This window comes from Mus caroli, unplaced genomic scaffold, assembly GCF_978045245.1.
Source record: "Mus caroli unplaced genomic scaffold, Mus_caroli_1 scaffold_6, whole genome shotgun sequence".
NCBI lineage: Eukaryota > Metazoa > Chordata > Mammalia > Rodentia > Muridae > Mus > Mus caroli.
The window spans coordinates 91852715-91924803 of record NW_028227261.1 but is presented as its reverse complement, the minus strand read 5'-3'; the positions used below and the strand labels follow the sequence as shown (position 1 = coordinate 91924803).

Here is a 72089-nt window from a genome sequence, read left to right as displayed (position 1 = left end):
TCAGAATCCACTCTTACTGTTCTTCCTTGAGTTGCTGTTTTCTAAGTCTACTGAATCTTAGCATGTCACCCAGGCAGTTGACAACAAGGGGAGCTAAGGTGCCCTTGTGGTCTCTTCTAAGCAAATCAAGGGGAATCCAATTCAAGCAATGCTCCCGAGCAGGTCTCAAGATCAGAGTTCAAAAGGGACATACTGTACATATGGATAGGAAAAGTCCATTTGGGTCTGGTGTGAGCTCAAAGGCAAAAAGACAGACTGAGATTGAATGGACAAGTCCAGCTGAGTGGCTGGCAAGGTCAGCCTGGGTGTGGAGAGGTGGGCAGGCTTCTGGAAGTGAGATCACTGCTTACACTAGCTTTTCATCGTTTGCCTATGGAAGCTTTCTTATGTTTTCTAGATTACTGGCAAGCAGATTATTCTCCTGGGTGTGCTTAAATGTCTGTGCCATCAACCCGTGTTTCCCAGACTTGCCAGATTACAAACTTTCCCAAATCACAAGCATTAACTGGAAGGGATTGTTATGGACATATGCATCAGAGGCAATCCTGGGTGTGCTGATTTCAGGAGGGGCCTGGGGTTCAGAGTCCTCATCAAAATGTCCAAGGCATCATCTCTTTCTAAAATTATAGTCCAGGGTCTGTGAAGTGATGCAGAGGTGAAGAGTACCTGCTACCAAGACTGACAACCTAGATTCAGAAGGAAGGAAACCATCCCTGAGAGCACTCTTCTGACCTCCGTTGTTGTGCTATGGAATGGCACCTCCCCCAAATAAATAATCTTAAAAACACCTTACGGTCATGTTTGAGAAGACAAATAAAATCCCACTAACAATCTCAAAGATGCACACTGGGGAATTTAAAAGACAAACAAACCCCAAAGTGTCTTCTAGACTCTGGTCACATTGACCCAAGCAACAAAGCTAAAGAGATAACAATTAATGTAACTGGCAATAATTTGAACACTATAAGACTCTTGGGCTCTTACTTGTTGCTCCTTCAATGGCACCATGTCCTCTACGGACTCAAAATCCTGGCTCCACTGGGAAACCACAGCTGACCTCATTCCTGGTGTTTTTTCTGGTTTTAAGATGCCAAGAATACGACATTAAAGCAAGTGAGGGGTGTGAGCAGGGGTGTTGGAGATGAAGGGATGATAGCTTGCTAACAGGCTGGGGTAGGGAAGAACACATGTTCATGATTGGAGCTGGAAGAGTCTGCCAGGTCACAGCCAAAGTTAAGAACAATCTATTGATGCAAAGTAGGAAATGGACTTCTTGACTCCACTTAACTGGAAACTTTGAAAGGATGGAGAGAAACCAGCCACAGCAGGCCTCTTATTTGTTCCAGAGAATTTTCTGAATGTCAGGCCTGCATTGATCCCACAAGAAAGACAGTTCAGTTTTATTGGAGAAAATGATTTTTCAGTTTGTGGTTTTGGAGACAATGGAGCCAGAAATTATCAGAAATACCAACTGTCCCACCCTCTTTCTGTTTTTTTTTTTTTTTTTTTTTTTTTTTTTTTTTTTTTTTTTTTTTTTTAATTACACAACCTGGTCTGGGCACCAGGAGGCATGAATTTTGAGCTGCATGTGGCACTGGCTTGAAGGTTGAACTTGGGCAAGCTCCTGCCTTTTCTCAATGTCATTTTTCTAGTGGTTAAAGAAAGGTGCATTGATTTCTTTTGTCTAGAACATTGCAAAAGAAGAAAGTGGTCACGGCACTGGTTGGTGACCCTCTGAGAGGAAGCAGCCTTAGTATCCAGAGGTAAAAGTTTGAAGTGCCTCTACCTTTTCTCTGTTCCGAATTACATTTGTCGTTTGACCAACGTACATAGGATCAGCTTGGGAACTAAAAAAAAAAGAGGGAGTGCCTTCATTTACCTGTAGATTTGTTTTAAATTAAAAATTCCAGTTCTGGTGTGTAGAGATGGCTCAGTGGTTAAGAGAGCTTGCTGCTCTCAAGAAGACCCAGGTTCAATTCCCGCCACCCATGTGATTTACAACTTCACCATTTACAACTTTAGTTCCAGAGGATCTAATGCCATCTCTGGTCTCCAAGGGCATTAGGCAATCATGCAGTACACATACATACATGCACACAACACACACACATATAAAGTAAAATGAAGAAATCTTTAAAAATACCCAGTTTCTTCCTACTGAGGTGTGATTGATGAATATAAATCATATAAGTATAATATAATTATCATATAATATAAGTGATCTATATGATGTTTTACAATATGCACACAAATAGACATGTAGATTAACTCACATATGATTTTTGTGTGTGATTTCTTAGCATACTTCAGCAACAGAATATAAGAATATTAACTATTCATCATGTAACTGTTACTTTATGCATTCTGTCTAATATTGTCCTTTGTCAACTACCTTTCATCCCCTATAACTACCATTAGACTTTATCACTGTGAACTTGGCTTTTTCTTTTTTCTAAATAAAGTATGTGTCACATATAATTGAGACTACCAGCATTTGCCTGCCATTTCGTATCTGCCTTATTTTGCTATCATAATATTCTCATGATATATCCATATTGTTAAGATCGCCCTCATTTTTGAAGGCTGAAAAATGTTGTTATACATGCATTGTACCTGCATGTCTTTGGTGGTTGTCAGGCTTCCCTGTGAGTAGTTCTGCAGTGCTTACAGCAGTGTCCACTTGCGTTCCTGCTGGGCTCAACGGCTATAAACTTTCCCCAAGGATCAGTACTCGCCACCCTCAGGTCTGAATGAGTGATCACCTCTGCCTCTGAGAGATAATTTGTGAAGTGGATTTCCCAACTGTGAACCTTTTGTGTAAGCCACCGGCATGGAGCAGGGGCATTTGGATTCTTCCTAAGGGTAGTTTCCCAGTGAGAAGAACAGTTGATTTCTCTTCTCCTCCATTTCCAGCCACAATCAGTAGAACTGAGTGGTGATGGCCAGGAGTTCAAGTTGTTACAAGATGTTAGGTGCCAGTCCTAGGATTAAGACTTTGGATCTGGTCCTGGTCCTTTAGCTTCTTATTTCCTGTGGGATGTGGTGTGGTTCACTTGCTTCATTAGCAAGGGGCCTGTGAATGGGCACTTTGGAATGTGGGTATAGCTCCATTCACCAGGCTGTATGCAAATACACAGGCCCAGAGCTCACTCTCAGAGATTCTGGGTCACATAAGTAAAAAACAAGTTGTGAGTCACTGTTCTGGACCTATGGCAGCTGCAAATCTAATCCTAGATACCTTCCATTGTGTGGTGTGACGCAACTCACACCCACCCATGGAAAGATGAGGGTGCCTTGGGCAAGTTTCCTCTTGCATAGGGTTGCCACCAGTTTCTAGGTCTGTCATGCTCCAGTGGGCCACAGGATCTTCTAGAAGTCTTCCACTAAACCCAAACATGAGTCCTCTCCTCACATTTTAGGCTAATGACATCAATTGGTATCTTTGTATATGGCTGAGAGCTGAGAGCTGCTTCTCTCTATCTCAGTTTGGGCTCTACTGGAGGCAAAAGTTAAGGCAAGGACTGAGATGAGATGTTTATCTGGAAGCTTCAGGAGTAGAAGAGTGGGAAGGGACAACAATAAAGAGCATGCTGTCAAGTTGGTCATTCTGTGGACAGGAGGGTTTTTAATCCCCTTTGGGGAGCCTCTGTGAATACATGGACTTTAGTGGGTTCAGTCAGGAGTGTTTTATTGGACAACGTATGGAACTATTTTGTTTGAGAGATTATGCCTCAGAATTGTGCTCCTAGTTGTAAAAACTGGTAGAAGCTATCAGCATGGAATCCAGGCATTGTAGTAAACATCTTAAGAGTGTACACCATAAAAATAACTGGCTAATGGTGGCAAGATGAATGGAAAAACAAGAGTACTATTCAGCCATGAGGAAGAATGGAATGATGGTATTTGTAGGACAGTAGATGAAACAGGAGAATGCCATGTTGAGTCATACAATCCAGATACAAAACCAAAAGATAGATGTTGTACATTTTCTCTCATATGTGGAAGAAAGAAAAAAAATAGGATGGCCTGAATGTAGGAAAAGGATTAAAAGGAAGGGAAGTAGGGGGTGAGAAAGAGAAGAGATTAAGAGGATCAATGTTAAAAACATGATATATGTAGATTTGTGAATGTCATTAATTTTGGTCTAGGGAGATATCTCAGTGGGCCAAGTATTTGCCATACAACCACAGCGACCTGATTTCTGATTGCCAGAATCTATAAAATGCTAGACACAGTAGCTTGCATCTGTCAGATGATTGCTTCTGTTGCAAGATGGGAGGGGGAATCAGGAGATTCCCTGAAGGTATATGTAATAGCAAACAAGAGACCCTACCTCAAATAAAGGGGAAGGTTACAACCAATCTCCCTAGGTGATCCACTGGTCTCCATGTGTGTCCTAGCACATGATCCCTTCATATCTACTCCCTAGTTCTCTTGTCCTCACTCTCTCACATATACGCAGACATACAGACACACCACAAACATACACACACAAGACAAAAAGAAATGCCATTCATTTTTACAATTAATATACATTAAAATTCAAATGACATTTTCTGGTCTATAATATTTATTGTGCTAAGTCTGAGAAATGGAAAGATTATGCCTCAGAATTGTGCTCCTGATTGACTAGGATCCTTGGGCATCTATCAAGTCTCACCTACCCAGGTAAGGGTCCACTCTGAGGATGCAAATGCCTGGACACAGCCAGGCTGCGCTTGCATTAGAGCTGATCAGGCTTCTGTGGTCTTGGAAAACTCATTGAGACAGAAAGCAGATGCTATGATACACATCCGTGGGACAGCAGCCAAGTATTTGCAATAGCTATGGCATATACTAAAGTCCTGTCAATGCCAAGTGGGTGTGGCAAGTATAGTTCCTGTAATTGAGTAATAATTCTGTGACTCTGTAGAGTTTTGGTACAACTGAAAATCCTGTGGAAGAAAGCTAGTTTAATCCTGGCCATAGATATATCTAAAGGCTGAACACAGGGTGGAGTGGCTATCTGCTGAAACAACTCAAAGCACCATCTCTAGGCCAAGATCAAATCGTGCCTCTAGTACTTGCTAGCTTGATGCTTTCACTGAAGTAATGGACTTTTTCTGCCTCTGCCTCTCATCATGCAGAAAGTGGGTTCATAACGGTTTCTATCATATAAAGTTCTTGTGAGAAGTGTGTGTGTCTGTGATATAACATAAATACTGTCTGTAATTTAGTGAACATTAGTTGACAATGGCATCAACCTAGGTCTTTTGTAACACAGGTCAACCTTGTTCTCACCTCCTCACATTGGTGATAGATGCAGGAGTTTCAATTCAGTTGAAAAATATTTGTTGAGCTCATATTGTAAGGAGTTGTGGTAGACTCCTGACCAAGATCTCAGCAATAATAGAAATCTTCGATTTTCCTTGCAATTTCCTTCTCTATTTACTCACTGCCTTTTTTTTTTGTTTTTGATTTTTATGAAATGTATATATCATTACAAATGATATATGTAAGCTTTAATTATTTCAAAGCCTACTTTCAATGATAGTTCCTTATAATTTTAATTTTTTGAAAGCCTATCTTTAATGATGGTTCTTAAATGCATTAACCTTTCTTCTAGCCCACCACCCACCAGAGGTAGTGGGAAAAAAGGTTATGGGGAAGTGAACCTGTTTAGGAATTGTTCTTTGGAGCAACTCCCATCAATTTCCAGAAGTGACCACTTTATGATCAACCTTATAATTTGCAATGGAATGCACACATAAATATGCACTGATAAACACAATACCAAAGATAAGAAACAAGAACTTCAGAAAATGCTAGAAAATTGATAGAATAAAAATGTCAGCAAGTACTTGGGCATGTAGTATAGCTCCATTATCCTATCAACCCATAAACTGTCTATCATATAGCCAAACATTGATGAAACCACAGTGATGATAAACAGGAAACAGGAGCCACTAAAGCCAGAATTCTAATCATACAGCTGTTGGGTTTTGTATATTTCATTGGTTTGGTTTGGTTTTGAGGTCTTATATAATCACATGACCTTGCCAGGTCCTTTTGATCATCAAATGGGAATAAGAATACACTATGTTTGAAGATTTACAAGCAATACAAATAAGTTCACGTCCTTTTGCTCACCACCTATCAGAGGTAGTGGAAAAGTTAAAATGATATGGGGGAAGTGAACCTGTTTAGCAATAGTTCTTTGGGAGTGAGCTCAATATTCTTTGTCAGCAGTCAGTCCTTTAGCAAACAAAAAATATGAATCACCAGCTTCAGTCCAGTTGTCTCAGCAGGCAGACACCACACATGAACCAGCAGCTGTAGTTCAATTCTGAAGAAACCACAAGGCTCACCAACTAGCCTGAGATGAGGCAGTGAAGCAGCAAGCTGCCACAGGAACCTCATGAGCAGTTCTTCAGCGAGTTTCTCTCAATGGCGGCATTACTATAATACTATGTAAGGTGGACCAATACATGCTTGTCATTACTGAATAACAGCTAGCAAGGTAGAGCAAACCAAACCAATGTTCCTTTCCCATTGTCTGTGGAGTCATATTTATACTCCTTCATCACACATCCTTTCAGGCAACTGCTCCAGCAAAACATTCTTTTACCTGTGCCTGCTTCAGGAAAACATTCTATCATGTGTCTGCTCTAGCAAGACATTCTTTCACCTGTGTGCCCCAGCCAAACACCATTTGACATAATTGGCTTTCCGAATAAACCAGAAGTTTTCATTGTGTGTGTGTGTGTGTGTGTGTGCACACGCGCACACATGTGCGCATCCTTTGTGAATGTGTATTTGAGTGCAGATACCTTTAAGGGCCAGAAGACGGTATCTGATTAACTGGACCTGGAGTTGCAGGCAGTTTTGAACCATTATGTGGGTGCTGGGATTTAAATCCTACACCTCTGAAAAAGTACTTTCAACCACTGAGTAATCTCTTCAGCTATCACATGGATTTTGTTGACTAGAACTTCTCTAGGCAAAATTCTTATATTTTTATTTTTTCTTTTATTGCATATTTTCTTTATTCACATTTCAAATGTTATCCCCTTTCCTGGTTTCCCCTCTGAAACCCCCCCATTCCTTCCTCCCACCCCTCTGTTCACCAACCCACCCACTCCCGCTTCCTGGAGTGGCCCTGGCATTCCCCTACACTGGGGCATGGAACCTTCACAGGACTAAGGGCCTCTCCTCCCATTGATGTCTGACCAGACCATCTTCTGCTACATATGCAGCCAGAGCCATGAGTCCCACCATGAATACTCTTTGGTTGGTGGTTTAGTCCCTGGTTGCTCTGGGGGTACTCACTGATAGTGGATATTACCCAGAACCTCCGAATACCCAAGATACAATTTACAAACCACATGAAACTCAAGAAGAAGGAAGACAAAAGTGTGGATACTTCAATCCTTCTTAGAAGAGAGAACAAAATACACATGGGAGGAATTACAGAGACAAAGTGTGGAGTAGAGATCGAAGGAATGACCATCTAGAGACTGCCCCACCTGGGGATCCACCCCATACACAATCACCAAACCCAGACACTCTTGTGGATGCCAACACGTGCTTGCTGACAGAAGCCTGATATAGCTGTCTCCTGAGAGGCTCTGCCAGTGCCTGACAAATACATAAGTGAATGCTCACATCCATCCATGGGACAGAGCACAGGGTCCCCAGTGAAGGAGCTAGAGAAAGTACCCAAGGAGTCGAAGGGGTTTGCAGCCCCATAGGAGGAACAATAATATGTAGGCAAAATTCTATGCAATGTACTATATTTAAAAAAATGTAAAAAGTATAATAATCCTTAAAGTTCAAGTAGAAATTGTAAAAAACAAACAAACAAACAAACAAACAACCCAAATTGTATTCTGTGAAGGAAAAGTCATACTGGCAATTCAGGGTATTCAGGGGGTAAATAATGTGTGCTGGTTAGTTTTATGTCAACTTGATACAAGGTATCAGAGAAGAGGGAAAATCAATTAAGAAAATGACTCCATATAATCTGACTGAAGGCAGGCATGTAGGGCATCTTCATAATTAGTGGTTGGTGAGGGAAGCTCAACCCATTGTGGTTGGTGCCATACCTGGGCTGGTGGTCCTGGATTCTATAGAAAGCAAGCTGAACAGGCCATGAGGAGCAAATGGATGATTAGCAGCCCTCTATGGCCTCTGCATCAGCTCCTGCTTCCAGGTTTCTGCCCTGTTTGAGTTCCTGTGCTGGCTTCCCTCAATGATGGATGTGTAAGCCAAATAAACCCTTCCCTCCTCAACTTGCTTTTGGTCATGGTATTTCATCATAGTAATAGAAAACCTAATTAAGACATGTAGATACACATGATATGTACTCACTGATAAGTGGATATTAGCCCAGAAATTTAGAATACCCAAGATACAAGATACAATTTGCAAAACACATGAAACTCAAGAAGAACGAAGACCAAAGTGTGGACACTTTGCCCCTTCTTAGAATTGGGAACAAAACACCCATGGAAGGAGTTACAGAGACAAAGTTTGGAGCTGAGACAAAAGGATGGACCATCTAGAGACTGCCATACCCAGGAATTCATCCCATAAGCAGCCTCCAAACACTGACACCATTGCATACACTAGCAAGATTTTGTTGAAAGGACCCTGATACAGCTGTCTCTTGTGAGGCTATGCCAGGACCTGGCAAACACAGAAGTGGATGCTCACAGTCAGCTATTGGATGGAATATAGGGACCCCAATGGAGGAGCTAGAGAAAGTACCCAAGGAGCTAAAGGGATCTGCAACCCTATAGGTGAACAACAATATGAACTAACCAGTACCCCCGGAGCTCATGTCTCTAGCTGCATATGTATTAGAAGATGGCCTAGTTGGCCATCATTGGGAAGAGAGGCCCCTTGGTCTTGCAAACTTTATATGCCTCAGCACAGGGGAATGCCAGGGCCAAGAAGTGGTAGTGGGGAAGTAGGGGAGTGGGGGGCGGAGGGTCTGGGGGACTTTTGGGATAGCATTTGAAATGTAAATGAAGAAAATACCTAATAAAAAAAGACATGTAGATAATGAAATGATATACATTACAGCATGGAATTTTCCCAGAGGAAAATTAACAGCCCTAATTACTACAGGAAAAAATACAGAAAATAAAAATTATACTCAAAAAGTAAGGGAAATTAAAAGTCCACATCCTTAGAGGTCTTTCAGTCAAGTTTGGGTAAGGATGTCCCAGAGTATATGGACATTAAGTTTTCTCAGCAACAAGTACCTCCTACAACTCAAAAACATGAGATTATTTGTATTGCTTGTAAACCTTCAAACACAGTGCATTCTTATTCCCATTCTATAGATGATCAAAGGGACCTGGTAAGTTCATGTGGTTTACATAAGACTTCAAAACCAAACCAAACCAATGAAACATAAACCCAACAGCTGTATGATTTGAATTCTGGCTTTAGGGCTAATATACAATATATACAAAGAACTCAAGATGTTAGACTCCAGAAAATCAAATAACCCTATAACATATGGGGTGCATAGCTAAACAAAGAATTTTCTACTGAGGAATATTGAATGGACAAGAAGTATCTAAAGAAATGTTCAACATCCTTAGTCATCACAGAAATGCAAATCAAAGCAACCCTGAGATTCCACCTTACATCAGTCAGAATGGCTAAAATCAAAAACTCAGGTGACAGCAGATGCTAGCAAGGATGTGGAGAAAGAGCAACACTCCTCCTCCATTGCTGGTGGGATTGCAAGCTGGTACAACCACTCTGGAAATCAGTTTAGCGGTTCCTCAGAAAATTGGACATAGTGCTACCTGAGGACCCAGCTATACCACTCCTTGACACATACCCAGAAGATGCTTTAACATGTAATAAGGACACATGCTCCACTATGTTCATAGCAGCCTTATTTATAATAGCCAGGAGCTGGAAAGAATCCAGATGTCCTTAATCAGAGGAATGGATACAGAAAATGTGGTACATTTACAGAATGGAGTACTACTTGGCTATTAAAAATGATGACTCCATAAAATTCTTAGGTAAATGGATAGAACTAGAAAATATCATCCTGAGTGAGGTAACCCAATCACAAAAGAATACACAGGGTATGCACTCACTGATAAGTGGATATTAACCCAAAGCCTCCAAATAACTAAGATACAATTCACAGACCACATGAAGCTCAAGAAGAAGGAAGACCAAAGTATGGATTCATCAGTCCTTATTAGAAGGAGAACAAAATACTCACAGGAGCAAATATGGAGATAAAGTGTAAAGCAGAGACTGAAGGAAAGTCCAGCCAGAGACTGTCCCACCTGGGGATTCATTCCACATACAGTTACCAAACCCAGACATTATTGTGGATGCCAAGAAGTGCATGCTGAAAGGAGCCTGATATGGCTGTCTCCTGAGAGGCCCTGCCAGAGCCTTACAAATACTGAGGCAGATGCTCACAGCCAACAATTGGACTGAGTGCAGGGTCCCCAATAGAGGAGTTAGAGAAAGGGTTTGCAACACCACAGGAAGAACAACAATATCAACCAACAAGTCCCCCCCACAATGTTCCCAGGGACTAAGCCATCAACAAAGGAGTGCACATGGCTCCAGTTGCATACATTGCAGAAGATGGCCTTGTCATGCATCAATGGGAGGAGAAGTCCTTGGTCCTATGAAGGCTCAATAGATGCCTAAGTGTAGGGGAACTGAGGGCAGGGAGGTGGGAACACTTGAACCCTAAGACTTCATTAGTGCAAATCAGACTTCACTGGAATTTAGTATGTCTTTTCTTCTAAGAAAAAGGGGAAATCCAAAGAAAATGCACCAAAAATTCATGTCTCAGAGATCTTTGATGTGTTGAATCTATCTCATGTGTACTTTCTAGGTGCTGGCCCCTGAAACAGTGTTATGACTAGTATCCCTGACTTTGGGAACTACTGGGGAGACTCTGTCAGTCAGTCTTTTACCTAGGTCAACTTACAAGTACAAGCAAATAGCTTAACTCAAGAATTCAAATTCTGGGGAGCTCAGGAGAGACTCCACGGCCTCCTGTAAGAATACACCAAGAATAGAGAAAGAATAGGATCTCAGTCACACAACTCGGCCTTAAAAATGACTTGATGACAGATAGACACTGGAGGGTTCAAGAGTTTCTAGAATACTATGTAACTACAATCACTGACTCAGGTACCACCACCCTATTTCTCTTTAAGTGCAATATATAGAAACTTGGGCACTATGCTGAACACTTCCTGACTCCAGGATTATCTAAACTTCACATTAGCTGCTACCTTCATACTGCCTTTGACTCTTAACATGCATGGGCCTCAGTCAGTTTCTATGTTACTAGTTTATTAGCTCTACTGTCTGGGTTTTAAAAGATCATAGGACACTTGTATTGGTTCATATTATTGACTCACTTAACCAGTATTTATCATCCTCTTGTCTGTCAATATTTTACTAGTTGAGACTATATTCTTGGCAGTGGAGAAGAAGAGGAGGAAAAACGTGAGATGACTCTAGGAGGAAACACTACTGCACTTACTTCTTGCTTGGGTGTTGGATATTAGTGTAGATGATATTCATGGTTTGGTCAGTAAAGCTGATGTTCATGAGGGTTAGTAAAGAGGTCCAGAAAAGGAGAGGCAAAGGGTAGAGGAGCCTAAAGTTATAGAAAGTTAAACTTTGAAATGGCAAGAAGAGAATGTTACAATCCCATTCAGAAGAGAACTATCTGGATTAGAGGGTGGTGGAGCAGTTACAGCACATATTTGACATTTGAATTGACAAGTCATCAGGTATCTAATGAGTGATAAAAACCTCCCAAAGAACCCTAAGTTGGAAGAGAAGAGGGGCCAGGATACTAGTCACATGGATGTTGAAACTGCGGATGCTGAGCACAGCTAAGTCGTTGAGAAAGATGTCAGATGGGTGGAAAAGCCAGATTATTGTGTGGCTAGAGAAGCTGAGAATGGTGCATAAGGAAGATGACTCCCTAAAGACTGAATAATGAGGACAAGAGCTGATCACTGAGTTCAGAACCATGGGGTGTGTTGGCTGATAATGTTAAAGACCAGTTTTAGTTGGATAGTGGCATAAAAACTAGAGTAATTGAGAGTAAAGGGTTGACACTGAAGTCCCCCTTTGTTCCAGTCTTCGTTATGTTCTGATTCATTCCACGAAAGTTCTTTCTGCTGTGTATTTTGCATGTATATTTTTTAAATGAATTAAGATGTAAGTTTATCTAAATATCCATTTCTTTCCATTTTAAAGAAGTTTTAGTATGACATGCTAATCTAAGTAAATGAACATTAAGGGAAAGTCTTAAAGTGGGTTTAGCAACAAAGCACATCGTATTAGGAGGGAAAAGTGGTGAAGTGTAGGGAAGGAATTTAGAGGAGATGGGTTAGGGAGTTTATGTGATCTAAATCCATTGTTGCTGGTGTGAAATTTCAAATAATAATAGGAACTTAAGTATGGAAACGTGTTTACTTATTGATGAGAAAGATTTAGAAAAGATTAGGGGAAAACCAACTGTGTTTCAGGAAATAGAGGAAATATGATAGTGGTATTTTAGAAGGTAGGGAGGGGGCCATTGAATGGGATTTTAAACCTCCAAAGACATTTAATCTCTATTAGGCCCAAAAGACACTTACTCTGTCACACAGGTTAAAAGAAGGAAGAAATGGCCAGATACTGTAGACTTGAGCATGAGAAGCAAGACATTACATTGTGAGTTTGGTTCTGGTAATGTCTAGTTTTCCTATGTATGAGGCAAGGTCATCAATTGAAACTAGATGGAGGAGGTGGTGTGAGAAGTGAAGGGAGAGGAAAAAAAACTTGTCACACAAAGATGGCCATATTTCTGGTGGTAATGTGATGCCACATGTCCTTAGAGCATTGTGTGGATAGGAAATACATCATTTCAGCTGCACAGTTGTTTTCTCTATTTATTTAGCATCATACAGCTGATTTGGGCCAGCTTTAGAGAAGGGAGGCTTTGCTGCTGATGCTTTCAAGTGCATGCAGTAGAAGGGATATGGATAAAGGGACATTTGTAGGGAAATATTTTACATGATTATAAATGAGATCTGGCAATGTTCAAGAAGGGAGAGAGAGTCTGGAGAGGCAGAGGAATGATGGGGAAATAATAGAGACTGGAGGGTAAGGTCAAATAATTATAATAGAAATAAATGGTGGGTGATATCTCAAACCTTATGATCTGGACTAATTGGAGATGTTAGGCCAGGAGAGGGAATTAAAGTTGATCTTTCAGAGATACTTGGTTTTGTTGTTTAGAAAGTCCATATGTTACTATGAAAGTAGGCATCTCAGTGCAGAGGAAGAGGCAGAGGAGCAGAGTGGTCAGGATGATGGGCAGTTGTTTCTTCAGATGAAGGCCAAAGCTTGAGTTGTTGAGGATGGGTGTAGTGATGAATAAGGAAACAGAATCAGGTCTTCAAGATTGTAGAAGTTTTCAGGAAGCCACTGGATTATAGTAAAAGGACAGTGCTGCCTGACTTTTATACTTGTTCATCCCAGGTAACTCATTTTATTCACCCAAGTTTAGCTTGGCTAACCAAGGGTATTTTTGGGAACTACTTACAGGAGTGACTCAAAGGTGGATGTACCAACAAAGGCCCACCCCCAACACCTATCTATGACTTTCTTTTGATTCCTCCATGACATTCCTTGAGCTTTGGAGGGAGATGATATAGATATCTGGTTATTTTTCTCCATTTATGGTCACAGCAGGAGTCACTTATTCTTAGGAGTTTGACTAATTATGAATCTTTATAGTTAATACTGCCCCCTTTCTCTCCATGACCATATCTGAAAGTGGCAGTAATCTGTGGGTATAAACAAAATGTTAGAAAGCCATTTGACAGGCATATTGTGTCATTTATCATAATTGCAGTGTCTTCCATTACCATAGGCTTCTGTCTTAACTCTCAGTATCAAATGCGTCTATTCATACAGATTGAGATTTATGTACAATGAGAAAACCATCGGCTATAACAGTTGTGGTACTACTTCATCAACAGGTATATCTTGTTTTGAGTGTTAGTAGTTATGCTGGTTAGTTTTTATTGTAAACGGATATAATCTATGCTCACCTGGAAGGAGGTCACCTCAACCAAAGAATTGCTTCAATTGGAGTAGCCTGTGGTCATGTCTGTGAGAAGTTGGGGATAGTAGCTCACTGTGATTGGTACTATCCCTAGGGACTTGAGTTGTATAAGAAAGGTGGCTGAACATGAACCCATAAGAAGTGTTCTTTTACGGTTTCTGCTTCAGCTCCTGCCCTGACTTTTCTCAATGATAGATTGTGACTTGAGAGTGTAAGCCACACACATCCTTCTCTCATTCAAGTTGCTTTTGCTCAGAATATCTTATCACAACAACAGAATCAATCTAGAACTGTATATAATACACAGGCCTATAGTTTAGCAAAACTGTTAGTGATACTTCTGTCTTCAGCAACGTGCCCAGTGCCTTCTGGTACTACAGAATCCAGTTAACAAAGAAGGAGTTAAATGAAGCCTGGAATGTCCATGCCCAAAGCGAGTTGTGCCTTCCACAATATAACCTTATATTATCTAACTCTGAAATTTACCAGCCACAGTAACAAAAGCCTCATGGCTTGTGTGGCTTCACCAACCTCCCCAGCCAACATTTCAGAGGCAGCTAATCCACTACTTTGGGTGATTTTCCTGAAGGAACCTTCTTTCACCTCACAGATGCCTTACTTTATTAATCTGTGTGACACCCGGCTTATAATTACATAAAGAAATCTTTTTACAGAGGGTGAGGAACTCTTTTCAGGCCACTTTGTCTACTCCAAGTAACAGTCATCTGCTCTTGGATGGCTAGGGAGACAATAAAGAAGAATTGTTAGCAAGGTCCAATACACCATGAAGATTTCCCATCACTTGTACAAATCATTTCATCAAGAAAGTAAGGTTGGGCCAGGCAGTGGTGGTGTACGCCTTTAATCCCAGTATTTGGGAGGCAGAGGTAGGTGGATTTCTGAGTTTGAGGCCAGCCTGGTCTACAGAGTGAGTTCCAGCCAGGGCTACACAGAGAAACCCTGTCTCGAAAAATTAAAATTAAAATTAAAAAAAAAGCAAGAGAGAGAGAGAGAGAGAGAGAGAGAGAGAGAGAGAGAGAGAAAGGAAGGAAGGAAGAGAAAGGAAGGAAGGAAGGAAGGAAGGAAGGAAGGAAGAAAGGAAGAAAGGAAGAAAGGAAGAAAGGAAAGAAGGAAGTAATGTTGGATACAAGAGATGGAGACATTAACCCATCTAGTACTCAGTGATCTATAGTCAATATCCAAGAGCCAAATAGCCTCCTCATCCTGGAATGCTACTGTTGCTATGGAAATTCTGTGCATACTCTACTCTCCTCAAGAGCCTTGCCTTGATGGTCTTGGTGAAACTGGCTTTTACTGTTGGCCTGGCATAGGCCCAAAAGGTAGCAAGAGTTTGCTCTGCCTTTTTGTACTCGCAATAGGTACTGGTTTCCCAGTTCTGACAAGCACCACGGTCCTTGCCTTTCTATCAGATTCATCTAGATCCTGAAAGTCCTGGTATGGATAAACAGCCTGTAGTAGCACTTTATTTTCTTGCAGGGGAGAAAAGTACACAGCTTGCTCTTGGGTAGTAATTACCCAACTCTGGAGCAAGCTTAATCTTCTGAATTTTTTCTGCACTGTTTTATCATTTACATCCTTTGTGAACTGTTGCTTAGGGTTTGGAAACTTCTGAAAGCACATCACAATTACTTTTTGTTTTCTGTTAAATTTCCACCTATAAATCAGCTCAATACAAATCTTGTCACATTTGCCTTCGAATGATACCTTTTTCATCTTTTCTCCTCTATAATCTCCTTGTGATTGCTTTATCTATGCAAGTCTGATTAAAAACATAGTCCTAAATCATTCAGATTTTCCAAAGTCTCTTTCATCTCATTAAGATCCCTTTGTAGGGCTCAGCAAAGACAGTAAAACCTCAAACTAGATTTGAGGTCTGTGCTGAATCAACTTCTTTTAAAACTTTCCTGTGAAGATGACCCTACTTAGTCCAGGGAACATCAAATACTGCCCCTCTCATTCCAAGTTCCCTTAGCAATGTTTGTCTTTTTTTCTGTTGTCTTCTCAGTCTCTGATATTTCTGAGAGTCATAAACATGTATCCCCAGGAACTCATATAAACCAGTCCATCAGGGCCCGATTTTTCTTCTATCACTACATTTTATGCATTCATTGTCTCTAGGGAGCAGTAGTTACATAGCTCAGTTTCTCTGCATCCACAGTATTCAGTCGAGTTCCATCTGCTCCTATGTCCCTTAGCCACATAAGCTAGGGCAAGAGGAGGCTCTTTAATTGCGTCTTTCTCAGTTCAAGAAGTTCAGATGCTAAAACACGCCATAGTTTCTAATATTACACTGTTATTATGGAGTGTATCTAATTTACACTCCATTGTATTTGGCATTCTGAAAGAAATGGTAAGCCAACACTTGATCTCATTCTCTCTTTCCCACTGCCTTTGCAAATAAGAGACCAATGGTATCCACAGGCCTTTTCCACATTGCAATCACTCACTCACAAAGGCATTTTCTTTTGGGAAAATTGTAGTGACAATTCTGGAACTTTGATTTCCTTAAAAAAAAACATAGAAATATAAGATGTGTTTTCATCTTATTCCCACATGTAGCATATGGGGCTGCTTCAGATTTTCTATAGAAGCTGACTATGACTTGCCCGTGCTCTAGCAGAGGTGTGATTTTTTTTTTCCAGATGCAGATCGTTTCTGTGACTGGGTGATGTTTGAAATTCTGGGGACTTTTTAGAGGGTATATAAATGTTCTAGGGTCTTGAGAAGTGGCGGGATTGTTGGTGAGTTGTTGGTCACAGTTTATTAAGTAGCCAGAGCATAGAAGAAAAAAAATAAAATTAGATATTCTGATGGTAAAGGTCAAACTTGACCCAAGTAACTCAATGACTCAAATCAGCAGGAAGTAATCTAACAATAAACCACTCCCTCAACACACACACACACACACACACACACACACACACACACACACCAGATTTCCAATTCCTGACTTTATTCAGGGATCTCTTCTCTCTCCTCTACTCCTTTTTCTCTTGTTAAGGGGTTGAAAGGGTGGAAGAAAGGGAGTGGAGAAAGGTAGAAGAAAGAATAATCCACAAAGTAATAAAAGACGAGCTACTGGAAACACATCTGCTCTATATCTTATTACCTAGAATAATGGCCTTGCAATTGACACCACAATTTGCTTATAATCTTTTTCTGTTTGTGCTACTTTCAGAGACTGTAAAGTATTCTCTAGGCTACTGGCAGTGCTGGGGGAATCTCCATATTTGTATAGTGAACATCAATGAATGTCACTCCATAACAAATAGAAGAAGATGAGTACTTTAGGATTACACCAAGGATGCTCCACTCTCAGGTGACTTTGTCTTGATGGCATCTGTTGTCATGCATAACAACAGTTCTACAACAAGAAAGCACACCTTTCTCCAGCTCCTCCATTGGGAGCCCTGTGATCCATCCAATAGCTGACTGTGAGCATCCACTTCTGTGTTTGCTAGGCCCCAGCATAGTCTCACAAGAGACAGCTATATCTGGGTCCTTTCAGCAAAATCTTGCTAGTGTATGCAATGGAGCTAAAGGGATCTGCAACCCTATAGGTGGAACAACATTATGAACTAACCAGAACCCTGGAGCTCTTGTCTCTAGCTGCATATGTATCAAAAGATGGCCTAGTCGGCCATCACTGGAAAGAGAGGACCATTGGACATGCAAACTTTATATGCCCCAGTATAGGGGATGCCAGGGCCAAAAAATGGGAATGGGTGGGTAGGGAAGTGGGGGGGGAGGGTATGGGGGACTTTTGGGATAGCATTGGAAATGTACTTGAGGAAAATACATAATAAAAAAATATTAAAAATTAAAAAAAAGGAAAGCACACGATTCTTTACCACATGGGCAAAGCAGCCATCTTGGGTCAACCCACAAGGGTCAGTGTTAGTTACCTATCTCAAAACCCATCATAGGAACTATGTAACTCCTCCTCCTCAACTCAGCTTTGGTTTTGTTATCTCCTGTTTGGGATCAGTTGTGTATAAATAAAATTGTGCATAAATTATTGTTCATTCACTCCAGATAAGGCACTGAGGACTAGATAAGTAATCCTATCCAGTTCTGGCTTAGCAAACCAGTGAGTTTCCTGGGGTTACTAACAGACTGGGGGATGAGGAGTTATTTCTGGAGTATGGGTGATCCAAAGACAACTAAATCACTAAAAAAAAAAATCCCATTGTTTGTAACGTGTGGTTGACTCATGGAAGCTGAATACCTAGAGCTATTTGCACAATTTTCAGGCAGCTCAGTGACTCCTCTCAGGAGCAATTGTTGCTATTTATATAATTGTGAAGGAGGTTATGGATCTTGTGAATTTCATTTGCTTCTCAAGCCTTGTGAGTTTTACTTACTTCCTGAGTCTTGTGAAGTCCTCTTTTCCCTCCATGAAGAACTATTTTAATGTGGAGGAATTAGCTATACAACTGACTTGTCTTTTGGGTGATTATAGACATTTTCAAGCTGACAATCAATATTAACCACCACAGGATTATTATGAATGAAACTATTACAAGCATGGCCCTATCTGTTCTTTTGTGTTCACGTGGCCTGATTTGTTTGTGAAATGAGCCTAGATGTGGAGTGATTGGATCACAAGACAAGCACGGGTATTGCTTTGGTTGAACCCTGCTGGACAGTCCAACAGAATAACTGTATCACTTTCATTTCCTCCAGCAGTGAATAAGATTTTCGGTTGTTCCACATCCTCACCACCAAGTGTTGAGTGTTGGCAGTGGCTTGATTTCAGTCAGTTTGTGGGAGTATAGTTACATCACATTGTGGTTTTCATGCCCATTTCCATGATGTCCTAGTAATACTAACAGGAAATTATTAACACCCCAGACATATAGCAATCTCATTATTGAAGCTTTGTTCAAATCATTAGCTCAATAGGCATTTGAATGGACCAAAAATGTCCATACGAAGATGATTTGTCTTTTCAATGGCCTCTTGGGGATTTTCATACTGTGGATGTGAGACTTTTGCCAAAAAGCAAAGGTCTCCCCAATCTGTGACTTTTTTTTTCAGTTCATTTACACAGTGACAAAAGGGTCTTCATTTCAATAATTACTAGGTTAAGGGGTTTTATTCTCTTATAGCTTATGCCTTTCATATTTTGTATACCGTGTGCTTGTTCTCCTTGATATTATGAAGATATTCTGTATATTTGTTGTCTTACTGTTTACATTCAGGAATATAATCTGATTCTAATTTTTAAGTATGATATAAAGCACATGAACCAATGATAAGTTTATATATATGTGTATATATATGTGTGTGTGTATATATATGTGTGTGTGTGTATATATATATATGTATATATATATATATATATATATATAATTGTTCTGACATTTTTTACTAAGGAGAATGTTGATTTTTTTCAACTTTTTTTAATTGGGTATTTATTTCATTTAGATTTCCAATGCTATCCCAAAAGTCCCCCACACGTTCCCCCACCCACTCCCCCATCCACCCACTCCCAGTTCTTGGCCCTGGCATTCCCCTGTACTGAGGCATATAAAGTTTGCACAATCAATGGGCCTCTCTTTCCACTGATGGCCGACTAGGCCATCTTCTGATTCATATGCAGCTAGAGACACGAGCTCGGGGCAGGGGAGGGGGCAGGTTGTGTGGTACTGGTTAGTTCATATTGTTGTTCCACCTATAGGGTTGCAGATCCCTTTAGCTCCTTGGGTACTTTCTCTAGCTCCTCCATTGGGAGCCCTGTGATACATCCAATAGCTGACTGTGAGCGTCCACTTCTGTGTTTACTAGGCCCCGGCATAGTCTCACAAGAGACAGGTATATCTTCGTTCTTTCAGCAAAATCTTGCTAGTGTATGCAATGGTGTTAGCGTTTGGAAGCTGATTATGGGATGGATCCCCGGATATGGTAGTCTCTAGATGGTCCATCCTTTTGTCTCAGCTCCAAACTTTGTCTCTGTAACTCCTTCCATGGGTGTTTTGTTCCCAATTCTAAGAAGGGGCAAAGTGTCCACACTTTGGTCTTCGTTCTTCTTGAGTTTCATGCATTTAGCAAATTGTATCTTCTTTTTTTTTTTTTGGTTTTTCGAGACAGGGTTTCTCTGTGTAGCCCTGGCTGTCCGGGCACTCACTTTGTAGACCAGGCTGGTCTTGAACTCAGAAATCTGCCTGCCTTTAATCCCGAGTGCTGGGATTAAAGGTGTGTGCCACCACGCCCGGCTAGCAAATTGTATCTTATATCTTGGGTATTCTAAGTTTCTGGGCTAATATCCACTTATCAGTGAGTACATATTGTGTGCATTCTTTTGTGACTGGGTTACCTCACTCAGGATGATGCCCTCCAGGTCCATCCATTTGCCTAGGAATTTCATAAATTCATTCTTTTTAATAGCTGAGTAATACTCCATTGTGTAAATGTACCATTGATGCTATTCAAATAATCCTAAGCTTTTGAGTTCATTCCACTTATCCATTTCTCTTCCTGTGTTAACACCATACTGCTTTAATTTTCTTTGCTTTGGAGTAAGTTGATTTCTGATGATAAGTCTCACAGTTTGCACATTTGCATCAAAGTCATTTTACTTATTTTAAGTTCTACGTATTTCTAAATAGATTTCACAGTGACAACAACTTCTTTTCTTCCACCTTTTTTTTGTGGTGCTAGGGATGAGATTCAGGGCTTCATAAATTTAGGTGAAAACTTTGTGTCAGAACCACATCTTTAACAGAATTTGTCAATTTGTTTTGTTTTCTTCATTTTTGAGAGTCTCATATGTACACAGAATGCCTGGTGATTATATTAACTTGCATTGCCTGCTAACATAGCCTTTGATTTCCTGCTGTATCCTCCTTCTTTCTACTTAGTCCCCCCAATGGCTATGTTAGAGAAAAATGACACCCCACATTAGTTCCTTTTTTGTTGCTGTGACGAAACACCATGACCAAGGAGCTTATGGGAGAAAGCATGTGATTTGGATTATGATTCCAAGGGCTTAGATTCCATGATGCTGCAGCAAAGGCAGAGCAGCATGAAAAGCTGAGAACTCACATTTTGATCTGCAAGGAGGTGGCAGAGAACATGTGGGGAAAGACCTGAGCCTTTGAAAACCTCTAAGTACACCCCCAATGACACACCCCTCCAACAAAACCACACCTCCTTATCCTTCCCAAAGTTTCCATCAATGGGGGACCAAGTTTTCAAACATATAAGCCTATTGCTGGGTGGTGATGTTTTCATTCAGGCTACTACGGATCTCTTCCTCCACCAGCCATTAGCAATCATTATTACCTAAGGAAGGGATGGACCTCATGAGTTTTGCCTCTGTTTTATAATCAGTTTCTCAATTTCTTTAAACACACACACACATACACACACTCATAGGAATTTTAACTGGCATGACATGTTTTTTTAAGGATCAATTTGGGGTGATTTTACCTCAGTCTACAAGTTAATTTTTCATCTTATACTTGCAATCACCCTGCCTCTGTCTCTCTCTGTCTCTGTCTCTCTGTCTCTCTCTGTCCCTCTTTCTCTGTGTAAGGTCTTTAGCTTCTCTCAGATCTATTTTAGAGTTTGAAGAATTTTTGCATCTTTCATGAAAATTTACTCTTATATTAGTGAAACTTCAGATTACTATTATAATTGGCATACTTCCTTGAATCTTATTTGCTTTTTTAAAGGCATTTTTATTAGATATTTTCTTCATTTACATTTCAAATGCTATCCCCAAAGCCCCCTATACTCCCCCCCACATGCCCTGTTCCCCAACCCACTCAATCCCACTTCTTGGCCCTGGCATTCCCCTGTACTGGGGCATATGATCTTCACAATACCAAGGGCCTCTCCTCCCATTGATGGCCAACTAGGCCATCCTCTGTTATATATTCAACTAGAGACACAGCTCTGAGGGGTACTGGTTAGTTCATATTGTTCTTCCTCCTATAGGGTTGCAGACCTCTTTAGTTCCTTGGTTACTTTCTCTAGCTCCTTCATTAGGGGCCCTGTGTTCCATCCAATAGATGATTGTGAGCATCCACTTCTGTATTTGCCAGGCATTGGCATAGTCTCACAAGAGAGAGCTTTGTCAGGGACATGTCATCAAAATCTTTCTGGCATATGCAATAGTGTCTGGGTTTGATGGTTGTTTATGGGAGGGATCCCCAGGTGGGGCAGGCTGTGAACTTTGTTTCTGTAACTCCTTCCATGAGTATTTTGTTCCCCATATGAAGGAGGAGTGAAGTATCCACACTTTGGTCTTCCTTCTTCATGAGTTTCATGTGTTTTGCAAATTGTATCTCGGGTATTCTAAGTTTCTGGGCTAATATCCGCTCATCAGTGAGTGCATATCATGTGTGTTCTTTTGTGATTGGGTTACCTCACTCAGGATGATGCCCTCCAGAAGCATCCATTTGCCTAAGAATTTAATGAAATCATTGTTTTTAATTGCTCCATTGTGTTGCTTGTGAAAGTCTAAGGAATAGAATGTATTTGTAGATATCCAGATTCGTGGGAAGTGAGGAAAGAGTATGGGGGATTAAGATGAGCAAATGAGAGAGAAATAAATATGGTCAAAGGACATGATGTGCATACGAACCTTTAGGAGACTCAGTACTGCAAACATTGAACAGACACCAATGCAGTTCTTCATAAATCTATCAATTTTAATTTATTCTCATAATATCTCAATATAAAAAACTTGTTTCCTACTGTTTTTATTCATTTATCTTACTTTTTTATTCTGGCCAGACCCTCCATTTAGTATTGAATAGAGTGGATGATAATGGGAAATCCTCAGTATTTTACCACGGAGTAACATTCCAGTTGTAGGTTTTTATAAATATGGTTCCTTTGTTTCCTGCCGTTATTTTAAAGGGCAAGGAATGTAGGAGGCACACCCTAATTTCTCAGGTGTGTCTTTTACACAAATGAAATGAAATGCCTGCTACTCCATGTCTCACTTGGCTCTTGTTCTTTCTGCCACACGGAGGGTGGACTCACTTCTCTGCTTTGTGCCCATGCTGGTCAGTTTTATGTTAATTTGACACAAACTGGAGTCATCTGAGAGGAAGGAACCCCACCTAAGAGACTGTCTCCAGAAGAACTGGCTTGTAGGCAAACCTGCAGGGATTTTTCTGAGTGATTAGTAGGGAGGACCCAGACCATTACAGGTAGTACTATCCCTGAGCTTGTGGTCCTAGGTTCCATAAAGAAACTGGCTGAGCCAGCCATGCGGAGCAAGCTAGAAAGCAGCATCCTTCTGTGGCTTTTGCATCAGTTCCTGCCTCCAAGTTCCTGCCCTGTTTGAGTTCCTGTTCTGATTTCCTTCAAGGATGAACAATGATGTGGAAGCCAAATGAACCCTTTCCTCCCCCAAGATGTTTCTGGTCATGGAGTTTCATGCCAGCAGTATTAACCCTTTCTAAGCCAGTGCCTCTGGGAGCAGTGAGGTTTCTAATTTTCTCAAATTACTTTTCAAAATTTAAAAATTAAAACATTTTATTTAGATTTTGTTATTCTTATGCTTTCCTTATTATTCTTACTCTTGTTATTAGAAATGGAGAGAGAGAGAGAGAGAGAGAGAGAGAGAGAGAGAGAGAGAGAGTGTTTGTGCATCACAGTGTGCATATAGAAGAGTCAGAGGACAACTTAATTGTTGTCTCTGTAAAGTTTACATGGGTTTTGGGATCCAATTCAGGTTACCAGGGAAGTGTCTTTAACCTACTAAGTTTTCTCACTAGTCTCCCTCTCAATGTTTTTGAATAAGATAAGCTTGTTACAAAGAACTTGAAAAATAATTCTGTCTGAGCAAAGTATTTTCACAGTATGATCTTCATAGATCATTGAATTCTCCTTCCTCATTTTCCAGCCCTTCCACTGTTCCATTTTCTCTTCTGTGTTCTTCCTAGTATCCTCTTCCAGGCTTCCTCCCTTCATCCCACATATCTATGCAGCTATGGTGGCCCGTCTTTCTTCCACAGCTGGTGGGAATCAGGGTTGCTTCCTAAGCCCCGCCACTTCATCAGATGCTTCTCAGAGCCTTGATTGCTTCTCTTGAAATTGGGGATAATAACAGTAGCATCCTCACAGAAATAAGATGATAAGAGCTCTCTAGATGTAAAAATTCTTAGCCAAGGGCCTGACTGGTAATAACCCATTGTACATTAGCTATTGTTATTAGCTGGTAGTGCATTTGTGGACTTTAACATACATCATCATACACTTTTAGCAGAATGCATAGTGCACACATGACCTATTTTCAAAATTAGTTTCCAAGCTCCATAAAAGCACATCTGGGCCTCAGATTCTTCTTTCATTTCCATTGTGTTTGTCAAATTTACCAACCATAATAAAAACAATGAATTGAAATTTAGGTTTTTTTTTAAATACTGTATTTTTGATGCTATCATTAGCCTAATCCCTTCTGAAGTTCTAATGGAGTATTTGCCTTTCTCCCATATTCAGATTTATAATGTGTGTGTGTGTGTGTGTGTGTGTGTGTCTGTGTCTGTGTCTGTGTCTGTGTGTATGTCTGTGTGTGGATTTGAGTGTATACTGTCACAAGATTGTTGAATTGACAACTGCTGTCCTTTATGCAGACCAATTCACAAGAACAGTTCTCTACAGATACTAACAGTTTGGGTGGCATTAAAAACAGACATAAAATTTTGAATGGCTGTACAATAACCACAGAGTGAAAATCAGTTTCTATTCTCTAGTCCAGAAATTATGTTCTTATGGGTAAGATTTACCAGTGTTGCCAGCAGTTTCCTACAATTTTCTGAATTGTAACAATTTAAGAGACCACGGAAGATTGACACAACCTGAATTCATGAAGCAACACTCTCAGGAAACTTCTGTCTCAGAATTTCCTTCTTTTGCACATATTTTTGGAAATAGAACATCATTCTTGTTTGCCATTTTGTAAAAGGAAAAAAGAAAAAAATCAATACAGGAAGTTTTTGTTTGTGAGAGCAGCTTGTATTCGAATCATCATGTGATTCAGAGAGAGGCAGTGTCCTCACTGGTTATCTATCTATCTATCTATCTATCTATCTATCTATCTATCTATCTATCTATCTGTAGTTTTTCCCAGTCACAGGGATAAGCTTTGGTACATGTTTAAGCACATCCTCTTGTCTAAGGTAATTTAGAGATCTCAGTAGTGCAATCTAAAACATAGCTATAAAGGATTTTTCATATTCATATGGGCTTCATTAGATACCCCTTACTAGTGCAAATGGAAAAATTAGTTTCATTTTCCTCCGAGTCATTATCTGTTTTCTGCTTCCTTGAGTAAGTAGCTATCTGAAAACCAAAATAAAGAGTCCGTGGACCAAAAAAAATAAGCAATAATTTTCTTAAAGCATTGCCTTCGTTATAACTTCTTTGGAGAGACTTTTATTAAAATCTATTATTTTTTTTAAAAAAAAACTTCATGAGATGAAGTATGTTCATGTGGCCCAATGAGCCTTCAAACTCTCCTTCTGCCTCGCTCTTCCCCCCTCCACCCAATGTGCTATTTTAGCACTTCTTTCTCTCCCTTTCTTTCCCCACTCTCTTCCTTTCCTTCCTTGCTTCCCTCTCTCACACTTTCCCTCTCTCCTTCCTTTCCTCCTTCCTTGCCTCCTACTCTTTCAATTCCTTCATATTCTGAGAGTGAATATGACCAAGTCCATAGAAGGTCTAAGATTTTCCCCCAACACTAACAGACACAATTGTGAAAAACTCTGATACAGTCCTTACCACAGCAGGCAGTCTTGAGGGGTTCAGTAGTGATAGAGTACAATTCTCTCCGTGGGCAAATTTTTAATGTGTGTGACTGTGCACTGCGCGTATATCTGAACATAGAAGGCACCAGCAATACCAGCCAGGGCAGCAGGATGCTTTCTTTAAAGGGTCAACTGTCAGCTTTGCAGGCATGCAGGAGCTCTTGCTTTCTGGGATAGCCACTTCCCTCACCACAGCTGCCCCAAATCAGGCATGGATTCTGAGTGACGAAGGATAGAGTTGTGCTCCTTCAACACTTTATGGTCAGCCATTTGACAGAGGCTGCCTCTTGCTCACTCCCGAATACAGTGTAGTACTGAGTAAAATAAAAATCAATGCCAGGGTCTCCCAGTCTTTATCAGTGAACAGTGTTGCTTAGTTCTCTCATCTGTCATTTGAAATAATGGTCTTGTAAACCCAAAAGTGCTACGCAGGCATCTTAGATGGCATTTGCTCCATCTTCCATTTACTGAAGAAATATACATCAGACACCCACTGTGTGCCAAGAGCTTTCCTGGGATCACAATGATGGTAGATGCAAATGAGTCACATACAATTTGGAAAAAGTACTAATACTGGAGTGCTGGATGATTGTGAGATTGGGCTCACAGCACAAGATGACAGCCTGGAGGTGGGGGTGGGGTTTTACCCAAGATACCGGCGCTCATGAAGGGAAGTGGTTTGTCCTGGTCAGGAAATGAGTACACACATTGGGATGGGGGCGGCCGAACTTCTTCCCCTCTCTGGAACCCAGAAAAGTTGTGCTAAGACTCTGAATTACAGAAAGAGCTGTATGATTCTGTATGGGGGTATGAGCTATTTCCTGGCCATACTGGGTTTGACTTAGGGTGAATGGTATTAACAAATTTATACTTTTCCACTCCCAAGTGTCAGTGGCAAAGAGAACAGGTACCCTATTTGTGGAGAAACCAGAATCAAGACTCAAGGTTCTGCAGAGGCTCAGATGAGCAAGTCCTTTTCTGTAGCCCAGAATAGAGTGTGAATGGGAGGAGGATCAGGCCAGAATAACTAGAAGGATGGATGGTTTTACTTTGTACACACGGGAGGGAATGCATTCTGCATTTGGATGTTGTTCTCAGAGAACAAAGTCAGACACATAGGGTGCAGAGAGTGAATGACTCTGGTGGTGAGACCATCAAGTCTCATGGTTTAACTTAGCCTGATAGTGGCTCCTGAGAAATAAGATCTGATTTGGAATTTTATGAAAAAGGTCAAGTTAACTAAGCTGAAAGGGTAGAGGTGGGGCAAAATCCTTATGGATGACGCTTGCACAAAGGCAAGTGGCCTCCTGGCTGCTCACCACTCTCTGAGGATGGATGAGACTCAGGAGCCAGATGGTGAATGTTTACATCTGGTTCTTCAGCTAAGAAGCTGCTTACTCTTGGACAAGCGTTTGCATTTCTTTTAACCTCTGTTTCTCCAATAATCTCATGTGATTATTGGGAGCATGAAATGGCCTACAGTGTCTGGGAGGTTTAGCGTACTGCCTGGATTCAATAAGCGTCAGCAATCCTGCTTACGTGCTATAGAATGGATTAAGTCAATACATCATGAATGACATCAGAGGAACCTGGAAAGATCACGGTTGAGCTCTGCGTCTTTGTGAATATGCATCAGCAGCAGGAACAGAGTTTCCTTCAGCATTTGGCTGTTGGTTTCTTAGCTGCACTGTCTATCCTGGGACGGGCTAGGCATTTTTTTTTCCTATTTACTCCAGAGCTTCTGCTGACTGTATGGGGACAGCTAGTAAAAGGAAACCAGAGAGTCAGAAAAGGGCAGAGTCAGAAGGTCACCACAGTTATGTCATCTGTGGTCGAAGCCATGAGAATGGAATGGTGAATTACTTAGGCTGGCTTCTCTTGGAGGAAGACTGACCTTCAGTTTGGTGTGCCCCGAGATACATTAGTCAATAACTCAAGCTGGTCATCCCCTCATTCTACTGATGGTGCAATTCTATTCCAAGTTCTGTTTGTGCCAGACACCTTGGTTCATGCTGCTTCAGAGATGAATGTCTGCTTCATTTCTATGTGGACAAGGGGCTTATCTGCAGTGGTGTGTCTGGGGCTGCCTCAGCGTAGACTTAAGGAGAGGGTCCTTGGTGTTCTGCCTCTGTGGAAGCCTTACCCTAAGGAGTTCTCCATTTTGTAGGGATTGTAGATAGACTCACCCTTTGAGTGTTTGCTTCATGGAGATCTTTGCTGACCCAATGGTTATTTTCTCCTGATGCAGAAGGAAACACCTTTGTGCATAATGAACCTTTATTTCTTTCAAACCTGCATTGATTCATTATCTTCTCTGCTCTCCACAAGCCAAGGTCTTTCAGAGAAAGCATCCACAATAAAATACCCCCAGTTGCATACTTTTCAAACTTTCATATCCTGTCCTGGTGGCTTTGGAAAAGATTCTTCTCATTTTAAAGCAGAGGAACAAAGAGTACAAGAGACTTGCTGAGGTCAGAAGGTTAGCAATTTCTTTTTTACGAGGACTTAACACTCAAGCATGCTGATGCTGTAGTGACTGTCTCTTCCCACTGTCCACCTCTACATGTTTTCTCTCCTTTCTTTACTACAGGGACAACCCTCACCAGAGCATCTTGATGGTGTCCAAAGCTTTCACCACAATGGGCATACTCTTATCCCAGCCCGCAGCTCTTTCCCAAGAGTCCCAGGGAGAGGGTGAGCAAAAGGGCAAAGTTTAAAAATGGATGATAATTTCCAATGAATGGAAGCATTGTGTTTATACACTGATGTGTTCTCTAATGTGTAGGCTGTCACATTTGCCTAGATGCAGGGAGGGGAAGGGTAGGCTACTTCCAAAGGTAGACAGAGCAGGAGGAATGGGGGATAGAGTGGACTCTAAGCCATCATCTTTACTAGAGAAGCCAGTGTTCTCTAGATAGAATGGTACCTTGGGATATTTCTTTAACAAGATCCTTAACAAAAATCCACGTTCTGTTCCATCTCTGTAAGAGATGCTCCTTTTTCTCCAAGTTGCCGGTGATGCCAACATCAGGACGTAATTTGAACGTTGAAAATTTAAACAATTAACTTTAAAAGTTTTGCTCATTTATTTTAGCATGCATTTAAATTTTTTATCCAAAAATACTTTTATTTATCCTTACCAACTGTACACTCAGATACAATGTACCTTGCTTGCATCATGCTCTATCCACCTTCATCTCCTGTTCACTGAGCTCAGTTAGTGTATCCTGCAGGTGCACTGGGAAATATGTGCATGTCCAGTAGCTGCACCCACAAAAGAAAAAGGCACTCCTCAGCTATCAATTGCCAATAGCCCCTCAGCTATGGGCAGAGCCTCATGAAACCCTCCCCTAACAATACTGAATAAGCACACATTTTGACTTTTTATTTAAGTCAAAGTGATTTCATAAATCAGGGTGATTCCCAGGAAGATATCATCTAATTCTTTAAGTGATGCTGAGAATTATTTTATGTTTTTATTTTTTAATTTTATTTTTTATTATTAGATACTGTCTATATTAATATTTCAAATGTTATCCCCTTTCCTCATCTCCCCTCTGAAAACCCCCCTATCCCATCCTCCTTCCCCTGCTCACCAACTCACCCACTCTCACTTACCTGTTCTGGGATTCCCCTACACTGGGGCATTGAGCCGTCTCAGGACTAAGGGCATCTCCTCTCATTGATGTCGCACAAGGCTATCCTCTGCTACATATGCGGCTGGAGCCTTGAGTTCCTCCATGTGTACTCTTTGGTTGGTGGTTTAGTCCCTGGGAGCTCTGGTGGTACTGGTTGGTTCATATTGTTGTTCCTTCTATGAGGTTGAAAACTCCATCAGCTCCTTGGGTCCATTCTCTAGCTCTTCCATTGGGTACCCTGTGCTAGTCCAGTGACTGCCTTAATCATCATCTCACCAAACAAGAGAGAGAAAGGAGAGTTCTAAGCACTTTGGGTGTGATGAAGACATGCAGGAAGCCTGCCTGCCTCTGTTCATTCCTGCTGCTGAAGCAGAGCTCCACTCTCCTCTCCCAACAGAAAGAGTCCAACCTGGGACCAGAATATTGCAATCTCCCTTTTCATGGTGGTACTCCTTAATGCCCCCTCCCTTTCAGAGGAGTGGCAGATACTAGCTTTGGGAATCCCAACTTGCATATCTCTGAGATAACTAGCACTTCCCCAGTGTTAATGGCTCCTGTCCTTAAGAAAAATGAACCGACCATCCTTGAAAAGATAAGTACTCCACTTTTTGGCCAGGAGAGAAGGGCAATTAAGTAGTCCCAGACAGCTGTGGTCAGTTGTAAAAACTAGTTCCTGATAGCCCTCAGGTCAGAGGAGTCCCCTCCCAGCTGCACAATTTTGCCTTGCTGTCTGAACAAACAGTATTGAGTTTGAGGGATGATTTTTCTTGTCACCTCCCCATCATGTAACCCCAAAGCTGAGGATCCCTGCTTATGCATAAAAACTTCCAGCCCCTAGCTAGACTCCAGTGTCGCATTCTTAACCTGTGGGGAAGGTTTGCTATCTAGGTCTGATTCAAATAAAGGCGTTTTTGTTATATTACAGTGGGTTGGCAATTCTTAGAGTTCTTCTGTGGCACCCAAGAGGCCCCGGCATAACAATATCCCACTGTGTCCAGTTGGTGCCACTCAAGTGTATATAGGCATGGGACCATATACTGAAGTATGGTAGCCTATTAGTGGCTATGCCTTCAAAGAAAAATGACTCTTCTTTCCCTATCAAGTGACAATAGCTCCTGAGCTAGAAGTAAGGATTAGTGAGTCCCTTCTCCATCCACGTTGGACTTTTGACTGGCTTGATCTTGTGCAGGTCTTGTGCAGGTAACCACAGTTACTGAGGTCATAAGCACAACAGCCATGTCATACCCAGAAGCTAACATTTTATAGAATGCTATAAAATAGCATTCTCCCTGTCCTTTGGCTCTTTTTTTTTTCCGTCCCCCCCTTTTGCTAAGTACTGGGGGAGAGTTTATAGTGCTCTCATTTAGGGTTAAATCCTCATAATCACTTATTTTCAGACCAGTAATGACTTCTGGCCACTGCAAAAAGAACTTTCTCTGACCAGTGTTGAGTGTAGTACCAACCTTTGGGCATAACATCAATATTTAAAAGGCAGTTTGAGAAGCTGACTAAAGTAGTTTGTTCCAGCAAAATGACAATAGTCTGGTCCTCCCTAGGGACAGTGATCTCCCCGGCCACGCACTTCTGGCTATGTTTACAACATCAGATATGACTTCCATCCTGTGGAGCAAAACCCGAACTAAATCAGAAAACAGCTTGTTATCCCTGTAACTCATTCCATCCATGGACATCTTAGCTGTGAGTGGTATTGTAGCTTACAGAACCCATTCTAGATAAGATCATTGATGTCTTCTCTCTTCCAGTGGCAAGTATAGTACTATGAAAGGGAGGTTCCTGGTTAATTTGAGATTGAGTTTTCTGCAAAGTATGTGGTGTCTTCATTAATAGGGCCTTATTATCTAGTTTTGATGGAAGCCTAGACAACAGATTGCATTGTTTTAGAGACCTGTGGGGCCTCCCTGACCAATAGGTCATAGAGAGATCTCCTATGTCTGGCCCTGAGATTTTTATTTAATAACTCATGTCTTCTGGGAGCAGAATTTCCTACCTTTGTTTAATTGCCTTTAAAAATGTATTTTGTAATTGTCTTACAAATATGGGGCAGGTCTCCATAAAACTTTTTTGTAATTCTTAGACTTGGTTAATCCACACCCTAAATCTTCTCTCATTAACCCTCCAAAAACCATTATTAACTCTTAAACTTAGTTTAAAGTTTGAGAACTTAAAATAATCCGATGTTTAGAGTCTAACTTCAGAGATTATAATTTAATTGCTCTTGTATGTAGCCTGGGATTTTAGGATTACAAGCAATGATACTATAACAACAATAACAACTGTCACCGTCGCCACCACCACCACCACAACCACCACCACCACCACCACCACCACCGTCACCTTTCATGTGATTCTGAAGTACACCAAAAGTTAATCTAAACTCTCTATGGTTAGTATGCTCACTAATTATTTTTAAAATCAATATAATAGAAACAGCAGACATATACCTCAGAGTAGAATACAAAGGAAACTGGCCTTTTCCCCTTTAAATTCTCAGATGCCTGGGTGAATTTTGTCTTCTGCACATGTCATCTTTATTTAATAGATACCTAATAGAATGCCTAATAATTGGTATCCTTTTGAGTACTAAAAATCATTTGTAAGAAAACTATCACATTCAGGCTACATTTCAATATTTTGGGCTTATTTTTAACTGTTGAGGTGGTAACCCGAGTTCCTAGACAATGTTCTTTCCATAAGTGTATTTGGGCACTAAATGGCTTTCTTTAAAATTCGTTATAAAATATTCAATAAATAGTCAGCCATATCTCAGGAGCTGTGCTGAATAAGTGCTGCCTATTGGGATTTGGATGTCAGTGGAGATGTCCATTGAGAGAACCAAAGGCTCCAGTGGAGAGCGTGTCACTGAGGATGGGGAGACACCAGAAGATTTGGAAAACTCCCATCAGGGAGAAACATGGAAATGGAAAGCAGAGCAATGGAAAGGAAAATGTGAAGTGAGCTTTCCATCGGAATGAAGAAATCACACACCTGGTGACAGGGAAATATGGGAGGCTGCAGGAACGGGAAGGAATTAAAGGTGATTTGAACAAAGGCAGCAGGGGGAGGGGCCAGCATAACGTAGGGAGCCATGTAGTTTCCTAGTTAAACTCTGCCTGTAAGATGTTGGCTCAGCTACCTCAAGGCTTGGACTCTCTGTGTCATTACTGGGAGCATAAGTCTGATGATGTTTATCTCCTAAGGCTGATTTGGGGATGAAACAAAAGAGTATATGAAAAGTGCCAAACATGTAAGAGCTTGATACATGACTGCTTCTACTCTCAATTACTAATGATGTCAGGAGATGGTTTGTAAGGAGTGAGGCTGCTAGGGGTGTGAATTGGGATTTGAATAGTGTGAGTGAGCTGGTAGTGGATGGAATTAGATACCGGAGGAATGGTCAAGGTAGGAAAGAAGAAGGATCATGAAAGACTGCCAGGAAGAGGACAACAGCTAAGTGCAGGTGGTCTGACCATATTGAGATTGTGTCTGATAGGAATCCACAAGAGGGGACAGACTTCATTTTAGCACATTACTGAGACCAGCTAGAGATTGATCATAGTACTTTAAAACCAGATTGAGCCTTTATAGGCAACTTCTACCTACAGTGAGATGCCACAATAATCAGGCCCTTCAATAATCAGGCCACCAAGAGTCTGGCCTTTCTAGAACCATAGCACTGCTATCATAAACAGAAAACCAATGCAATTAGGAGGCTGCCCCACCGCTGTGGGCAATATTACATTGCCAGAATGATGCTCTTCCAGCTCTTTCCAGTCTCCCCGTGATGTATTCTGTTAGTAACTGAACACTGAAACGTGTGTCAATACGGCTGCAGAGTGAAACCAAGTGCCTTTTCAATGTTGTGCTTGCTGACTGAGTGGACAAACATTCCCAAGTCCTGCTCATCTCAGACTCAATAGCACTGGAGTCCTAGCGACTAGGGTAAGGGAAGTATATTTTAGCTTTGCAATGTCTGGATTGCATACTAAGATGGAGGTTTACAAAATACACTGTATAACTAATGAAAGTGTCATATAGTTTAGATTGTAAGTACAAATTTTGTTTTGTTTTGTTTTGTTTTGGCTTGGTCCTTGCTGGCAAATGTGAAATATTTCTTCTGGGTTGAAAAGATGCAATTCTGGACAAAACCACTGCACTAGCTGGAGCATGTCAGTCTTCATTATAAAGTCTCAGGAGAGAGCCAGGGGTAGAGTCCAATGGTTCCTGACGGCATATGGCTGGATCTAAGTCTGAAGCAAGCTAGGGATGCATTTTTACAGGAATTGGAAGAAAACTGTCACTTAAATCTACAAAAGTGGATAGTCAGCCCATGGGGTACTGGGGAAGATGGGAAAAAAAAAGCACCTAGGACAAGTAGTTTTTCAATTACTCTCCAGAAAAAAAGGAACCAAATCTAGAAAAGATCCAAAATCCTTTGGAAAGGCATGGTTTAAGTTCACTCACCATAACTGGTTGCACATTGGTACCTCCCATGAGGCTTGTTGTGAACTGCAGCTCAGGACAGAAGTGTTGAGTGGGTGTACAGAGAAGAGCAGTTCTCACAAGAGACAGAAAGGCATTTCAGATTCCTAGGACTAAGCTCCGGTCCTCAAACGTGGTTATTGGGTGTCCAAGCCCTCACTGGCCATGATGAAGCCAGCAGCTATGGGGAACATGTGAAGTGGGAGGTCCACAAGGAGAAAAGTCTCTTTTATCAATACGTTAAATTGATAGTGAAACCTTGCAAGTGAATCCAGTGTTTGTCTTTATGAGAATGGGCACAGATATATTAAAACAACGAAACAAACATCCCATGTTTAAGTGAAAGAACTAGATTGAAGTTTTTTGTTTTTTTTTTTTTTTTGGTCTGGGTAAACCTCAAAACTTTAGTATTACATAAAACATTGCATGTCATAAAATGTTATATAAAGTATATCTTTTATTAAAAAAATAAAAAGCACACAAAATTGTTCTATATATTCTTATTAGAAAACAAATGTAAATTTATGTAAATGGAAGGCAGGCGTAGACTTCCAGTCAGCAGTTATGACTTCTTGGAGAGGGAGTGGGGTATGGAAGAGTGTGGCTAAGATCTATCTCCATTTTAAAAAAGTTGAAGCAGATGGAAATCTGGAAAAATATTAACAATAATTAAATAAGCTGATGAAGCCTAGGAAAATATTATATTTTCTTCTTAATTAAAAATAAATATAAACATATACAAGCTTTGCAATTCCCAAAGCAAGAGTCAGGCTTCCTCCCCTGAACTAGGCTAAGCAGATGATATGTAAAACATGACTGGAAAAATATACATACACATCTATGTGTATATACACACACACATGTACACCTATATATATATGTATAGGTTAAAATTAAGCAATAAGTTTTATTATTTTTAATCTAAAAAATAGTATTGGGTTGATTGCAAACTCTTTGGTTCTGAGGGTCCTAAAGCTATAGCTCTATCCCTCTTCTGTGTCTCAGTTATGGGCCAAATCCATAGAAGATGGAGATGAAATGGCAGGGGTACACAAAGGAGGGCCAAGGAGTCCCTGGATGCTGGGGCTGCTTCAGTGTGGCCTGGAGAGATGTGACCTGAAGCTTTTCACAAAGGCTGTGGGATGTCCAAAGAAGCCTGATGAGAAACAGCAGAGCTGGAATCAGGGGGCTGGATGCAAGTCCTTGAGGACTGGATAGGGATTGGTGTTCCCTGAATTTCTACATAACAGGAACCCCACTGGGGCTAACTGACCTCACTCCAGGGGTGGAACATTTCATCAACTTATACATAAACTTTTTACACACAATTTTCCTCAAGTTCATGAGGAAACGCACTGAATTTTCGCTAAGCAAATGTGAGTCTCAGGCAGCCTAAGCATCTGGTTAGAAAAAGTGATGTGCCTACTTCCATGAATGTGGTGACAATCTTCACTGTCAAGTTCACAGGATTTGGAATCTACTAGGAGACATACGCCCAGCTTTTTCTGTACTAGTGTCTCTAGAGAGATTCAACTAAGGATGGTAGAGCCATCTTGAAGGTGGGAAGGACAACCTTATTGGCTAGAATCTCAGACTGAATATATGGAGAAAAGAGAAAGAGATAAATACCAGAGTCCATCTCTCTCTACTTCTTGACCGTGAACTCAAAGTGACCCCTCTCCCCCGCATCTTCCTATGGCCTTGCCTTCTGGTCATTGTGGACTGTATCTTTTTTTAAAATATGAGCCAAAATAAATATTTTTCTTCAGTTGTATCTGCCAGGTACTCTGTCATATCAATGAAAAATATAATTATTACAGATGCACTAGAAAGTCCCTCAGGGGCTGGTTAACCCTCAAAAGTATCATTAGTTTAGTTTCAAACTCCTGGGCTGTCTGCTTCCTACTTATTAATAATTATTGTCTGTATTTGTTTTCATTTTGTTACATTTCACTTTTTTTTTAAATGAAGTGCCTCACCCTCCATCTTCAGTGGTTGACTTTCTGAGCACAGCTTGATAGAGACTGTTATTTGATTTAGCCTAAGATTCATTTGCCCCTCATTTGAGTACAACACAAATATGACAGTTCTCCTTATTCTCTGCATGGTGTTCCCCACATCTGATTCTATTTGACCACACACCAGAACTTGTCCTGTACCATGCAACTCCTTTCCCAATAACTAGAGAGGAGGAGACCTAAGAGGAGGTTGACAGAGCCACTCTTCTTTTTCAGTGTTGTTTTTCTGGGTTCCTCTCACATCAGAAAAGCTGGGTTTTCTTCTTTTCCTTTTTAAAACATTTTCTAGCCTTTTTCTGGAACTTTGTTCTCCTTTCCTTCAGAAAAGCGTCTATTTTACTCCATCCTCTCACAGCACTAGAATGGCTTGCTCTCCTTACTGAAGGAGAACTCCCAGGGGCCCAGACATCAACTCAAATGGTTTATCAAAAGTCCCCCACGATGTAGAAACCTCAAGCTTGATGGGTCTAAGAGAAGGGCATGGTCCCTCTGGTCAGAAGAAGCTGTTAATGTTTGCTGTCCAGAAGTTCTTCCCACATTCAAAGTTCTCATTGTCAAGAACTTTGGGGGGAATACTTAAAAACTGCACACAGAATGGAATTTGGTCAGAAAATGTCTCCATGTATGTCTCAGGAGATGGCAGCAGCTACTCCCCTCAATGGGAGACAGGATCACCTTGCCCATTACAAGAGGTTAGAGTATCTTTCAACAAGGCAGCATGGAAGTCCTTAGGACTTGCAGAGATGACAGTCAGACGGACATTACTGGTACCATCATTTTCCTCATGCCATGGGAGGCCTTCATCTGCGTGGGGAACTCAGCTCCATGGTCTCATCTTCTGAGTTGAAGAAAATATTGGGGAAATGTAAATCCCATCTCCTACTTTTCCAGATTCAGACCCGGAGTTCCAGGGGGAGGAAAAATGGCTCAAGGTCAGTGAATTAGTGGTTATACTGGGACAACTCAACCCCTTCTAGTGCCCAAGTAGGTCTCTGTGCACATATCACATTCTTTCCTGTTTGTGCATCTGAAGGAGACTTCACTTTCTAAATCCTGGGTTTGTATTTTTCCAAAGGACAGAAAGAGAAGTGCACTAACTCACATGCTTAGTTTGAGTTGTCCTAATATTTTCTTTTGCCCATGTTTGGACAGATGAAGTACTGTATGGTAGACAGCATATTCATAAAGGTTAAGAACAACTACTCAGTCTGAGCTACTATATAAGAAGACGGATAGCACATTATCAAGAGGGAAAGTGTTTGTATCCACATACTGGAAATTATCCACCCTGACTGATATGGTAGAGTTGACCTGTAAGTAATGCAGCAAGAACTGAGAGAGATTCTGGTAGATATTCTTGCTCTGAACTCCAGACTCACACACTGTTACCAACGTCTGCCTTTTGATCTTGGAATTGATGAGGAGCTGCAATGTCAGGTCCACAGAATGATTTGAGCACTGCACGAGGAACTGCAGTTGGCAGACGATGAAGTACAAGCCAGGGAATTGGACTATCAGGTTCCCATCCTGGTATATGAGTCCGTGGATGGTGCCATCTTGGTTCCAAGACAGTTTGGAATTGTTGAGATGCTTTGACACTGGAAAGATAGAATTATTACTTACATGTTAGGTACATCTTGGAAACCTCTTTTTCAAGGTTCCCACTCAGCATCTCTGTTTTCTAGAAGGGTACCTGCCATCCCAAATATTTAAACATCTTCTGAAGTGCTCTTTCTAGAATATTCTTTTATAGCTTATTTTTTTATACTTAGGAAGTCACAGGAATAAAACCATCTGTCTTTTGTTTGTTTAATGCTCAGACTACAGGGTTGGATCACATACAACACTGCATTGGAAAACGAAAGACTTTACAGAGAATTTTCTAATGGGAGGCAGCTCCAATAGATGACTTTCTTTTTATTATTATCTCATATCATTTGACACTTGTTAATTTTTTTTACCTTTGTTCAGTGTGTATGTTTCTATGTCTATATGTGTTAGATCCAGGCATGTGTGCAGGTGCAGGTGCAGGTGCAGGTGTACCTGTCTGTGTACATGTGCATGTTTAACCCAGAAGATAGCCTTGAATATCAGTCTTTATACAGTACCAGTATGCACAGTACTGGTACCATCTACCTTGTTTCTATTTTTTTTAAATAAAGGTTTATTTTTATTTATGTGTATGTATGTTTGTCTCTATGAGTATATTCAGCATGTGTGTGCATGTGTGTATGTGTGTGTGTGTGTGTGTGTGTGTGTGTGTGTGTGTGTGTGTGTGTGCGTGTGTTGTGCCTACAGACGCCAGAAGAGGGCATCAGATACTCTGGAGATGGAACCATAGGCAGTTTTGAGACACTTGATGTGAATGTTGGGAAACAAATTTGGGTCTTCTGGAAGAGAAAACACGCTTAACTGCTGAGACATCTCTCCAGCTCCATAACTTGTGTTTTTGATACAGGGATTTTCACCATTCAGAATCTTGCCCAGTAGGTTAAACTGGTCAGTCAATGTGCTCCACGGATCACCCTACTTTTGCCTTAGCAGTACTGGCATTGCAAGCATGAGGGACCATGTTTGGCTTTAAAAAAGCAGATTCCAGTACCCCAGCTCTGAGCCTCATGCTTGAAAGTCAGTCACTTGACTGCCTATGCCATTTCCCTAGCTCCTTGCTTTTTCAGACCACATCCACCTAGGCTGTATTTTGCACAAAGGTCGTGCTATTGTGCTATTTGTTAATGAACGAGCATTTAATGTTTCGATATGCATTGTGGGTGGTGGCAGAGCTGTGACATACAATACTATTCAATTTCAGTATTGAGTTTTTCAGGTGTATGTCTATTAATCTTTGTATTTAAGATAAAATAAAAGTTGGTTATGTTCATTCATAAAACATATCAACAATTAAACTTATTATTACAGGCAATTAATATGTGCTGATAAAAAATAACATATACCTTTTAACATGGTCTGAAGTTTTGAATGCCTCTTTTCTTTAAAGTACAATCAAACATCCTTGCATGGGCACCTCATGTGCACAGTGAGGGACCCAGCTTTAGGATTATAGAAAAGCAGGGAATTACAGCCTCTAAGCAAAAGTATTTGTGTGAAAGCCAAGTCTCTGAGTCCTAACAAATGAAATTTAGCATTGACTGGTAAAGGTGCCTACAGAACTGGGAAGGTGGCATACTGGTTTTAATTGATTCAATGCTTTCTCTTCAATCCTTGTAGCAATTCAATTGAAAGGCAAGAACTAATGTAACTGCAAAATGAAGATTTTTTCCCTTTAAATGAGCAAAATGGCTATTTGGAGAATCTTGCCCATCTCTTCCATGGCTCATTCTTTCAAGTTCTAAGTGCCTCTTACTGTTTCATTTACAAAGGACTCTTACCTGAAGCACACTGCAATATGCAAACAGGCCCTGCGCCAAGGAGCCCATTAAGCTGTCAATCTGGGGACCAGGCAATTTTGTAGTTCCCCTGTGAATACCTTCATAGAGGTAGAGATGGAGTCGTTCTTTCTTTGCACTCGGGAAAAGATTGCATTTGGCCCAAACTAATAAGTCCATGCACGGTAGTGGAGGTAGTAGAGGAAGGAGGACATGATGCAATCAAGGGACAAAAGTGTCTTTAAAGGACAGATAGGAAACCTAAAGGAGTGAATGAAGTGTTTCCCATGTGCTGAGGGAGCTTTCGAACACCCATCCACCTGTCCATAGCTGCTTCCAATATGGGCCCTAATGCAGCTCCCTCAAAGCTCATGGTTTTTATTTTTTTAACTGTGCCATTTCTTTCTTTTTTTTTAATTATATATTTTCTTCATTTACATTTCAAATGTTATCCCGAAAGTCCCCTATACCCTCCCCCTGCCCTGCTCCCCAACCCACCCACTCCCTCTTCCTGGCCCTGGCATTCCCCTGTACTGGGGCATATAATAACCGTGCCATTTCTAACCAACTTCTTTTTCCCCTATCAAATGGGGGTTGAGAGAAGAGCCTTGTAGCTTTGGAAATAAAATACTCTCATCTTCTTCCTCTAAGACATTGAAATTCAATTTATAAAAAGTATGATGTTAGCTAAGAACACATTTACATGACATTTTCAACTAGAGGACTCTACTCTGGATTGGAAGTTGGCATAGGACATCATCTTCATGAGGATATAATTCTCTAGCTTTGGCTACTGACCTTGGAGGTAGGCCCATGACTTCTTGGATGGAGTACTTTTCAGGGTACATAAGAGATCCTCTGAGCAATTTCCTAAAAGAAGATCAGGTATGAGTTGTCTTTTGATTCTTTGGGGACTGTAAACAACTACATCTTTTTCCGTGACTTGCTGAGATGAAATTTACTAGTCTGTTCCTGTTTATGAGGTTAAATTAAGCACAAACACCACACACACATAGACACACACACACACACACACCACTGATGATGATGACGACGACGACAACAACAACAACAATAACAACAACAATCCCTCAAACTTGTTTTCAAATCTTGCTGTTAAACAGCCTAGGATTTTCAGTTTTAAAGTTTTCTTCTGCTTGGACTGTTAGAGAATACTACAGAAGATAAATATCATCTAGTGCTGGCCACCATTCTAGATGGTTCTCATGAAAGGTTTTATTGAGCACCACCAATAGGTCATATGAGATTGAGCATCCATGTCCTTCAGCCTGAACACCAGTCTCTCCAACAGCAACACTGATGCAGGTTTTCCTACCCAGCATCTTCTGCTTGGCAGACACTAGACTCTGCTTTTACCAGCATCAGCTAATCTGGTTCTCAGAGTAACCCAGGGCCAACTTTTATGTCTGAAGACACTCAAGGACATACTCAGGGTTGAGTGAGCATGTGGAAATGTGAGGATGCCCTACATCTGCCTCATCTAGACTGCCTAGATAAAAACATCCCATTCAAATTTTAAGAGGACAAAACATTAATGACATCTTAGCAGGAAGCCTCCCATCTGGAGCTTCTTTAATAGAGACAAACATGCTATTTGTGTCATTATAGGATTAGAGAAATAAAAATATGTTTAATATCATCACTGATGATGATCACTCTTTCTTATTATAACAAGCTATTTCGTATGCAAAGAACCAAATTATACATTTCCTGCAGTGACTCAAATTCAATGTATTTGGAGCAGATCTCCTCTTCTTTGGGCCTTGGTTCCCCTATTGGAGAACTGGAAACTCTCCAATCTGACATTGACATATTTTGATGATGTCACCAGAGATGACCACTCAGTCCATCCTTCAGAAACTAACAGCTTTAAGCTCATACAATAGGAGCCACGCCCTGGTGAGCTTACATACTGTCTCTGAATAGTATGTCCTGAGCTCCCAGTTATTTTCTTTTTCCCCCCACATTTTTAAATTAGATATTTACTTCATTTACATTTCAAATGCTATCCCAAAAGCCCCTATATCCTCCTCCCACCCTGCTCCCTTACCCACTCACTCCCACTTCTTGGCCCTGGCATTCTACTGACTGGGGCATATAAAGTTTGCTAGACCAAGGGGCCTCCCTTCCTAATGATGGCCAACTAGGCCATCTTCTGCTACATATGCAGCTAGAGACACAAGCTCTGGGGGTACTGATTAGTTCATATTTTTGTCCCACCTATAGGGTTGCAGACCCCTTCAGCTCTTGGGTACTTTCTCTAGCTCCTATATTAGAGGCCCTGTGTTCCATCCTATAGATGACTGTGAACATCCACTTCTATATTTGCCAGTCACTGGCAAAGCCTCACAGGAGACAGCTATATCAGGGTCCCTTCAGCAAAATCTTGCTGGCGTATGCAATAGTGTCTGCGTTTGGTGGCTGATTATGGGATGGGCCCCCGGGTGGGGCAGTCTCTGGATGGTCCATCCTTTCATCTTAGCTCCAAACTTTATCTCTGCAACTCCTTCTATGGATATTTTATTCCGTATTCTAGGGAGGAATAAAGTATCCACACATTGGTCTTCCTTCTTGATTTTCTTGTGTTTTGGAAGTTGTATCTTGGGTATTCTAGGTTTCTGGGCTAATATCCACTAATCAGTGAGTGCATATCAAGTGACTTCTTTTGTGATTGGGTTACTCACTCAGGATGATATCCTCCAGATACATCCATTTGCCCAAGAATTTCATAAATTCATTGCTTTAAATAGCTGAGTAGTACTCCATTGTGTAAATGTACCACATTTTATGTCTCCATATCTCTGTTGAGGGACATCTGGGTTCTTTCCAGCTTCAGGCTATTATAAATAAATAGGGCTGCTATGAACAAAGTGGAGCATGTGTCCTTATTACCGGTTGGAACATCTTCTGGGTATATGCCCAGGAGAGGTATTGATGGATCTACCAGTAGTACTATGTCCTGTTTTCTGAGGAACTGCCAGACTGATTTCCAGAGTGGTTGTGCCAGCTTGCAATCCCACCAGCAATGGAGGATTGTTCCTCTTTCTCCACATCCTCACCAGCATCTGCTGTCACCTGAATTTTTGATCTTAGCCATTCTGACTGATGTAAGGTGGAATCTCAGGGTTGTTTTGATTTGCATTTCCCTGATGATTAAGGATGGTGAACATTTTTAAGTGCTTCATAGCCCTTTGGTATTCCTCAGTTGAGAATTCTTTGTTTAGCTCTGCACCCCATTTTATAATGGGATTATTTGAATTTCTGGAGTTCAGCTTCTTGAGCTCTTTGTATATATTGGATATTAGTCCCCTGTCAGATTTAGGATTGGTAAAAATTCTTTCCCACTCCATTGGTGGCCTTTTTGTCTTAGTGACAGTATCCTTTGCCCTACAGAAGCTTTGCAATTTTATGTGGTCCCATTTGTCAACTCTTGATCTTACAGCACAGACCATTGCTGTTCTGTTTAGGAATTTTTCCCCTGTGTCCATATCTTTAAAGGTTTCCCCCACTTTCTCCTCTATAAGTTTCAGTGTCTCTGGTTTTATGTGGAGTTTTTTGATCCACTTAGCTTTGTACAAGGAGATAAGAATGGATCAGTTCTCATCCTTCTACATGCTAACTGCCAGTTGTGCCAGCACCATTTGTTGAAAATGCTGTCTTTTTTCCACTGGATGGTTTTAGCTCCCTTGTTAAAGATCAAGTGACCATAGGTGTGTGGGTTCATTTCTGGGTCTTCAATTCTATTCCATTGATCTACCTGTCTGTCGCTGTACCTGTACCATGCAGGAAACACCAATTACTTTTCTTTGATTCCTCTTAACATCAATGGACTCAATTCCCCAATAAAAAGACATAGACTAACAAACTGGCTACACAAACAGGACCCAACATTTTGCTGCTTACAGGAAACCCACCTCAGGGATAAAGACAGACACTACCTCAGAGTAAAAGGTTGGAATGCAATTTTCAAGCAAATGGTCTGAAGAGACAAGCTGGAGTAGCCATTCTAATATCGAATAAAATTGACTTCCAACCCAAAGTTATCAAAAAAGACAAGAAGGGGCACTTCATACTCATCAAAGGTAAAATCTACCAAGATGAACTCTCAATTCTAAATACCTATGCTCCAAATGTAATGGCAGCCACATTCATTAAAGAAACTTTAGTAAAGCTCAAAGCACACATTGCACCTTACACAATAATAGTGGGAGACTTCAACACCTGACTCTCACCAATGGACAGATCCTGGAAACAGAAATTAAACAGAGACACATGGATACTACCAGTTACTTCCTTTATCCTATTGCCCAGATTCAATCGAGAAAGCCCCTGGGGCCCCGAGAATGGCTAGAAGCTGAGTGAAGGTTTCCCTCTGCTGTCTGAGCAAGCTCACTACTAGAGGAACCCCCAGCAAAAGTAGGGGTAGTATTCATCTCTAGATGTTCTGGACTCACACATGGCTTCTGGACCATCAAAGGCTGAAGGCCAGCTTCCACTCTCTAGATCTTATCCCATAATTATCATCTAAGCAGTGTTCTTGTGAGGCTTGTTGCTGCCCTGCATATTGGATGTGTATAACCAGAACTTTGATCCCAATGTGTAATAGTCTAAGGAGGTGTGACTATTGTCCAGTCTCATCTTTGGGACTGTAGAACATCAACCAAAAGAAACCAGAGAGATGCAAATTGGACTGACTCTCTTTGCTGTGAATCACTTTCTGATTTATGTTCCCTACAGCTCCCATGGGCTTTTGACTCCTCCCAATCTCTCTAGTATCAGCCCATACCCTCCCTCATTTTATTCTGTGTCTTAATAGTAATCAATGTCACCATCAGTACCACCATCATAACTAATGTTGACTATTTTTGTAATGTTTTACTGAGCATGCTACAGCCATGATTTCAGTTTTACATTTTTTTACAAGCATCCCATAAGAGATTTAATTTTTACAATCATCCCATGAGAGATAGTTTACAGTTATCTCTGTTATTTATATTGGAAACCCTAGGTTTTAAAACTTTAACTGGGGGTGGGGGGTGGGCAAAGATGAAGTAGAGACTGAAGAAATGGCCAAACAATAATGGCCCAACTTGATACCTATCCCTTGGGTAAACACTAATCTCTGACACTATTACGGATGCCATGTTGTGCTTGCAGACAGGAGTCTAGCATAACTGTCCTCTGAGATGCTCTACCCGGCAGCTGACTGAAACAGATGCAGATACCATATGAAGTATGAAGCAGAGGACTGCTTTGTCTTGCCTCAGCAGGACAGGATGTGCATAATTAATCCTGCAGGGACTTGATACTCCAGGGTGGGAGGGGATATATGGGTGAGGAGTGAGGGAGCATCCTCCTAGAGGAGAAGGGGAGGGGGAATGGGAAGAAAGACTCTGTGAGGGAGGAATTGGAGGAGGGCCAGCATTTGGGATATAAATAAATAGATAGATAAATAAGAAAGGGTTAACTGGCTTGTTCTCAGCCACACATCTAGTTGCTAGTAGGGCGGAGATCAAAACTCAGTCAGTGTGACTCTAATGCCCAGATTTCCCCCCACTCTACACAAGTTTGGAGACTTGCAGCTCCAGTACACAACTACATGGATATGCTTCCACCTGCATACCTCTGGTTCCTGTCAAGTGGAATGCCCTGCTTCCTATCAAGACAGTTGTCCTTTAAAACACATCCTGGCAGAGACTACTCTCCTACTGATCAGCCAAGAAGATGCATTTGCTGAATGGAGTCAACTAGACCATCTCTCTTATTTCCTTCCGTAGCTCTGGCTGGACCAGTGCTAAGGGCATCAGTGTAGTAAGAAGGAGTGCTTGGCTTGTTTTTCCCCCTGGCAGGGGGAATATTGGCCTGACTCTCACGGATTCTAAGTTAGGTGGGAAAGTAGGATTCATGCCCTGGATCAAAGCCAAGATGTCACATCAAAATCAGGCTCGATCTCTCTAGTCCTAAGGTCCCTCTGTATCAGGTGGCTTGTGGTGCTATCTGCCAGAGCTGAGCATCTACAGATGGTGGCAGAAGTACAAGCCCAGGCTTGTCTCTCACACATGCAGGCATTTTTCTTCGTCTGTTTTTCCCCTTTGGTCTTCATGTGTACAGTGGGGTGACCTCAGCTGTAATTCTGAGAAACCCAATAATGGAAAAAGTCTACCTTATTTTGAAGCATTTGCATTTCCTGAAGTCAAATGGCAGGCATACTGTAGTTTTTCTTAAAGAATTGATTAGATAGTTTCATGCTAAAGATTAAGCAAGGGCTTCTCCTTCTAAGAATGCCATTGCTGGAGTTGGTTCAAGGAGGGGCTGGGTATTGAGAGATTGACACTGTTGAGCTGGAAGAAGACCTTGGAGAAGGGTACCATCTCTGTTCCTTCACATTTGGAGGTGTCAGCAAAAGAAGAGTGAAGGATGCGTGGTGGGGCTCAAACACCAAGAGTCTTAGTGGCTTCTGAAGGCTTAAAATGCTCTCAGCTGACAACTAACACCACTCTGATCTCCTTTTCCTCACATGGTTTCTGGGGCAGACATATAAGAAGGATACCCAAGTTATAACCTAAGTCAAAGAGATGGGAGCTTGAATATTTGGCCAGTCAGTGCTGTTCAAGGAGTGGGCTGGCCGCTTTGAAAGTCACAGGGATCTTGCTAAGACCTAGACAATATTTTGTGGTGTACCAGTCATGCAACTCAAGTCTCATCAGCTTGTGAACCCATGATAAGATAGTCTATTGTGGATATGAAGACTTTTATAGGTACCCCAGGCAGTAGGAATCCTGCCGTGGCTCCAGAGATTTGTGGAGTGAGCAACTAGACTGTATCTCTGCTATCTGTCTCCCCAGTGCCTGAGTCTGGAGGGGGTTATTCTGAGAGAAGAGGCTTAGTTGATGTTTGGATGTTGGGATTCTGGAATATTCTCTTTCAGATTTTAGTGTTCCTATTTAGATGGGGAACTAAGATGACTTGAGATGTAGAAATGCCTTTCTAGATCATTCTAGAGCAGTGAGGGTTAAACGGAGGAGAAATGAGTCTGTAGCCATTACACACACCCGGGACTGAAGCCTCAGGAGACAGCTGGAGGGCGTTGCTGGGAAAGAAGCTTCAGGGTGCCTTCCTGATCCTGAGTCTGGGAGATTGCCCGGGTCAAGTCGCAGGTCAGGGAAATTGGGCTTTCGAGTCAGATGATTTGTGACCTAGTCAACTTCTTCAGAACGACTCTATGAGGACCAGGCAGATGGTGCTTCTCAGAGAGCATGTGGTTCTAGTGAAGGTGTTAGATCCGTCATTTCCTCTCCCAGAACTTCAGCTTCTTACTGTACCAGTGAAGTAAGCCCAGTGACACTCAACAGAGATGCGTAGCTAGTACGACACACATCAAGATTACAGATGTCTAGTAACTGGCACTAGCCATGACTCTGAGAATGTGAGGTCGCTTCACTTCTTGTCTCTTTTTCTTGTTTTCTTGGGATAGCTCTGTGATGCCATACAGAGAGGATTAGATAACGAGATGCTCATGAAAATGAAACACTGTATTACCTTTGAGAGTAGACTTTCCCACTTCTGGACACAATTGTTTGAGGCTCTCTGATTTGGAGGGGAGGGGAGGGGCGGGATGAAACACTGTATCGCCTGTGAGAGTAGGCTTTCTCACTTCTCTACACAATTGTTTGAGACTCTCTGATTTTGTGGGGGAGGGGAGGGTGAAGACCTCTTGGAAATATCTTAATCTTTGAAGAAACAGAAGAAACGTGTTTTAATTTCTTCTTCCCTGGAGAATACCCAGGGAAAGTCCCAACAGCGACATCTAGAGGAATCTTCATTCCCAACCGAATTTGGGATCAGTGGGAACCGGTAACCTGGTGGGCATTGTGCAAAGGGTCACTTCACAGACATTCCTTCAAATCGAACCATTTCCTTGATGCTACCAGGCCAAGAAAATTTATGATATAGACAGGAATCTCAAGAGAAGTCATATGTAAAAGGGAGACTCTGGATTCACAGCGGTCCTTGAAAAAAAATCCCTGGTAGACAGCATGCTTATTGTTGAACACAGAGAAAGCAAGGAACAAACATGGGTTAAAATGAAATTAGGATTCACATCAATACTGTGAAGGCTTTTGGGAGCTGGAAGTGCTGACCTGTTGTGGTATGTAAGGTAAACACATCTGGCCCTAGGGCACTTCATTGCAGGTAATGCATATTAAAGACTGATGGACCTGACAGTGGTGGAGGGGATGTTTAAGAAACATCGTAAACTCTTCTAACATTCTAAATGGCCTTTCCTATGCCACCACTTATTTGCAGTGCAGAAACACAGAAGCACTCTCAGGATATTGGACCCGTGTGAGTCCACATCCCACCCTGGTTCCCTACTGGTTGTATGGATTAGCCCGGGTATGTGAGACTCTCTGAGCTGCTCCTTCTTCCTCAAAGTGAGTGCATACACCTCAACCTCTTGCAAGAGGATTAAATGGAATAATGGACAACACTGAGCCTATTGTATACCACACAAATAACATCAAATAGTTGGCTCCCCTTTTCTGGTCTGGGGCCTGGGCTACCTGCCTGGCACACAGATGTCTCTGGGGCTTGAACAGAGTATAAAAAGGAATCAGTTTGAGGTCTAGGACTATCTACCCTTCTTCCCTCCATCCCCCTCCCTCTCCCTTTATTTCCCTCCTTCTTCCACCCTCTTCAAGTGTAGGATGATAGGCAAGTTGGCATATCCTCTGGAGCTGGAGACTGGGAATTATATCTGGCAATTCTAGCATCAAGTGGAAACCTTTTTACCTTATTTGTGTTCTCTCCTCTCCCCTGTACCTCATGTTGTCTCCTGCCTCCTCATTCTTTTTTGGGTGTGTGTGAAAATTAGGGGTTGTGGCTTTAGAACGCTAGATAGCCTATGCAGGATTCCATTCCGCATCATTCGGAATGGCTCACTTCCTGGGTATTTTCAACAGAGAGATTCCTAATTCCTCTTATCTCTGCCTTGAGCAAAAGAAAGTGGGTTTAAGAGCAGGTTTTATTGAGTGTGTTAAGATTGACTGGAATAACAAATAGGTTCCTTGTGGCAAGTGAAGTATGTGACCGGCTGAAAAGCAATTTATCCCCATGGGAAAGCATCGTATGATGCTGCAAAGGAGATGAAGAAAAATGGAACCCAGGAGTAACAAACTGCAGACGTGGATATTCTGGATCCAGCCCCATTCCTCTGACAGAGTAAGACTCTGCCAGCCAGTGTTTATTCTTCTGAGGGGAAGGGAGTGTGAGGACAAGGAAGACTGTCACTCCTTGTGCCTTCAGTGTGGCTTCTCTATGACAAATGGTCATAGACCATTTGGGTCAGTAAAATACTGGGGAGAAATTAGTCTCCCTGGCTGTTCGGTTTTCTCACACTCAGTATTTCTTTATCATATGCCTGCCTCATTTCACCTCTTTTGATGCCCATTTTTTCCTTTTAGCTTTGGAAGGTATGACCATCCTCAGGACATTAAGGACCCCTGGGTACCATGAGCCACATAAGCATTTGCAAGAAAAAAAGTAAAGCAAAACAAACAAGCAAAAACTGCACAAACAAAACAAAACAAAAACAAAAAACCCAAACCAACAACTTTTTCTAATGACAGGATATGGAATCACTCCAGGTCACATGACCCTCTTAAACCTGTCCCAAAGCACCAGTGACCCTCTCTGTCCATCCCAGAACTTAGTGACAGAGTATGCTAGCCTTTGAGAAGTTCCTAGTGGCTGAAATATCTTCAGCTTTACAAAAGAGAACCCCAGACGCCTCCACCACCTGCTGGGAGGCACAGTACTTTACCATTTTGTCCTGACAGCATTTCTGCACATCTTACATCCTTCTGCAGATATTGCTATACAAAGATTTGAGGTTTTGTTGGGCATGGGGCTGGAAAGCTGTGTGACCAGGGGAGCTGGTTCAGCACAAGAGTGAGGATGAATTGTGTCCAAACCCTGAAAATCTTGTCTTGAGACAGGCAGGAGTAGGACTGCTTCCTCCTTGCTCTGGGCTTGCACGACCAGGCAATGTAAGCCTTATGACCCCCACCTCCACCACCATTGAGGTTGTCACATAGCCTGCTGGCCAGATTATAGGTTAAACTTCATCTCACCCTTATAAGGATATGTCCTACAAGCACCTGGGATTCCTCTTTATGCACATAAAGCATTCCCCAGCACTTCTGTCCCAGCCAAAGATGAACACTTACCCTGCAAGCCCCTACCTATGCCCCAAGGGTTAGATAGTTCTTGGTCTTCCCTAATAAAGAGAGCTGTTTCACTGAAAACTGTCTCTGGAGAAGGCTCTTTCTCCTGATCTCACTCAGTACAAGATCCTGTCTAACCTACCTGCCTTGGCTAAGCTTCATTCCTATCAGTCCAGCCTCATGAGGAACGGTGCCTGGTGGGGTCTGGAGGGAGAAAAGCAGACCCAGGGCAGCAGTTGAAACTCCTTGGAAATCCAGGTAAAGGGACTTCTAATCTGAGATTTGGACAAATGAGCCCAGTAGTGAGCAACATTAGAGAGTCAAAACTCATTGGAAGCAAAACATTAAAACAAGAAATGACAAGAGGATGCAGGAGCCTTGGCTTTAAGCTGTGTCTGGAGGAGGCAGACTGTTTCATGGAAGATGGAAGAGCAAAGTGGACCAGATGGATGCTCTGAGGTCCAGCCAAGTGGGAAAATGAAGGTGTATTTTTGGTTCGATTTCATGATCATGGTGGTTCTCTGCAGGAGGCATATTACCTCTGTCTGCTAGAGGAGAGAATAAAACCCAGCACGAAGCATACAGGACAGGCTTGCCTCCCAGCCTTCCAGTTTGCCCATGGATCCAACTGAATGTCTAACAAGCCTCAAGCACAGTGGGCCGAGTACAAGTCAACCATTGACTGGGGCCTATTCTGGCCAGGAATGACAAGTTTGTGTTAGGGCTCATTACTAACACGGGTGTGGTTTTCTGTGGTTTCCCTGTAGCTAAGGATATCCTGTGCTTAGCATGTGTGCAGAGCCCTGCATCCTAGGCTCTGGTCAGTGCTGGTTTCCTGGTTACAACAGCTGTCATGGTAGCTGCGATCCTTGTAACTTCTGTCCTTGTGACAAACCTCATGCCATCCCTGGGACTTCCTCCCAAGACTTCTGCCCTGCCTGGGATGTCTTGCAACAGTGTTCTCGTTTTCCCTGCCTGCTTCTTTTCCTTTTCCAAATGGGCAATTTGTTTCTTGTGTTGGCTTAAGATTGTGGCTTCAGATTTTCTTCAGACAACTGTCAGGCTATTTCTTTCTCTCTTTCTATATAGGACAAGAGAATTCTAGTCTCAGGAAGTGTCAAAGAACTCTGCTAGTGTGTGTGTGTGTGTGTGTGTGTGTGCATGTGCGCACACATGAACCCTCAAGTGTGTGTGCACATACATATTCATGTGTATTTACATGTGTAGAGACTAGAGGTCAACACAGTATGTCTTCCTCAATTGCTTGCTGTCTTATTTCTTAAGACAAGGTTTCTTACTGATCCCAGAGCCTTCCAGTTTGGGTAGGCTGCCTGGCCAGTGAGACTCAGAGACCTTCCTGTTTCTGTGTTCTCAATGCTTGTATTATTGGTATATACAACTGCTCCTCTTTTTATGTGGATGATGGGGATGCGACTCAGGCTCTCATGCTGCAAGCATTTACCTGCCTACAGGCTTGTAAAAGAAGCATTCTTTCTAGCTCCAACTTGAATTCATTTAGTATATTTAGCCCAGTGATGTTCGGAGGGGAGAAAAGTTTTCCTAAAGAGACACCAGTTCCTGCTGGTGTGGGAACCAGGTTTTGGCCTCAGATGTTATTTTTCTCCCTCATCCTATTATAGGGCCCCCAATTTGTGGAGTCAAGGTAAGTATGCATGTACATTAAAAGTGGGAGTTAGGGGCCATGCACATCAGGGTGCTGGCTGAAGTAGGGGCAACAGAGGAAACCTTGGAGTCTCATATTTGCAGGACGCTTTTTGTCTTCTGTATAACCTCTAGCAAGTCCCCCTAACTTCCCGGATCTCAGAAACTTACCTGCAAACGGAAAGTCAATGGGAATACACCCATCCCTCCACCCCTGTACTGATAACTCTCGAGGCTGATCCTCAGACCAACCCAAAGGAAGTAGGGAATGTCTTTAAGGAAAATTTAACATTCCTAGTGAGGCGTATTATCAGCATTGATGAATAGAATCTTGTTGTAGAAACCCTGAATTAAAGACAGAGGTTATTTTGGTGTTGGTGTTAGTTCTTGTTCGGATATTCCTAATCAAGAGCCAGGTGAGGAGGGAACTGGGAAGTGGTCAAACCCACAGTTTCCCAAATTTGGGATTTCACGAATGAAAGTTGTTCCCTCAAATGAAAAACCGGGGAGTAACATGGAAAGTTTGCTTTATTCTGCCTCTTATGACCATGAAAACAGAATACTTGACAAAACCAACCAAGCATCTGTGTCAATTTCTTCCTGTGATGGGAGGGGCATTCTAACACCAGAACACAGCGGGATATGCTTTCCTAGAAAGAGTGTTTTCATCTTAAGTGTAACTGAGCAGCTGTCAAGAAGACAACTTTGTTCTTTGTTTTTTTATTTCATGTGATCTAAGGATATCCTGTGTTTAGCATGTGTGCAGAGCCCTGCATCCTAGGCTCTGGTCAGTGCTAGTTAACTAGCACTGTAACTATTCAGTGTCACCCACTAGTTAGAGCTTTATACTTGATGACCAATGTTTGGAGCACTCTACAAGCAAGAAAGAACAGCTAGTGAGTGTGGCTGGGGTCCTGACACTTAATCAAGGCTATCTTCACCACAGACATTATATCTATGGGAGGTGGCTACTGCCCCTTGCCAAATGAAAACTTCCAATCTTTCCTAGAAAAATCTAAGTTGGGGTGGTGGCAGGACAATGGAAGGAGAGGTGGAGGAATTAAGTTTAATCAGTGCAGACTGCTCCTTGCAAAGCTCCACAGGAACATATGCAACAAGTTAGCAAGGATGTCTACCTCCAAAGCCTACACTACCTGTACCACAGGAGTCTGCTCTTCCAGTCTATGGGCCAAGCCCAACCACTACTTATTCTGTAAATGAGGTCCAGGGGATTGTAGTCAGGCCCACAGATTTGTGTGTTTTCAGGCTGTAACTGTACGACTGATTTAGCCAAGGCATGCAAAACCTAGAATATTTACTATCTAAATCTTTGTAGGCAGTGTCTGTGCCCTTCTAACTTTACCTTGTTCTTTGACTGCATATCTGGTTATCTACACAAGTGAGGGAATTAAGATCACACACTAGGCCCTAAATGTTTTTGGCCAATATTGAGGTTATGCATCAATCTTATAGGTTCAGAAGGCTGCCTGTCTACCCAGGGCTCCTTGCCCATACATTCTAAGTCTTCAGTAGAATATCCTGAAGGAAAGAAACTTCAAATGTGTTGCTGCTGTAAGGAGCTGTGTCAGTTCTTTTGTATCCTCTTGTCCCAAAGGTGCCCAGCATCTCTACCCTGGTCTATCTACCCGACCCATGTTCTTCCAGTTCTGTGCTCAGGCAGCTGTGCTTGGTACCTGGACTCTGAAAATTGAGAGTGGAGCTAAGGTGGAGACTGATGTTTTGAATATAAAGACACTGAGTCAGAGTCAAGGACCTTTTGGTTTAGCCTGTATGATCAAAGCAAGACACTTTATCTCTCTGTTTGATTTTTCCTTCTCTGAGTCATGAAAAAAACTAGTCAGATAACCTTGAGTTTAATCTTCAATGTTAACTGACCTCTGCATATATCCCCTTAGGGATTAGTAGAGGCCAATATGTTAATAGCTTCTGTGTCTGGTAATGTAGAGGGAAGAAGTCTGTTTTTATAGGTCTTAAACTTCATTAAGTATTTTGGCTATGACCAGTTATTTGACCAATAGTTTACGCCAGTTTTCATGCCAAGCAGTTATGAGCTGGCCCTGATTGGCTCGTCTAGAACCACAGTGATCTGTGTTTAATGGATGTGTAACAGAGACTTCCATGTGGGAAATGGTATCAAGATTCATACACAAGTTTGCTCAGTTTAGCTCAAAATACCATGCTGTCTTGTGTCCTCATCAGGGTCCACAGCTTGGCTACAGCAATGGTGTTAGTGAGAGTGTTCCTGGCAGGAGGGAGGGTTGTGTGGATTAGCACAGTGATCAGGGGCTACCCAGATGAGTCCGAAGCATCAGCTCATCTCGATCAGTCCTACTTCCATCTATCCCACTCCTGTTGGGGACAGTCACAGCATTGCCAGTTGATAAGCAGGCATCACACCTTGTGGTGTCATCTGCATGATTCACTACACATTCATTCCTAAATCTGAGATCTTACCTCCTTTAAGGGGGACCTTCTCAGTTGTTTTTGGAGTGGAGTCCTGGAAAGAAAGAGAGAAGGGCAGGGTGAGGACACTGACTAAAACAACTTATCTTCCTTTTCTCCCTGGGAGTCCTCAAAGCACTGTGCAACTTAGAACCCACCCACCCTCTGACCCTTAAAGCTTGAATACTCATTCACTGGTTAAGTATAGTGGGCTTCCTATCCATGCCAGCCCATCTGTCTATGAGAAACACAGATAGGGGTTACCATCCACATCTCACATACAAAAAACAGGACAAGAAAGCTTGTCCAGGGACACACAGAGAGCTTGTGGCTCTCAGGACCACAGCTGGAACTTCCACTTCCCAGTCAAGAGCTTTCTTCCTCTCCACACACAGTACTGTTTTTTCCCCTTAGGTCAACATATGATCAAATGAACAGAATAATTCTACACACTTTCTTATTTCCATATTTGGTTCATCTAAAAGTGTTGTAAACATACCTGGAAGATACCTTTCTACCTTGGTTGTGGTTGGAAATTGTGATGTTTTTATTAGTATTTATATTCCAAACATTGGGATGATATAAGTAAACTGGGTCTCTGATCTTGTGGATTTATCCCAAGGTTATGGCCAGATAGAATTTGCAAATATTCGTAAATATATAGCACAAATAGAGGTGTATTTGTAAATACATCCACACAATATTACAAATGATTTCTATAATTATCATAAATGTCTGCATATATTTTATGTAAATGAATGAGAGGTTGATGGAAACATTGTCTGTTGAAGAGGAAACTGTCAGAGGGGACTAAAGAGAAATGTAGTTAGCGTGTTCTGTGAAAGTGGCCCACAGAGATGGAGGGGCACTGGTTCCCAACAGATTCCTCAGAGACTAGCTTTCCAATGACCCTCACGTCTTCACATGTCAGCCTAGAGAGGCATATAAGTAGCCTTCCACAAAGGAATGGAATGCCACATTTATGTTTTGACCTGTATAAGTCAGTCACCTCTAGTGCACTTAACTGATATAATTATAAACACTAGAAATGGGTGAATATTTTTATGGAAAAATAGTTTCCCAAAGTCTACCAAAGCTGAAAGTTAACAACAAACTATATCTGACTTTCTTAGTGTTCTGTGCAAAGGCTGATGACTATCTGGAGGTATGATTTTAATTTATATCCCCAAGTGCTCTGTCATTCTCCTTCTGTGGACACATTGTTATTGACAAAGTAGGTCTCTTCTGTAGACCAAGAGTGGTTTGCCAGGAATACAGCTCAAGAGGCCTCAGGAATACAAACTTTGGTGTCACACTAATCTGAAGAAAGTCTATAACTTTGGGTCTCAGTTTTTTAGGGGGAAGAGATGTGATGTTGCTTTGGAAGATACTTTCCCCTCTGCTTGTTTTCCGATTGTGTTGCCTTATTTCCTGAGAGTTCTGAATGTGTGTAACAGTGCTTTACATCGGTGATTGCATGATTACCCATATGATTCTTAGGAAAACCTGACATCACAAAATTCCCCTTTAGGTTGCCTCTGTGAGACAACAGCCAGCGCTTCAAAACATATTAAGCAGCTGGCTTGATGCCAAGCATGACTTTTGATTAGCATGATGTGCAAACACACAACTAAAGGCCTTTTAGAAGAATCCTAACATGGTTGAAAGTACCAAGAGCCCCACATTCTCTTAGACACTAGAGACCAGAGTGAATAGCAGAAGAGCAACACCAGCAGAGCCATCCTAGTGGTAGAAATGCTAAAGAATCACTCGTTCAGCCTTGGATCATCTGTGGTGTGCATTGTGTCACTCATTCAAAGATATGCTATGGACCTGGTTCATTAAAACAGCTATTGAAAAGACACAAATCAATATGGAATCAGAATACTGAGTGTAGCACACACCATGAGAGGACCACAGTGAGTAAAGAAAGAATTTCTGAAGCTTTAGTGCTGAGGATCTCAGGCTGCAAATTTATTTAGCAGGTTTGGGTAGAGCTTGGGTTGCCATTATCTCTCCAAGTCCTCAGGTAATGTTGATACTCTTGGCTTCCAGAAAACCTTTTATCATCAAGGATAGAAGATGTGTATCTAGGAGGAGGACCTAAATGTATGTAATGGCATGGTGTTATAGAAGGGAAAGCCTCGTTTTTGCCTGTCAACTGAGAGTTCTATTTCTCCAGTGGCAAAAGCACTGACAGGGGTTTCTGTAACTTCATCTTTTACCTAGGGTCCAGGGAATTCAGGACAGAAGTTTGACTGCTCTTATGTTGAAGAACACAAAGTCTCTACAGCTTCCTCTGGCTACTCATAGCAGATGTGATTCCATAGTCAAAGCAAGAGACAAACACAGATGTCTTACAGACCATCAAGTTGATTTTGTAAGGAAGGATGCCAAGATACTAGAGTCTAGGGCCAATTCTGGACTAAAATTCTTCAGTGAACTTTCCACTTGGCCAAGGACAGTGCATTTCATTGCTCTCTCCTCCCTATTCTCAAGCAGCTCTTTTATTTGAGGATGGAGAAGCAAGGCCTTAGGACATGATGACTGCTTACATTAATGAGACAAGATGATGACTGCTAGAATTTGTCAGATTGTTTAGACCGGAGGCGCTATGCTGAGTGCTGTCTGTAAACTGTTTTAATAAACCTTGCCTGGGGAATTTGAGACCTTGGCTGGGCAAAATGAGAACTATCTTGCTCAAGGGCTTGGCTTTGAGTAAGGTAGGACACAGGCTTGACCTAGATGCAAACAAATGGCTTCCCCAAGGCTGTCATCTCCTCTCCATAGTAGCTCTGGAAAACAATCACCATGGTTACCAAACCCTGCTTCATTTCCTTAAGTATACTTTCTCTTTTCTTTCAGCCTCTATGACATCTGACGGACATTCCTACAGTACTAGAGTTCTTTCTGTGTAATGGAAAGAATGACCATGCACAGTCTGTTTTCCTCCAGGTGAAATGACCCCCCACCCCCAACACCCCCAAGCAAGCCAATCAGTAGCCTAGAACTGTATTTTTCTCTCCCTTAGTTACTGTGAGTAGAGCTTTGGCCAGTGATTCTTACTCTGGGCTATTGCAGACATAACAAGATATGGCATGTAAATGACTAGCTATTGTTTGAAAATAGTAGCTGTTTGAGAGGGACTGCTCTGGCCCTTATAATGTGTTTAGTTTGTCTTAATTCCCTGAAAGGTCTGTTTGCTTTTAGAGCAATGATGTGGAGGGCATGGAACAAATGTGTGTAAGTTCCCGTATTTGCTTTTCAAACAAAGTCCTCTATTACTAACACTTACCAAGACAACTAAAGTGTGGAATATTCTATGGAGAATTTCACATCTGTTTCTTTTCTGATTTTCATTGTCTTAGAAGGTAGGTCACAGCACATGGAGATCTCTACTATCTTTAAGGTAAGACAACTAAACACTTAATCCAGGTTACTCTGGGAAGCAAATCCTTTCTGGGCCTTATTGTATTGGTCATTAAGTGGACTTCAAGAATTAAGAGTTGTCTAAACACAGATAAATGACTTAATCATTACAAAAGATCCCAGAGATAAGAAAGTTGGTCATACTGTTTATGAAGATTGATAACTCCATAGCATTGACTCTCTAGATTAAGGCAGACAAAACAGCAGTATGTTCTCCCAAGACCCAATGGGAGAGTGAATGGCAGTCATAGGAGACACCCCCTAAGGAAAGTATTTTTATTAGGAACTCCTGGTTTGGCGGGTATGGGATTTGGAGCAGTGGAATAACCAGTGTTTCTCCAACTTGCAACATGTCATGAAAATAGCTATTCTGATTCAGGAATTCGGGATAGGCTCTGAGGTATTCTGACTGTAGTCAGTCTCCTGGCCATGCCATCATGTCTGATCCACCAGCTACTTTTAGAGTAGGACTGGCTTCAAGATGTATTGTAATAGGCAAGTAGGTCTTCTAGTCTTGGAAAGTTGCTGCAGGAATTTGTGAGATTAAGAACTCTTCCTGCTCTAAAGATGGAGTTGTTATTTTGTTCTCTGGGCCTCCTCTACTAATGAATGTTGTCATCTAGTCTCACTTCCTGGTATGTCTTAGCCTGCTCTGGAGTCTAACCATTGTTCATACCCTAGTAACTCTCACAATCCAATTTGTCTTCCTGTGGGCCATGCCTCTACTCATTGTCTAGCTTGATGGGTCCTACCTCTGCCTGGTCCATTATCATAATGGAGAGCTCATCTTTATAGAAGAATATAGTTAGTGAATCAAAAGGACGACAACATCTACTAACCCTCCATCATAATCCTCAGGGTAATAAAGGATTCAGAGATAAGGATCATCAAGAAATGCCAGTCTGCTGAGCAGAAGACATTCATGTCTTGAGAGTGTTATACCACATATTACAAATTCATGAAAAGAAAAATTGTTGCTAGTTGTCCCCTTAATGAGGTGTCTAAACATATAACTATAAATAACCAGACATTTGTCCCTAGATGCTATAATAATATCAAGCATAGATAACCCCAGGTAGACCTAGAATGTAGATTGTTCTACTAAAGAATTATAACATAGTCAATACCACAAAACCAACAATCAAGGATAGGTGTAACAGTTCCTGCATGGCTTCTCAAATTTTATTATTCTGGGAAGATTATTAAAATGTTGGTTTGACTTGTAGCTCTGGGGTGAAGCTGGGAAGTTTTAATCTCTCTCTCTCTCTGTCTCTCTCTCTCTGTCTCTCTCTCTCTCTGTCTCTCTCTGCGTGTGTGTGTGTGTATCATGTATGTGAGTATGTGTGTCTAAGCATGTTCATGGCTCTGAGTGAATATATACATATATATATATATATATATATATATATATATATGCACATGTGGTGGTCAAAGGGCATATCAGTTCTTAGCTTTTGTCATGTCTGTCCTTTGGTTGATCACTTCTGTGTTCACTACCTACTAGCTGGATAAGGAGGCTCTGCTCTGTGATTTTCCTGTCCCTAAATCCTATTTTGTCTAGGAACAATGGGTTTATAGTTGTGCACCTGAATTCTGAACATGCAGATTTAGGTCTTCATGCATGGTAGAAACAGCTCAACCACTAAGCCATCTCTCAAACTGGAATCTTTTCCTAACAACCTATCAGGACTATCCATATTGGTTTGCTTTCTTATTTTATTTAATTTTATTTTCTTGTGGTATTGGAGAATGAACTCAAGCCTTGTCTATGCTAGGCAAGCACCCCAGTACTGAACTACATCCCTAGCCCTTTAAACTTTTTTATTTTGAAACAGGGTCTCACTAAGTTTGCCCAGGTTTGGTTTTGAATTTGTAATCTTCTTGCCTTATCTTTGAGAATAGCTAGGATCACAGATATGAGACACAAAACCAGATAGGTCTACTCATTAAATTGAAATAAATGTTTCCGACTAACACATATGCAGATACCACACAGCAGGTGGTATATGAGCCTAGACCTCCCAAGTAACGATAAAAAACCCAGCCATAGAAGATATGGGGAAATGGAACATGTATTGTATGTTACTAGGTGACATTGCTGAGTTACCGTGAACTCTTGGCTATGGTAACAATGCTGTGGTGGATAGAGATGGATTGCAAAATATGGGTGAGTGAAGCCACCCTGCCCACGCCTTGCTTTCATATATGTACAGAGGCAGCTTGAATGTGATGGATTCTTGACAGATTTAGTGGATGGTTATATGGGTTTTAGCATATCATTTTTGAAAAAAATTAAAGGACAGTTTCTAAATTTTCTCAGATTCAGCTTACATTCTAGTTACTCCCCCAAATGCTCACTACCCTCACCAGAGGTGGCCCATTCTCCTATCTGGAGTATTCTGCCTGAAGCTTGGTTTTATAGGCTTCAGTTTCTCACGTTGGGAGAGTTCCCAGAGTGGGTCCCACACATGGATGTGAGCCTTTCCTTCAAAACACTGCAGAGTGCTTGCTCCTTAGGAAAGAAATCTCAGCTTTTTTTTTTGTTTTCTGTTTTGAAAAACTTAATTAATTAAATTAAATATTTAAACAAATTATTAAAAATAATGAACCCCAGATGCGGGGAGTCCCTTAAGAAAAGGAAAGTGACTCAGGGCATTTCACCTCACTTTGATTGCTTGAATTTAAGAAACAGGGCTCCTCCCAAATAGCCTCAGCCCTACACTATCCTTACCAGCATTCATCCTACAAAAGAAAGAGAACGGTGGGCTTAGCTGTTTTCTCTTTCTAGAATTGGTGTCCAATATTTGAAAATCAAACAACCCGAGACCTTGCTATACCACTCTGGACTGTGTTTGTGTTCATTCCTAGGCCTAGGTAGGCTCAGCCTCCTGGCTTAGGAAGCGAAGACATGGCTATGGTTGATGGCTCAGAGCCTTCATTATAATGCAAACAGCTCTCTGTGAGCAAAGGGCCTAGGAAACCAGTGTCATCATGGATTCTTCTTTCCCGGGGGATGGGGGTGGGGTGGGGGAGGGGTGGGGGTCGGGGTAAGAGAAGCTCTATTATGTTTCTTCCTTTTGCTTTGCTCTGTGTGTAGACATTCATCACTATACTGCAGTCTTTCCCAAGCTATGGAAAAGTGTGTATGCGCTTGAGTTACTCAACTTTTCTTTCTTCTCATAGTGCTGGGAAAAGCTATTCCCTTGATGGTAGACTTTCCCTACCGCAAGATGTTACCATCAATGCTGATAGACAACATTCATTCGAGTGAAAAGATGCACAGTCAATTCCCATTTCTAGGGCTTTGTTTACACATAACCTGTTTGTAAACATGCACAAAGGGCAAAACGTCCTAGAGAGAAATGTCCTACAAGGCACAGGTAAATCACGAGGCATCGGCACAAGAGAATCAGATAGGATGCTACAGTGGCACAAAGCAGACTTCTACATATAGACATGGATGGATCTCTATGATAAAGCACCAAGTGAATGAGGTGGACTTAATAATGAGATCTGTGCACTATGTATTTGTAGACACTCAGCTTTATCAAAGAACACACAGGAATCTGTTTACAGTGACTTCCTCAGCAAAGACAGGCTACCTCTGGGAGGACAAGGCATGAAGAGCTTCTAGTTTCTTTCCCCTTATTTATTGGTTAGTTTTGCCAAACAACGTAAATGTATTTCATAATAAATATTGTTGGTTTAAATGTAAACAAAACTGTAGCTATCTCAGGCGCCTTCAAAGACATCACTAGAAAGCTATATAAACAATTCAAGGGCAGGGGTGGATTTGCCTCAAAGTTTTGGTTAGGGTTATGTACCCAGTGTCTATAACAGTGCCCTGTACAAATAGATACTCAGTAAATACTGAGTTGATGCCTCAGTTTCCCCTTTGTCTCCACTATAGCGATTTCTTCCTCTAGCAAAATCTCAAGGATCCCAGCTCACTTTCCTGACATGGTTAACTCTCCCTTCTCCATCTCTTTTCTCATCTCTGCAGTCGTGCAGGTGGGGCCTCTATTCTCATCTCTTCCATTTCTTGAAAGTTATTCATATTTCTCACTCTGACCAGATACTGTAGTTTCCAGTGATGTTTTCTTGCAGTCTGCTGGGGAACTACTTCTTCACAGGTGGTCTCGAGGTGGTCCTACATAGGGCAGTAAAGTAAACCTCACAGTTCCCTACACAATCCCTGTGGTACAAGGAGGACGCCATGTGTTCATTGCCCATTCCACATTTAATACTAGAATGTGAGTCTGAGCTCCTTGGATCTTTTCTTTGGGTTCTTTGACAGATTCCTACTGAGTCTTTTCAGTTGCTAAGTTCACCTGTTTGTAACAGTCTCCATCTGCCTTCCTATGGGATGTACTCTTAATAACCCAGGCCCAGGGGACTCATGTTTCCCCAGTTCTTGCCACAGTTAATGCCTGATAATGTACTAGAAACGATATGCGAAAAGCGTTAGATTCTTAATAGCATAGCTATTAAAATGGAAAGCCCTAGCTTGTGAGCAAGTATCTGACAGGTAAAAAAAAAAAAATCACAGCATACTAGAGCTTACACACAGGCTGTGCACCGTTCTATACCTGGGCACGGAGGTAAGTCAGATCAACAGACACAAGAGGAAAAATCTCTGAGAGAAGAATGGGAATGTTTCTGCCACCATCAGGGCAAGCAAAGGGAACAGCATTCTCACAGAGCAACCAAAAGCCACTAAGCAGCCCCTACTGTACCACTTGCTCAGGGTGCTTGACTTTAAGCCCTGTCCCCTGTCTGTGCTTCGTTTTGTGCATTTGCAGAAACAGGGCAGAAGCCTGTCCAGATTTCACAGGAGGAATCATTTCAATGGTGGATGGGAACTGCTTCTGCACAGTGCCACCATCAGCCTTCCCCACCTTGGCTTCTTCCCCCCACCCAGCAGTTCTGCCTCTATCCTCTGAATGACAAGTGTCTTCAGGCTACTCTAATCTCTCTTACCTGGCCATTACTGCAAAACAATACACATCTGGTGTATGGAAAATCAGAGTGACAGAAAGTAGAGAATGTGGAGAGAAGAGAAAGTGCCCAGAGGTTTGTTTGCGAGTCCTTCTTGGCAGACGCAAACGATCCATGAACTGATGAGTCCCATCAGCTCTGCAGGCCAAGTGTGAATAACTCCCTTCTTACACTGCCAAGGAGGAAGGAGCTTTAAAGCTTTATTTCAATATCCATACTTGATGATACTTGTAAGGCAACTAGTATGCTGCAGAGCCTGTGGTCCAAGGCAACTTGGAAGAATTATAAATTAGGTGAGTTCACACTTGGGCAGGGTGTTGCAGCAATGGTATCCATACAGTATCCAAATCACCATGCCTGGATCTCACCCCAAGCCTTTGATTCATGGGAGCTGACCATGCAGTCCTTTCCAGTGTGTAAGAGTTCTATCTCAAGGATACTTTTCTAAACTACGGTTTGACTTTCTCCTCCTACCCCCATTTCAAACAAACGAAATCTCCCAAGATGGTGTGGCCCTGCACATTATGTGTGCATCTCAGAGGGTACAGGTGACAAAAACATTGCTACTTTTCAACACCCTGAACTCTTCAAAGTCAGTGGCTTGTGAGGAAGCTTTCGATTTCTTTTGTGGGTTTTAACATTGAAATAGCAGAGCTCTGGGAAGACTTGGCCTCTCCTCCTCCTCCTCCTCCTCCTCCTCCTCCTCCTCCTCCTCCTTCTTCTTCTTCTTCTTCTTCTTCTTCTTCTTCTTCTCTCTCTCTCTCTCTCTCTCTCTCTCTCTTATATCACAATATCACAGTCTTTAAAAAGTAGCTCCTCACGAAAAACAAGCAAGCAAGCAAGAACACAACCACAACAACAAACAAACAAACAAACAAACAACAGCAACAACAGACTCTTGACAAAAGAGAGGCCTCAGAAGCCCTGGGAGCACGGACTGAGGACATAGCCTTAGAATTAGGATGAGCGCCTTACAGAGGTGATACCCACATGTACACTCGCCATCACGGCTCCCCATGCTTCCTCCCTCCATACTGTGAGGCTGTGACCCACCTGGGCTTCAATCTTAACTTCTCAAGGCCAGCAGCTCCTCTCTGCTCTGTTGGCTCCAGTACATCTGGAAAATTTTGAGCTCATGTCCAGTTCTATTTCTTTTTAAAAAATTCCCACTGAGTGCAGAAAGTTCATTTCTAGTTTTTCCCCTTTTCTCTGATATAATCTCTTTATATACATAGTTTTACTTATTTTCACTTTTTAAATGTTTTTTGCTCCCAGTTAAACTATTCATTAGCTTCCCAGGGCTGTTTCTCTAGAGGACACAAATAATAAATGAGAAAAGAAAAGCAGAAAAAAGATGTTTACTCACTTTTTTCTGGACTACCAGGACCAGAATGATCGCCACTGCCACAACAAGGCACACCAGTGCGGTGGTGCTGAGGTAGAAGTAGCTGCGACTTGTGCTTCTCCAGGGCCTCGTGCTTCTCCAGGGGCTGGCTACCGAGCCGGGCTGCACCTGCATGGCTGGGTCAGGGGAAGGAGCCCCACAGCTGCCTGCTTGTTGCAGCCTTGGCTCCATGCTTTATATAGTCTGTCCCACATCACACCTTATCTCTCCTCATCTGATTCGGTTCTGTACCCAGCTCTGTTCCAAGAAGGATTTTCCCCTGCATCCTGGATCATGTGACTTGGAAAAAAGCCTTCACCAGTTGCCGGATGGAGAAACTCTTCTCTGGGGGCGTAAGGCGAAGGGTGGCTGCAAGGGTGGGGGAGAGGTTCATTTTTCATCGCCTAGGATTAATCTGAGTGCAGAGAAATTGTAGCGAGATAGACGAAGGTTGATGTCAGCGGGTGGTAGGAAGGAGACAGTTCCGCGTGAGTGTACACACCAACCACTTCTGTTTCCTTTAGGCTCAGCCACAGAACGCCTTGCCGCGGGGACCCTGCACACTGCATGATCCATGCTGGTGGCCCAGGAAGCTTCCAGATTAGTCTGTTTGCTGGATCCCTGGAGATGGCAGTCCGTTGTCAGCAGCACAATGACTGTTGGGGTTGTCCAACAATTACAGCATGCTCTAAACTGGAAACATACCCATTTCTGGGAAAGAAGAGCCCATTGTTTGGGCATTTACCTACCTGGAGACAAGGTTGTGGCAGTAGGATATTTGAGGATAGTTTCAAAGACATGGTGAGAGAAGAGGAATTTGGAAATAATTTGCTGTTGAACCAAAGCTCCTATATCTCGTGCAGGGTGATCTCCAGGGCTGTTAAATTTGCTGATGAAACTGGCTTGCCCTAAAGTTCATACTAGGGGAAGAAATTAGTGAGGGGTCAGGAAGGGGAAGCTCAGTGCTGTGGAACGAGTGTGTGAAGTGTCTGTGGGTTGTATGGGGATGCAAATAGTGCTCCAGGTGTTTGTGATGAGTTTGTGGACAGAGGTTACTAGAATTGAACATTCTGGCTTACGTACAGTCTTGGGAACTTGGCTTAGAGGCTGACTTCACACTCGTCACCAGCCTCAGAAGCAAGTAGTATTTCTTCTTCACAGCTTAGAGAACTGAGGCCCAGCATAAAAACATTCTTAATCAAATCTACCAGTGCTAATCTAATGGGAAAACTTGGTGGTATATGCAAATCAGCCTGGTTCCAAAAGCCTGCCAGAGTCTTTCCTTACAGGCTGAAAACGTCAGGTTGCATCTTAGCCTTTCCTCTTCTCAGCATTGCTCCTTGAATAAGTCAACGAAGCCCCTGCTTCACCCCCCCTCTGCTTTGCAGTCATGGGGAAGCTCAAACAGGATGATGTAAGAGGGCTTCCTGAATGGGAATGGACTTGGCAGCTGTTGTTGAACAATTCCTGTTAAACAGCCCAAGTTGCCCTCTGGGCCATGTCTGGAATTTCATATAATAAATAGATCTCTGGGACACAGAGCTGGATCGTGTCTGTTGCTACGAATGACCTTTCTTTCAGAATACCTCTAAAAGTTTCAGAGCTGCCTCCAGATGTGGCCTTCTGAAACCTCATTTGCTATTTCCCTTGAGGTAGACAGCACCCTTCTCTTTTGACTATACACTACCTCTGCAGGTCACAGGACATGTCAGAAGCCCCAAAGAAATGCCAGATCCAAAGCCCAGCTCGGATTATTCAGCTTTCTGGATATGTGTAGATCTCTCTTTGAGCATTCTGCAAGGCAGCTTAGACTTAGGAGATGGTCTAGAGGCCCCTTTTGGTGAGTTTATAAAATGAAAATCCACAGAGGAGGGATAGGTAGTGAGGGATGAACTGGTGAATATCTTCTTCAAGGGCAGTGTCTCCATCTGGTTGTCAAGGAAACTGAGCCTGGGGTTTGGAAGACAGATTTGTCCTTATTCACTTGTCCTGCTGGTTTAGATAGGGCAAGGCAAGCTAGTGTTTTGGGGTTACACTAGTTTGATTTGGGGAGAAAGCCTTGTCCTTTGGTGGGTACGGACAGGGAGTGGGTGGCAATCTGCCCAGAGCTGCTGAGAACCGGCTGCTCCCTTGGCCCTCTCTGTTTAGCCCCTTTGATCGAAGTGGAAAACTTCTGATTGCTGAATGGAAGCTGTGGGTGTTGAAAAATAAAAAGGCTTCGTTTAAAGTTCAGGTCTTCCTGAAGGCCCATGGGGCTGAGGAGGCAGTGGAAAAAAATGTTTGTCTTATACTTACAGTTTTGCATATTGTACATTGTCCTAGGAGGGAGGGCTGACAAGGGGGAAAATCACCCTTTGTTCTTAGAACCTTCTGAACAGTTGAGATTTTCAGATCAGTCACTAACAGTTTGTGGGCCCAACTTCACTTCTTTTGTGGTTGCATCCTCTGCTAGTGAAATTTCAGAGGCACCCCATTCCCTACTCCTGTTGTCTTCACCTCCTCTATGCTTTTCATGTGTTGCAAGATCTGGTCCAGGCAACCTAGCATTCAACTCCTCGTGATAAAAGGCTCTTTTCAATTTCTACCTAAGCCACACAAGGTGCACATGGCAGGATCCTACAGGTTCCTTGCTGAGTTATTTTCAAATCCTTCTTAGAGGTAAAACTGCACAGGAAATGTAAAAAAAAAAAAAAAAAAAAGCAGAACTTGGCCAGAGCAGAGGAAGGTCAGGTAGAAAGGCTGAGCCTAGCTGATTGCTCACTTTATAAGACCCAGAGTCAGTATATGATACATGAAATATGGAGTCTTGTGATTATTTAGCTCAAATTATTTATTTCACAAGGAAGGAAATGTAGACACTGAAATGACATGACCTGAAGGTTTGAGAACTCACTCAGTGATCAAGCCTGAGGACCGAAGTGTGCTCTTCAAAACCTACATATAAATGCTGGGTGAAGTGGCATGTGCTTATAACCCCAGAGTTATGGAGACAAAGACAGGTAGATTTGCTGACCAAATCTACTCAAATGATTAACCTAGCTTAATCATTGAGTTTCAGAATTACTGAGAGACTCCATCTCAAAAATCAAGGGCAGTGGATCTTGAGGGATGACACTGGAAGTCGATGGGCGCATGCTGCACACACACACACACACACACACACACACACACACACACACACACACACACCTTTCTCGAGATCGAAATGGAATGATTTGGTTCATAAGGGAAGGGAAAGAAACAGGCTTCTTCTTCCCTCTGTCTGTTCTCCAGATGTCTTTGCAGAAAATATGCTAAACCCATTCAGGCTTCCTTGAATGTTTCTCTTACCTTGCTATGCCTCTGTCTGTCTTTCAAATCTTTCTGAACTGTAGCCATCTGGCTCCATCTCCTTAGTAAAATCTGCTTCTATATAGCAGCCCACTAACACACTCTCTAGATTCCAGGCCATGTCACCTAGTGATGTAATTACCTGCCTGAATCTACTTATTGACAAGTGTGTGAGCACATGTCAATTTTGCCTACCTTGTGAGATGCTAGAGTCACAGAACCACTCCATTTGTTCTTGCTCTCTTCATCTTTGCATCCTATCTGCATGATTTAGATCTAGGCCCATAAATGACCAACCCTCAGTCATTGATCATCTTGACTTTGTGGCTACGGAGCAAGAGAGTTCTAGAGGTCTGGGTACACAAAAGAATTGTGTGGTGGATTTCTGCCTCTTTTACTTTTCCTATATTGCCATCTTCCTTACTTACCTGACTAGCAGAACTCCCACTCTAGCATGTCCGAGTGAGACTGTCCATTGGTGTCCTTTAAAGTAACATTAGTTGCTTAGATGTCATTCCTGTACCGGACAGTGTGTTAAGCCAAGCTAATCTCTCATCCTTTGATGAGTAAAATCTATTTTGAAATAGAGACAACACAGCTGTAGCTTCCCTACCTTTCATTACTTCCTAATAGTATGGGCTTTGGGAATTTTATCATACAAAGTAGGAGCTTTTAGGGGATGGGCTCTGACTCAGCTCCATCAGCATTAACATCACTAGAATACTTAACTTAAAAACCTTCAAGGGCTACTGAAGCAGATGCTCAGGTTGGCATCAGGAAACCCATGTTTGGAAAAGTACTTCAGACTATCCTGGGAGCATTTGACAAACAGTGGTAGAATGACTAAGAAAGAGCATCCAAGGTATCCTTGGGCAGGAATACTCCTGTTGTACTATGTGGATGTGAAAAGTGAAGAGGAATCATGTAGTCTGGAGCATCATGTTGTTGGGAAGTGCTGGTTTGAGGACTATTTTTCTGGTGCTTTGGTTGAGCATCTATTTAAGCTCAGTTACAACTGTGGAATCTAAAGTTACTATTGGTTATGAGGATGCAGATATATCTAGAATAAAATGAAGATTTAGTATCTATAGTTCTCTTGAATTAAGACTGTGTAATAAAAAGTTGTTTTTTTAAAGTGGTATATTTGAGAGGGAACAAACTCACATAGGGTATGTTTTAAATAACAATGCACAGAGCTAAACTACCTTTCGAGGAGGGATGGTTTGTCCCCTTAACCCAAGAGCCTTCAATGTTGTCCAATGAACGTGGACATTAGACTTCAGTCACAATGCGACATTTACTCAGAGGACACAGTAAAAGAGTGATACATTTGAAGCAAGATCACTGAAATATGGCCCATGGTCAAATCTGGCAATCTCCTATTTTAGTCAATAATATTTTATTGAAACAACCATGAACATTTGCTTATGCACTTTCTGTGGCTGTTTCTATAATGGTAGAGATGAGTAGCTTCAATAAGGACATCATAGTTTATACAATCTAAAATTTTTTTACTGTATATAGAGTCTTAAACTCTTTTATTATAGAGTTTATCATCCTTTTAGACTTTTCTGATACATGATTTAGAATACTAAAATGAAATCAAGGCAAAATAATCAAGAACACTTGGGGGATAACAGAGAAAGGTTGAAGCTTCCTTTATAAAATCCGTGTGAATGCTTTTCTTGCTAATCTATGCTTTCATCTAAGAAGATTTTCTTTGAGCTATGTGGTTGGTATATTATGAAGGCTGACTGTTGTAAAGAATGTAGCATCTGAGAAAAAGGTTGGGTAGAGAAAAATTTGAAGACACATACAAAGAGGCTCTCAGTAATTCATACATTTTTATTTTTAAATTGCATGTGGAAGTTTTTAAGACAATTTAAAATAAATTTACAGGTAATTATGGAAACGATTAACATAAAGCCAGAGATCTGATGGGAAAGAGTAAGGTTAATGTATTGAGAAAAGTATTTGAGTACGACAGGTATATCTACAGGTGTCCTGGTCGTCATGGCAAAGAAGGAAGCTTATTAGATCACATCACTCTCTTTGCTCATGAGAGCAGAGGAACTCACAAATAGAAATGCACAATTTGATGGTTGTAAAGACACTTTGAAATATATAACATTTTGAAATGACTGAGGATTGTTGAAAGCATGCCATTCTGGAGAATTAGGATATCAGCCAACCTTAACAAGTGGAAATGCTGAAATGTTTAAAAAAACAAATATAGTTTCAGCCTGAGCTGACAGGGCATGCCTGCAATCTTAGCACCTGGAAGACAATGTCAGGTGGACTCTGAGTTTGGGGCTAGTCTAGAGTATTTAGTGAGAACTTGCATCAATAGAGATATACTGCTCTTGTCTCTCCTTTTTTTAAAATTAGGTATTTATTTCATTTACATTTCCAATGCTATCCCAAAAGTCCCCCACATGCTCCCCCACCCACTCCCCCTCCCACCCACTCCCACTTCTTGGCTCTGGCATTCCCCTGTACTGAGGCAGATAAAGTCTGCACGACCAATGGGCCTCTCTTTCCACTGATGGCTGACTGGGCCATCTTCTGATACATATGCATACACTAGCAAGATTTTGCTGAAAGGACCCAGATATAGCTGTCTCTTGTGAGACTATGCCAGGGCCTAGCAAACACAGAAGTGGATGCTCACAGTCAGCTACTGGATGGATCACAGGGCCCCCAATGGAGGAGCTAGAGAAAGTAACCAAGGAGCTAAAGGGATCTGCAACCCTATAGGTGCAACAACAATATGAACTAACCAGTACCAGTACCACCCCCCCCCCCCCGCCGGAGCTCATGGCTCTTGTCTCTCCTAAGCTCTTGCCTCTCTTACTCTCACCTCTCTTCCTCCTTCTCCCTTTCCCTTCCCCCCTCTCTCCACATGGTCATGGCTGCCCTCTGCTTCTTTACTCTCTCTCTCTCTCTCTCTCTCTCTCTCCCTCTCTCTCCTTTTCTATAATAAAGCACTAAAACCATAAAAAGAAAGAAATATACTTTAATTTTCAGTGATACAGAATTAATGATAAAAGTGGGAGAGCCAAGTATAGAAGGAAGAGACTAAATATGTATTAATGTCCCAACCTCTTCCAGTGTATGGTTGGAAAACACAAATGGTTGAGACTGTCCTTCAGAAAGCTGTTGACACTGCACTCATGTGCTGAGCTGAGGAAAGGGTCTCCCATGATGATAAATCATGGTACAGGGAGAGGAATCATCACTGAGCATAGAGAGTCTATGTGCAGGACACTATCAAGGTAACAGTGAGTGAGGCAAGCATCATCTCATCATCAAGGTAACAATGTGAGAGGCAAGCACTATCCTTTATTGCATTGCGTTTATGGACAGGCTGGCATAAAGCTCATTTAAAGAAGTAGCTGTCACAAGATGGTACTCCTAACTGTTGATTCAGAATGCTGTGTGCACACATGGGGAACGCATGTGGACCCACCATCCTTTGTGGGAAAAGGTGGTATCCATTTTGGCTTCTGTACTAGTTCAATAAGAAGGAATCCATTACCAACTCTTAGTAAGCCTCTCAACTCCCTTCCCCTTCTGGATGGAAATCTGTCAGTGTCTGATGTTGCTTGCAGTATCCTGGCTGCATCATTTGAAAGGTTTCTCTTATCTCCCTTTAAGTCTCACTTTCAGCCTCTGATGCTACTGAATTCTTCCCTTACTACAGATGCATTGTTTTATTCTAACCATACCTACTAAGCTCTTCTGCCTCATTTTTTGTAAGGCCAGTATCTTTCTTGCAAAATCAGAGGCTCTTTTTTTGCATCTCTTGCAGTTCACATTTTTTAATCTAATTTTTAAAGCTTTCATTCAAATGCATGGCTTCTTTTAAAAATTAATGTGTTAATTTTATTACTAGTGTGTATAAGTGTTTTACCTGAACCCATGTCTTTGCACTACTTACATAACTGGTACCCGAGGAGGTTAGAAGATGCATCAGATTAACTCAGACTGGAATTGCAGATGGTCATAACTCAACAAGTGAGTGCTGGAAATTGAAACCAGGACCTCTGCAAGAGCATCAAAATCTTTCCAACCCTGTGGCCTTTGTTAAATACACGCCACACACACAGACACACTCATGTTCATGTGCATGCACACACACACACACACACACACACACACACACACACACACACACACACTTCCTAAATACAGAGATACAATCTGCTCAGTCCATATAATGTTATTTGTGTGTATATATTTTAAGTTGCTGCTCCGATATTCTCCATTCTTCTACCCTTTACTTCCAATTAACAATAAACCTCCCTCCTTAGGTTTGTAGCCTGATTCTTCCTCTGGTTACCAATGATCATTTTATGTATTTGGCAACTTGTCAGCATTTTGTGAACTCCAATTTTGGGTCACTCACTCATGAGTATCTGTGTTCACTGTTTTGCTAATTTTACAACAACTCCCTTAGTGTCTTTTAAATAGAACAGACAGAAACTATCACACTCCTGAGAGAATGGATGTCTGATAACTACTGTGGAAAGAGTCTGGATATAGGGGTGTCCTTTCTAGAGAGGAGGAAGTGAGAAGGTGGCGAGGGTGGAGCTAAGTACATTTTGAAAGCTCAGAGTCTGAGGATTGTTCCTTGTTTATTTATATTTAAATGTATTTATTTATATTATTTTTAAGGCAGAATTCACTTATTTATTTTGTAGTTTAGGCTGACCTCAAACTCATCATCCTCCTGCCTCAGGTACCTGAGTGCTAGGATCACAGGCTTATACAATTATACCTAGTAGAAATCTTTGTTTTGTTTTGGTTTTGAAAAGTGGATCATTTATGAACTCACTGATAAAGTATTTTATGTGAGCAATCTGGCCTGCATATTTTACTGGATGTTTAGAGCATTATGGGAGGTGAGAGGAGACACCCATGTCCTACAGAAATGTTTTTGAATGCAAGCAGAATCAGGAAGTGACATTTTTCTCTTCAAAGTGGGCTAAATTTTCTTCTTTCAATTTCTAGGAAATATGTACGCTCAGCAGTCATGGCTTTGAAGTAAAAAAAATCAATTTATCTCCAGATGGTTAGGGCAACCCAGTAAACCCTTGGTTGGCTGCAGTAGCTGCGCAGGGGCACCA

At 41.7% G+C, this 72089-nt stretch overlaps 1 protein-coding gene across 1 annotated transcript; it reads right to left on the bottom strand.

Annotated features, from left to right (window-relative positions):
- Positions 1–37264: 37264 nt before the first annotated feature.
- Positions 37265–63822, bottom strand: Tnfsf8 (TNF superfamily member 8). The gene is made up of 4 exons (XM_021161545.2): positions 63613–63822; positions 53832–53874; positions 40246–40317; positions 37265–37659 (listed from the first exon to the last, which is right to left on the bottom strand). The coding sequence occupies exons 1-4, from the start codon at positions 63820–63822 to the stop codon at positions 37265–37267; spliced, it is 720 nt and encodes a 239-aa protein (XP_021017204.1).
- Positions 63823–72089: the final 8267 nt, after the last annotated feature.

What these genes read in the sequence shown, in the direction of transcription:
- Tnfsf8 (XM_021161545.2), bottom strand. Translation starts at nt 63,822, where the DNA reads ATGGAGCCAAGGCTGCAACAAGCAGGCAGCTGTGGGGCTCCTTCCCCT. An exon ending in TCCTGGTAGTCCAGAAAAAA is followed by an intron (nt 53,875 to 63,612) that starts GTGAGTAAACAT and finishes CTTTCTTTCCAG; the next exon opens with GACTCCACTCCAAAAACAAC. An exon ending in GTCATGGGCCTACCTCCAAG is followed by an intron (nt 37,660 to 40,245) that starts GTCAGTAGCCAA and finishes CTATCTTTCCAG; the next exon opens with TGTCAAAGCATCTCAACAAT.